Source organism: Gymnoscopelus braueri (assembly GCF_963280865.1).
Source record: "Gymnoscopelus braueri genome assembly, chromosome: 13".
Classification (NCBI taxonomy): domain Eukaryota; kingdom Metazoa; phylum Chordata; class Actinopteri; order Myctophiformes; family Myctophidae; genus Gymnoscopelus; species Gymnoscopelus braueri.
The window spans coordinates 26,771,425-26,842,782 of record NC_137615.1 but is presented as its reverse complement, the minus strand read 5'-3'; the positions used below and the strand labels follow the sequence as shown (position 1 = coordinate 26,842,782).

The 71,358-nt window shown below is 42.1% G+C and overlaps 4 protein-coding genes across 5 annotated transcripts in view; all 4 read left to right on the top strand.

Moving 5' to 3' along the window:
* LOC308098502 (caspase recruitment domain-containing protein 11) overlaps positions 1-21,499 on the top strand; it is a 24,027-nt gene extending 2,528 nt beyond the window's left edge. The window contains exons 2-24 of the mRNA XM_080446888.1: positions 2,378-2,620; positions 3,391-3,528; positions 3,992-4,178; positions 4,408-4,546; positions 5,987-6,172; positions 7,769-7,888; positions 8,129-8,254; positions 8,355-8,531; positions 9,469-9,573; positions 10,267-10,303; positions 10,409-10,446; positions 10,827-10,915; positions 11,009-11,049; positions 12,075-12,201; positions 12,821-12,998; positions 13,335-13,458; positions 14,336-14,576; positions 15,105-15,174; positions 15,294-15,396; positions 16,365-16,523; positions 17,482-17,594; positions 20,135-20,250; positions 21,130-21,499. Coding sequence (XP_080303014.1) covers positions 2,378-2,620; positions 3,391-3,528; positions 3,992-4,178; positions 4,408-4,546; positions 5,987-6,172; positions 7,769-7,888; positions 8,129-8,254; positions 8,355-8,531; positions 9,469-9,573; positions 10,267-10,303; positions 10,409-10,446; positions 10,827-10,915; positions 11,009-11,049; positions 12,075-12,201; positions 12,821-12,998; positions 13,335-13,458; positions 14,336-14,576; positions 15,105-15,174; positions 15,294-15,396; positions 16,365-16,523; positions 17,482-17,594; positions 20,135-20,250; positions 21,130-21,337 — 3,065 coding nt within the window. The 3' untranslated portion in view covers positions 21,338-21,499. The remainder of the gene's footprint in view (positions 1-2,377; positions 2,621-3,390; positions 3,529-3,991; positions 4,179-4,407; positions 4,547-5,986; positions 6,173-7,768; positions 7,889-8,128; positions 8,255-8,354; positions 8,532-9,468; positions 9,574-10,266; positions 10,304-10,408; positions 10,447-10,826; positions 10,916-11,008; positions 11,050-12,074; positions 12,202-12,820; positions 12,999-13,334; positions 13,459-14,335; positions 14,577-15,104; positions 15,175-15,293; positions 15,397-16,364; positions 16,524-17,481; positions 17,595-20,134; positions 20,251-21,129) is intronic.
* Positions 21,500-24,204: 2,705 nt separating this feature from the next.
* Positions 24,205-48,882, top strand: LOC308099484 (trinucleotide repeat-containing gene 6B protein-like). The gene is made up of 22 exons (XM_080448228.1): positions 24,205-24,543; positions 27,314-27,401; positions 27,999-28,020; positions 28,961-29,380; positions 29,495-31,722; positions 31,804-32,521; positions 32,816-32,968; positions 33,493-33,683; positions 33,968-34,030; positions 35,213-35,371; positions 35,671-35,808; positions 36,505-36,666; positions 37,008-37,136; positions 37,833-38,046; positions 38,533-38,688; positions 38,884-39,042; positions 39,789-39,935; positions 42,448-42,540; positions 42,799-43,020; positions 44,125-44,195; positions 46,374-46,513; positions 46,789-48,882. The coding sequence occupies exons 2-22, from the start codon at positions 27,345-27,347 to the stop codon at positions 47,375-47,377; spliced, it is 6,231 nt and encodes a 2,076-aa protein (XP_080304354.1). The 5' UTR covers positions 24,205-24,543; positions 27,314-27,344; the 3' UTR covers positions 47,378-48,882.
* A 1,069-nt stretch (positions 48,883-49,951) lies between these two features.
* LOC308098057 (casein kinase I) lies at positions 49,952-68,232 on the top strand. The gene is made up of 11 exons (XM_080446277.1): positions 49,952-50,365; positions 53,367-53,457; positions 53,835-53,945; positions 55,630-55,778; positions 58,369-58,597; positions 61,367-61,537; positions 63,194-63,342; positions 63,657-63,852; positions 65,802-65,941; positions 66,039-66,101; positions 66,240-68,232. The coding sequence occupies exons 2-10, from the start codon at positions 53,382-53,384 to the stop codon at positions 66,069-66,071; spliced, it is 1,254 nt and encodes a 417-aa protein (XP_080302403.1). The 5' UTR covers positions 49,952-50,365; positions 53,367-53,381; the 3' UTR covers positions 66,072-66,101; positions 66,240-68,232.
* A 1,362-nt stretch (positions 68,233-69,594) lies between these two features.
* Positions 69,595-71,358, top strand: part of LOC308098823 (transmembrane protein 184B-like) — a 14,111-nt gene continuing 12,347 nt past the window's right edge. For both annotated transcript variants that reach the window (XM_080447276.1, XM_080447275.1), the window contains exon 1: positions 69,595-70,104. The gene's annotated coding sequence lies outside the window, so the exon portion shown is untranslated. The remainder of the gene's footprint in view (positions 70,105-71,358) is intronic.

The window sequence follows — 71,358 nt, the reverse complement described above, 5'->3', positions numbered from 1 at the left end:
ACTGTACAGACCTGTGGTGGCACTTCTTTAGGTCTCATTGTTGGCAAATGAGACTGCAGAGAAGACATTTGACTAGGTGGTGGCAAATGTTTAACTTTGAAACTAATATTTGCTAAATCATGACTGCTTGAATAAACAAAAGACTCTTCAGTCAAATAAGTTGTCCCTGTGACATAAAGCAAAACTTTAGATCTGCAACTATTTATAATTTTTCTTTGCGATTATTCTATTGATAGCTTTTTCAATCAATCGAATAATCAAGGAGTGCTGTTTTTATTTGAGTAGCCCTATTTTATACTTCATCGCACAACGGTGTCATACACAAATTGTGAAAATAGCAGATCTACAAGCTCACAACGCATTGCATCGCAATGCAAAATAGCAGATCTACAAGCTGCGTGTTGTGACGCTTTAATAGGTCGGCTATTTTATTTCTTTTAATGTTTTTAATCTTTTTGGAAACATTTCGCCTAACAGAAGATGCCCAAAATAGGGATAGATTAGGCTATTAATTGATTATTGTATTAAATTACAGATTATTGATTATTTTGTATAATCAATTAATTGATTAGGTAAATTAACTGTTGCACCCCTAGTAAACTTCTAACTTCTAATTACAATTGTAGCCTATTTTAACTTTACATTCTGCTGGCTAAAATGTATTTGTTGTACACTGTAGAAGTCAGTATGGGATAATAGCCTTATTTTTTATATCAGTGCGTTTAAATACACTTAAGTTTGCAGCATAGGTTAACTGCACACAGTAAAATCGATTTTACACTGAGGATTTTACTGTTCACAGGATGCACTTGTCACCAGACCCTCCTTCAGCACTATACTAGTAATGCCAGCTGTAAACCATCATTACTATTTTATTAGCTCACAGAGCATTTCTTACAGTTTGTTCATCATGTTGAAAGCCACACAGATAAAACAAGATATTCTGTCTGTTATTGTGTGGGGTTCTGGAGGGCTTGTGTTGATCCTGTTCAGAGTTTTACATTTCAATCAGGTGGTCTGTCTAGAGGCCTACAGTGTTATCATCATTATACCCACCCTTGTATCAATTGTGGTGTTTCAGCACTAAATGAATCTCTTGTGTTGAGATCAATAAAGCACTACCATTAGTTGTAGTAGTCGTAGTAGTAGTAGTAGTAGTAGTAGTAATACTTCTACTACTACAGGCTACTAAGTGCATTTAGTACTAATGGCATTATGTCTGCAATAGGTTTACATTTACTCCTGTCACATCACAGAATATGCAGTATATTATATATTCACAGTATCTCTCTGCCTCAGTGCAAAGGGAAGTAAATGGGGTTGGGAATGTCTTTGTCTGCTACCCCTGGTGTGTTTTTAGTTGGGGGTGAGATGAGTCACGCCAGTGTTTTCATTCCTGTGTTCTGAGTCACAGTAAGCCCTGTCCAGCCGTGAGTCCTCCCCACTTTAGTTTATGATCCTCATAACAGCGCAAACCTTTGCTCCAGACTGATAAAACACTGTGTAAATCATTTGGCTGCTGCCATGTGAATTTATTGCTCACATGTGATTTATGTAAAGTTATTAAATAAAACATAACTAATCTAAACTCTCAGAGGGATCCGTCAGTGGGTCAAATGGAATACTAATCCCTCAGACTGCTATCTGACAGTGATTTCCCCTCAGCATTCCTTGGGAGACATCCAGTTAACATCTCCTTCTCCTCTTCTCACTGTTGTAATGAACAATGCAGCCCATGTCATTCTTTGTGCCTGTAGACTGTCAGTGTTTTTTGGTCGATTAGACATCAGGTCAGTCATCATCACCCTTGAGAACAATTATTGTGAAACTTTACAATGGATTCAAATGATATGTCCCGAAGCTAACCTGAGATCGTTGCATTTGAAATCTGATCTTACTTACTATTATGAAAGGAGTGTTTGTTTCCAAATGATAGCACCACTGACATAACCACTTTAGAGTTTCACAACAATTCTTTCTTCCTACTTCAGCACTGCCAGCTGTAACAATAATGCCTGGTTTAAATGTGGTAGATTAGCCTGATCCTGGATAAAAACAGAATGCTCCTCAGGGAAATTGATTTTGATCTGAACTGGACACGGTCCACGTCCACAAATTACCCTTAAGCAAAATGTATCCTACTTCGTCATACAACAGTGTCACTTGCCAAAAATAACACATTTTCAACTAAGAAACTGCAACGTGTGACGTCCTTTAGTTCAAAATGAGTTACTTTCCACAACGTGTCCCAGCATGACACGTTGTGAGCTTGTAGATCGTCTATTTTCGGAGAGTGACACCTGCACACAGCTAAGTATAACTAAGGCTTTAGGCTTGAACTGTGCATGAAGACTGCAATTGCTTCTCTCTCTTGCAGGCATCAAAGCCTGGATGGGGGATGATGACACAGCTCAGGAGGAGGCACGGCCCTCCTCCCCCTGGTCAGAGGAACGTTGTGAAGAGCTGTGGGACCGCGTGGAGGGGGTTCGACATAAGCTGACCCGCATCCTCAACCCGGCCAAACTCACTCCATACCTGCGTCAGTGCAAGGTCATCGACGAGCAGGATGAGGATGAGGTCCTCAACTCCACGCAGTACCCTCTGCGCATCAGCAAGGCTGGTGAGAGGGAGAGAGATAGATTAGGACAATATTGGATAAAGAGAGAAGCAGGTGGTAGTAGTTCTAGTAGATGAGAGAAATGGTATTTATTAATAGGAACCTAGCTAAAGAATTTGTATTAACCAGTATCTTAAAGGCAAGTAAGTCATTCGCCAAAGTATCCATCAAGTAACCCAGCCACATTGGGTGGTTTAACCAAAAATGACATCGTTCAATGACATTAAAAAGAAACACTGAGATATAACGTCATAAGTCTTTAGAGTGGGTTGTCGGAGAAAAACAGGTGGGTTAAGATAAATAGAGAGAGAGAGAGGGAGTTTTGAAGAGAGAGTGAGATGAAAGACATTGCTGAGCTGACTAAGTCAAGGGGAGTGTAAGAGCAAGAGAAGAGACAGGTGGGGAGTAAAAGAAGAGACAGATGTGAGTCTGTGTAGGGGAGGCAAAGAGATGATACAGGAAATGCGGATGAAAGCAAACATCTGGATTAAAGCCATGTTTGTATCATTGTTTCTTCATTGCCCTTGAGCTATTGTGCGCAAGTGAATGAAGGTTTCAGTCGTAATCAGTTATGAAATTCCTGTGATATCATACAGAATAACTGATACACACTTTTTGTTTCAGCACAATGCTAAAAACACAGACTGTTTTTAGCATTGTGCTGAAACAAAAAGTGTGTCTATTCTTTATCTGTTACTTTAGCTATAGTTACCAATAAAGATAGACGATCGGGTCTTTCACACTCATATTGGATTGGTTCTGATGTTGCCCAGGACGTTTGCTTGACATTCTGCGGGGGCAGGGCCAGCGAGGTCTACAGGCCTTCATGGAGTCATTGGAGTTCTACCACCCAGAGCAGTACACTCACCTGACTGGAGAAAAACCCACACAGCGCTGCTCCCTAATACTGGGTAGGCTTGTGTGCATGTGGGTTTCTATATGTTGGTTCATGGGTCTGTGGGATATTGTGTGTATGTGTGTGTGTGTGTGTGTGTGTGTGTGTGTGTGTGTGTGTGTGTGCGTGTGCGTGTGCGTGTGCGTGTGCGTGTGTGTGTGTGTGTGTGCGCGCGTGCGCGTGCAGAATATGAGACCTCTTTCTCTTCACTTAACCTTAAACCTTTGATGTATATACCCGCCTGACACTTTATCTTATCTCCACCTTTTAGTGTGAATCATGTCATTCTGCTGTGAAGATGATGTGAAAATCTGGTGGCGATTCCCAAGCGTAGAAAGAGAAATCTCTCAATCCACAGAATGAATTGAGAAGTGTAATGTCAGATTTTCACATGTCCTCCTCACAATAGAGTGATAGGAATCATGTTAAGTATCTTTAAGAAATAACTTAACTGATTACCTTATCTTATCTGCTCCCAGATGAGGAGGGTCCTGAGGGTCTGACTCAGTTCCTGCTTCTGGAAGTGCGGAAGCTGAGAGAGCAGCTCAGGAACAGCCGTATGTGTGAGCGACGCCTTTCGCAGCGCTGTCGGGTGGCTGAGGACGAACGCAGCCGCGCCGAACGGAAAGCCCAGGAGTTTCGCCACGACCGCCTGCAGCTGGAGAGGTACGCCCAAATTATCTGGAACCGAGCATGTTCCTCACATCCATATATTCAGGCATGCATGCATAATATATACATACTGTACATACATTCACTGTTTTTGTATTCCCTTTGTTATAGACCTGTATGTGAAAATATAAAATAAAAAAACCTTTAAAAAAAAAAAAATTGAATGAAAATGAATTGATCAATATCTTCAATATTTTGTCTGTGTTGAATCATGTGTGATCAGGCTACGTCAGGACTGGGATTCTGGCAGTCGAGAGCTGGGCAAACTGAAGGATAGGCACCTGGAGCAGGCTGTGAAATATTCCAGGGCCCTGGAGGATCAGGGCAAGTCCGCTGCCCGTGAGAGAGAGCTACTGACACAGGTGAGTAGCAGAAGGAGACAGAAGCTGTCTTTAACGGAAAGATATTTATGAACAGAAAGTGTGCAACTTGGGGTGAAGTTTAGCTAGCTATAAGCCTGAAGTTCATCATTCCTGTTAAGTTGTACAGTGGCCAACAGAAGAAGTCTGTGGTTGCACGGGATAGCTCCTAGGTGTGAATATTTTTTAAATGTATGTGATGTAGGCCATTGCTGGGAAGGAGGACATAGTAACTCTCTATGCACAAGGTTAAACAAGTTTAGACTGGTTAGCTCCATGTTATTTGAAGTGCTCTGTGCAGAGACAACAAATGTTATTATTTGAAGGGTGGGAAGAAAGAGGGCTAAGATGGCAATCTCATGGCACCAAATAACAGCTGGAGGCACTTTTGAAATGAAATTACATCAGTTAGCGTGCAGCTGTCAGAAAGATTCTGATAGCAGGTTGACCCAGTTAGATTTAACTATCTCTTTTTTTATGATTTAAAAATCTGTCTCAACGTGTAGAACAAAACTTAAGAGGTATGCTTCACATGGTTGCCTATACTCTCTATATACTCTCTACAGTATATATATATCTGTATATAGGACAGATGTTAGGCAACAGGCGGCCCGTGGGCCAGAACTGGCCCGCCATCGAGGATATCTGGCCCGGGAAATTATTTAGTAAATAGTTTACAATATGTGAAGGGCCCCAGCTAAATTACTGATAGTTTAGAACTAAATTGACCCTAAAAGGTCTGTACTACAAGTGTGTACAAATGGACACTCTTGTAGTTACAGAGAGTTCAAGAATGTACAAATTTGTGCACTCAGTTATGGGGGTCCATGACCTAAATTTGCATATGAAACTGGGGTTCCTTGAATTTAAAAACTTTGAGAACCCCTGGGTTATAATGTCCAAATAGAGAATCTACCTCCATCTGAAGAATTCCTTCATCCATGTTCAGAGTCAATAACAGGCAGCTGTTTCATACAGTTTCTCTCCATATCTAAGAAGAGACCTTGAGCTCCTATACTATGAAAGAGCTTGTTTATCTACGTTCGAAAGGGAGTCTGTCTGTCTCCAGATATAATTTTTGAACATTTTAATTAACTAAATATGCCCTTTGTACAACATTCAAGTCATTCAAGGCCAGCACAAAATGATTACCCCACACATTTCTATCAGTATGCAGTTATACGGTATACCACACACATCTTTATTAACTTTTATAGCCACAGCATTTGCATAAGATGGTCAGTCAAAGTTCCAGTTCTTAAATTAAATTCATTGATTATGTTCTGGCCCTTCATCTACTGACTTAGAGAAAAAACTGTCCCGAGGCCAAACGTACTTGCCGACCCCTGGATATACATACCATATGTGTCTGCTCAAAATATATCCCTCCAAACCCAGGCAACACTAAACAACAGCAATGATGCTGTGCCATTCCAAACACAGATAGAAGAGCTGAAGGCCGGACCGATGGAGGCAGAGAAACAGACTCCCAGCGCTGCAGCCAACAACACCCTGTCACTCAAAAGGAACAGTGTGATTTGCAACAGTGGTAATGCTGCTCCACCTCCATTACCAGAAAAGCCGCTGCACCGTATTGATATACACAAGGCTGGGAATACTGGAGCTCAGGTGAGAATTTAAAGGAACACTGTCACACTGTTCGAATGCGTTTCAGTTAATTTTTCATGATTATAGTATATAGAAACAACAATATTGAAAACAATATCGAAACATCATTTACATCAGCCGCTTGGGAATGAGAAGGTTCTCGGTTTGATCCCCAGCTACCCCTGGGTTAGTGTCGTAGTGTCCTTGAGTAAGACACTTAACCCCTACCTGCCTCCGATGAGAAGGTTGCTTCCTTGCACACCATTGGTGTGAGTATGTGCGTGAACGGGTGAATATAATGCAGATTGTAAAGCGCATTGGATAAAGCTGCTACTGTATATAAATGCACCATTTACAATTTTACACTTGGAAGACTGCTCCGTTTTATGGCTGCTAATGGAACATTAGCTTATTGTCGGTATTGGCCGAGAACGAGGGTGTCTATCCCCTTTTCAATGCAGTAGACCGCTGGGAGATGGATTGCTGAGGTGGAACACAACACCTACCGTCAGCTCCCTGTACTTACTGCACGACAAAGTTACCCAAACCACGCTCTCCTCATATCCTTCTTGATGCTAGTTTACTATGCAGTGGGTAATGATTTTCTCTCAAGTCTGCTAAATGAACCCTTTTAGGACAAAAATAAAATCATGTGGGGAAAAATGGTTGCATTTAATCAATTGTTCTGGGATAGTTTGCTGTAAATGGAATTTAAGTACATCTGTTCTAAAACAGGTGCAAAAATGTACAACATACATCACCAACATCATTCTTAAATTTCAAACAACGCAATTGAATGAGTGCTACCAGGAGTCCCTATAAGGTAAATGTAAATGTTCCAGAATTTAATTGATTGCCACTCTTGAGGATTATTAGTCCACACATCAGCAGACACTCTTTATGGACATTCTTGAAGTCCACAAAGTGTACATTTTTGCTTATAGCGCGCCAGCGCACTTGGCTGGAGCCCGCAAATGTGTCAGCTAAAAAGGCATATAAATCAAGATAACCACAGAACATCCAAGAAAGAAGCACTGGTTTGCCTTTTTTCAATGGGGTCTATGCACTGGGTTGCACCTGCACATTGTTGAGAATTGCTCATATGCTTACTCTGCTTCACTCTGGATCAACCTAACTCATTTATAGTTAACACTATCAGGATGTAATCAAAATGACATTGAACAAGTGCCCCTTCCGATATTTCAAGAGCACTTTTATCTATGAAAGTGGATATTCTGGCTAAAACCTTTACTTTTTGGTTGACCTTTATGATAACTATTATGTGAAGTAAAATGAGCATTAATTGTGAGTTCTTCACTTCTTTATAACTCCCTGTGGCCTTGAAGTCATCTGAAAGTATAAGCAAAACACTCCACTCTGCTAAATAATTTGTGCAATTACAATTATCTAATTAGCAGATGCTCTGTTAAGTTGTCCTCATGTTCTAAAATGAATATCCCTATTGGAGACTCTGTTGTGCTGTGTATGGCATATGCTACTTTTTTATTATATAGATATTAATATATAGATATTGTATTCTATATTTCTATTCCCAACACAGTGAAGTTAATTTGCCCATGTAAGGAGAATAACATTTCTGTTCTATTTTTATGTTAGGCGCTGATGGATATTTTACGGCAGGATCGGAGGGAGGCGGCAGAGCAGAGGCAAGAGCTGTGTAATACCATCACTAAACTACAGGAGGAGCTAGAGAGCTCGGAAGATCAGAGAGACAAGGTTTAGACAAATGCTGTTTTTACCATTAATTTACCATCCATCTATTTAATGTCTGTTGTTGTCATTCAGCTTCTCAAAACCATATCAGTATGGTGGATGTCAGAGCCAACCTGAACATTACCAATGTTTATTGCTAATAATCAACCAGACTATTTATTGCTCTACAAAATCAAATGTTTTAAATTAGAATGCTCCCTTTGACCGGAGGTTGTCGCCCCTGTGAAATGTTATGTCGTATAGATGGAGTCCCAGTTTGAGCAGCTGCAGCTGAAGGTGAGGACACTTCAGCTGGACTGGGAGACAGAGCAGAAGAGAAGTGTGTCTTACTTCAACCAGATCATGGAGCTGGAGAAGGAAAGGGACCAGGTCAGTGGGTGGGAACCTTTGAGCTTTGCACAGAAAATCCTTTCTTTTTGGCTTCCCATAAACCCTGTTTCTCTTCTCAACCCTTTCCACCTGCCTCCAGGCTCTACGTAGTCGGGACAGCTTGCAGCTGGAATACACAGACTGTCTTCTGGACAAGAATCGCCTGCGTAAGCGCATCGCAGAGCTGCAGGCCAACCTCGAGCACCAGCAGAGAGAGCTGGAGAGAGAGCGAGAGAGGAGCCAGGAGCAAAGAGAGCAGAGCAGCCCACTGCACTGTGTGAGTACAGGGTAGATGTATGTACGTATGTGTCTGTCTGTCTGTCTGTCTGTCTGTCTGTCTGTCTGTCTGTCTGTCTGTCTGTCTGTCTGTCTGTCTGTCTGTCTGTCTGTCTGTCTGTCTGTCTGTCTGTCTTGTCTGTCTATCTGTCTGTCTGTCTGTCTGTCTGTCTGTCTGTCTGTCTGGCTGTCTGTCTGTCTGTCTCTCATATACACAAATAGTCTGCAAAAGTGATGCAAACTCTGTATCACCACCATTGTTCTTATTATTACAGTTCTGACATTACAAGTCTGGACAGCGCACAAAGAGATATAATAGGTTAATTGATGGTTAAGAAAATGTAAAATTGTATGGTTTTGGCAGACTACTGTACATCAGATTTTATGAGTTGTTTCTGCATTTGTGTGCATAGACTTAAATTAGGAATAAAAGAATCCCTCAATGGTACATAAAAGCAAGGCAAGTTTATTTGTGGAGTACATTTCAGAAACACGGCAATTCATTGTGCTTTCCATAAAACATTAAGTGAAGGAAAAACTGACATTTGAATTCAGTAAAAAGGAGATACAAAACACCTATCTCCTTAGTAGGATACACCTATTCAGGACACAGCAATAAAAAACACAATATAAAAGGACATTTGAATACAGTAAAAACAAAAATAAAAGGTAAAAATGAGGGAGTAAAATCATTTAAAACGAAGTTCCAGCAGACCTGCAGTTTTCAGATCTAAACAGGTGGACACACTGAACAGCAGCACAAGAGCAGCATGATAGTGAATCAATTAAGGTTGAGTGAGCACGCCATAGAAATGCTTGAGGGGTGTGAATAACGGAACTCACATTGCACATTTTAAATATTTGACCATAAAACTTTGTATTTGTATGCTCCCTTTGATTGTCGCTTATTCTCTATATCCTTTCCTGTCTGGTCTCAGTCTCACCTGTCCCTGTGCAGTGAAGATCAGTGCTATGGTCCCTGCTGTTCCCTAGGCTTGGAACTGACCCCACAGTCCAATGGCACGCACCCGCTGCTACGAAAGGTCTGTGTTCACTTCAATCTGCATGGACATTGTCACGATAAGTTCAAGTTCAGGCATGAAATTGATATTCACACTAATATGCCTGTTCACAGCAACATTATTACATAACTTTGTTGAATACTCGATTCTGATTGGTCAATCAAGACATTCAACTGTCTGTTATTTTTGAATAGCAGGCCGCTGTTCTGTTCTGCCTCTGTTTACTTGCTATGTTAGTGGAAGATTCTAAGCTGAATCAAGATTTTGTGTGAAATTGATAATTTTGTTTGTAAGTAGTCATCATGTAACAAGTGAGATAATGTGAATTGTATCCCTTACTTAATATCAGCAGTCATGGATAATGTACAGCATTAGTTTTCTTTGTCATAATGTGTAATCCTGTGCTGTTCATGCACAGTAACCCTTCCCTTGCATGGAAAGGGATCTGCAGGGCTCAGCTCTGATAAAGACTACAAGTGCCCCAAATAACACATTTGAAGTGTGTGTAATGGCATGCCTTTTCATGCTCTCTTTGTCAAGAGAAGCGACTGTGTGACTGTTTAAAAATTTTTGTGCTAGTGATGGACCTTGTTGTTTTGTAGTTGTAAGAGTTGTTGTCAAAGATTAGGCTTATGTAACTATGGTGAGCATGCTGATACCTGTACTATAATGCCTGCTGAAATTCTTCCTTTGCGTGTCTTTTCTGTGCCACAGTCGCCCTCTAGAGGTCAAGCCACTGCAAACTCTGTAGGTAAGCTTAGTAATTATCTCACAGTTGATAATGGGAATACCTGAACAAGAGGAACAAATATATTTTGTCTTTACTTTTAATTAAATATTGTTTATCATTTCACAGATTCCCCTTTCAACTCAGAGGAGAATCTTCTGTCATCAGTGAGTTTTTCAGCTCACCTCGACACTCTGATGTTTGAATGATTGATTGATTGATGTACTTTATTTAGTGAGACATGAGAAACAGTACAGTAAGGTCTACTAAACTGGATAACTCATAAAGCACTAAGCTTGTTTAAAATGAGATCCCCACGCACACAAATCATGATGACATATAAGAGACAGACAGATATACACTACTATACAGAACGTCATACAATCAGCTTACAGGGTACTGGTATGAAAAATAAGAAATATGTACAAGAAAAAAAAGAAAAACGTTCGGGGAAGGGGGGGGGGGGGCGTGAACATACAGGTTTAATTTATTTGATTCATAATGAACCTTCACTTCTTTGAATGTATGTTTACCTGCGTACCTTCAGACAGAGGACAATGAAAAGGAAATAAACAGGCTGTCTACATTCCCCTTCCCTCCTTGCGTGAATTCCATCAACCGACGATTCACCACCGAGTGAGTTTACTTAGTCCAACGTCACCCTTTTCCCAGAAAAGCATTTAATCTGTGTCAAACACGTAACCTCTATTTCTTTTATTTTATTTAAAGGTTTGACTTGGACTCATGGGGCAGTGATGAAAACTTTACAGGTGAGTTTGATCCCGTCATGTATCGCATGGTCATGTTTTACAGGCTTATATGGTACGGACCAATACACAAAAATCGGGAGTGCTAATTTATTTTTTACAGAAGAGTCCATGTCAAATCTTCAAATGGAAGAAAATAAAAAAAAATCTTTAAAGGGACTACACCATGAATTTTAACCTTTTCTTCTTTTTTGTGTGTTTTTGGTCTCCCCTACCTCTCTTCTATCCTCAAAAATACCCCAGTTTGAACACTCAGGCTTTCACTGCAAATCTGGGGTTTTCTGTAAATTGGTCTAAAACAGGCCAAACTGATTTGGTCCCCCTGCCTACGTCACGTCAGGGAACAATTCCTCCCTTTTTCAGTTCCAACAAAACTTTTTCTTTTTTTTCTTTTTCCACACAGAACCAGGAGATAACATGCATACAAACTGGCTCAATAGCGCCCCGTGCCAAACAGGACAATGTGGTATTGCAGGTGAAAGTGCTTTATAAGCCAGAGAGAAGTTAGTTGGAATGAGTATATCTGAGGCTTGATTTAGGCTCAAACCTTTTGAAAAACGTTTGAGGGACATAAACAATATGATTTGAAATATTATTATTTTTTTTTAAATTCATGGTGTAGTCCCTTTAAAGAAAAGTTTATATTTTAAAGATAATAACAAATGGACCTGTATGTATACTTACGGTAGTTACTGTGTAAAAATGAAAAAGCAATTGGACCAAATGTAGTCCTAAACTCGGGGTCAGATAGAGTTAATATCTATATACAGTGTGTATAAAAAATAGCATTACATCGCATATATATATACAGTATATATGGTTATACAATATACTGCTACACAGAAAAATAGGCTTCATTTTGTTTCAAATAATTTTAAGTGACTTTTTGGCACATGCCACATTGTCCTGCATGGTAAACCAAATCAAACGGTTATCCAAGAAGGTTAGAAAGTATTTTTGAAATACAATTGACCTGGTTCCACACCATCTAGAAAATGTCTTTTCTGACATTATTTGTTGTGTTTCAGGTGAACAGGGTGAGAGTGAGCCTTCTTTGTGGGATTCTTGGAGCTCACTGAGCTCTCATCTCTTCCCCCCTGATCTAGTCAACCTGCCTCCAGTCCCTCCACACAAACCTAAGCCAAATATTCTAGGGTAAGCCAATGACATTTACATTTCTGTCTAATAAAGTATTCAACCAACCAATCAATCAATCAATCAATCAGTCTAGGGGTTGGTGTCGCAACCCTAGAGACTGCTGCTCCTTTTACCCATGGTTTGAACATTGCCTTTATTGTACATATTTCAAACAGCTAAGAATAAAATGACACATTTACAGTAAGGGCCTAAGGGTGGCACTATAGGAAGGGTAATTTGGTCACCATAATCAGTAGGGTTCATCCCTTTGGGAGCATGAAGGTGCACAACAAATTCCATGGCAATCAAGCCAGTGGTATTCAAGATACAGTATGTTGTTTAGGACTAACAGTTGACGGACTGACCGACTGCCCTACATCACCATCCTTAGAGCCCTGCCGCTAGCGGGGCTAAAACACTACAGTCTTATTGTCCTGGCTTAACAGTCTTATTACACTTGGTAGACTATCAATTCTACCCTTTCACCCATTGCCAATAATACTTAGGTGCTCAAAGGACTTTACACAGTTTCTTTGTTCTATACATACCACTGAAATGCAACTTGCTACATTTACTTGCACCTATTAAACTAAAGTATTTTTCCTCCTTCCCTGTCCTCATCCTCCGCCTCTTTCAGGGTGGAAACCCCTTCTCCATCATCAAGCCCACCCACCAAACTGAAACCAGGAAGATCCAGTCTAGCTGATGGTATCACAATTGTCGGGGGCAACCAGACTGGGATCTTTGTCAGCAGTGTGAGAGCTGGGTCACCTGCTGAGAACTGTGGACTGAAGGAGGGTAGCGAGCTACTGGAGGTGTGTTAAAATGTGTGTACGAGTGTGTACATTAGTGACTGACAGTGTGTTTGAATGTGTGCTTGGGTATGCATTAAGGACTTGCACTGGTAATTGCCCAATTAGAGCACAGACCACTTAATCCCAACACTCTGGGGATTGATTCCGGCTGGATGGTTGTGTTGCCCATCATCCCTGCATTCTGCTCTTGGTTTCCTGTCTCTACACTGTCCTGTTTACTTACAGCACAAATTCCTGTGAAGAATTCTGGATCATCAAACACAATTCAAGTGTGTATCTACGGAATCAGTTTCCATTCTCCAAATCCCTCTTTGTGTTTCTCTCAACTCTGCCCAGCTGGAGCGGGTGCTGTTTGGTGGGGGCAGTGTACTGCTGGAACAATGCACTGGAGAGGTGGCCCATTTTTCTCTACAGTGGTGGACTGAACCTTTATCCCTCAAGCACAAGACCAATATAGAGGGTGAGCTTCATCTTACCTTGATTTTTATATTCACTCTAGAATTAGCAGGCCTATTTCACTGCTACATTCGCCGAGGTTGCAATGACAATTTGTGACATTGTCATTACACCAGGCCAAGACACCTACCCAATACCTATCATTCTCTACTTGTAATATCCTACTATAATTCTACAAAGCTCTGTAGTGGTGAGGTGGTGAGGTGGTGATGTGGCGAGGTGGTGAGGTGGTGAGGCCAAAATTTGATTGATGTGGCGAGGTGGTGAGGTGGTGAGGCCAAAATTTGTTCTGCCCGGTTCTCCTCAGTGGCTGGAGCAATTGATCTGAATTTGCACACAGCCATTGACCATTACCATGTGTATGGAACAGCAAAGCCTGTTTTTCAATTTCACCAAATCTCAGCTGTTTATTAGCGTTTTTATGTAAAAGAATGTCGCCATGGTTACGGCTGCCCAGCTGTGGGATGGCCCCGCGAGCTATGGGACGAACTGGCTCCCAGGTTGCCAGATCATGTGCGCATATCCCCCCACGGGTATGGACTAGTAATACATAAATAAATGAAATAAACTATAGCCTGTCAACTGGAAGGATTTTATGTGCTTAGCTTGTCTTGCTTAGCACACGTTTTATGTGAAGTATTAAGACAAAGATACTTTCAATTAAAGTTACGCTAGGTAACTTTTTTTTATGTTAATACAGTATAACTACCCTGGTTAGTTTTGTGTCTACTTCTGTTAAAGCTAATGTGGACATAAAAAAGTAATTTGTCATTATACCCATATATTACAACATCTTTTCAGCTTACTGGACAAGAGTTTCTCTTTCCTTTAGTCAGGCTTCAGGGCAGAATGATGCTAAGCTCCCCTGTTCTTGTCCTCAGCGTACTCCAAATTATGCTCTCAGCTCTCCTCGTCCAGTTTCCTGGGAGCCGACTCCTTCTATGTGCGTGTCAATCTGGACATGGATCCCCACGGCGATCCACCCTGCTTTGGGGCACGCTGTGATGACATCTTACACGTGACAGACACGCGCTACAACGGAAGGTACCAGTGGCACTGTTCCGTTGTGGAGCCACGCACAGCCAAGCCCCTGCAAGCGGGGGCCATGCCCAACTACAACAGGTGCAGTACACAATGACGTGGTTCAGTACAGTATGTCTTAGTACTGTTTCATTTTACTGTTCAAGTCAGTGATTAATCCTTAACCCTAGGCTTCGCCTCCTGCTGACCTTTAGCACTTGATCTAGAACCTGGGCCTTACCATAAATCAAGGCCTAATCCTAAATCAGGGATACTTTGGCTATGATGTCAAATGCCTCCATTACACCATATTGAAATTATGGTTAGTGAGGATTGGTGATGTTTTTATGGTCTTGAACAAGGTTTGTTTGTATGTATGTCTGTCAATTAAAACTAGACCAATCACAGGTTACAACGCAGAACCTTAACACCGCGTTCTGATTTGTGCGGCTTTGTTCACAAACTGCACACATACTGTAGTAATTTACTTGCAGCCATGATTACAATGGCCATAGTAAAATTCCCATCCCTGATTCAAATGGATGAATTAAAAGTTCATGCATTGCAATATAATGGTATGTGGATTGTGAGAGGACAATATCAATTTGGATTATTCTTTATCTATTCTAGAGCCCAGCAGTTGTTACTAGTGAGATTAAGAACCATGGCCTTGGAGCAGAAAAACTTTAAAAGGAAGGTGGTAAGTCTCAAGTCTCCTCATGATAATTGTCATTAACTACATGTTATAACTGTGGTCATCATATAATCAAAACTTATAAAACTGTTAACCATTCATGTTTATCCATTTCCTACATGTAGCTGTCAAAGAAAATGCCTGGTCGTATACGATTGGTCAAAGCTGTGGCTCCCAGCTGTCGAGGGATTGGTTCATCACCGCAGGTCTTGTACACACTTAGCCACCGTAAGCTACGACCACAATAATATTATCATGATTAAACATAAAGCTAGATGCTAAACATTGTACCATGTGATAGCTATTTATGTGAATACAGACAAAGATATTTTGTTTTGAAATGTGCCTCTGTATATGTGACTGTGGGTTCATGCAGTGGTGGAAAAAGTACTACATTTTTTACTTAAGTAAAAGTATCAATACTGCAATGTAGAAACACTCTGTTACAAGTAAATGTCTGGTAATAAAAAATTACTTGAGTAAAAGTACAAAAGTATTGGCTTCAAAATATACTTAAAGTACAAAAGTAAAAGTACTCTACGCAGAATGTATCATTTCACAAGTTTTCAAATGTATACAAATCTTTTGAAAATAGCAGATCTACAAGTGTAGCTCACAATGCGTCGCATCACGACGCATTGTGAGCATTGTGAGCCGAAATGTACTGTATATGCGGCTGAAATGGGTAATGTGTGTTTTGTAATAATAATCAAAATCTACTAAGTAACTAGTAACTAAAGTTTTCAAATTGTAGTGGGGTAAAAGTATAATAATTTCCTCTGAGACGTGGTGGAGTAGAGGTAAAAGTACTGAAATTTGTACTTAAGTACAGTACTTGAGTAAATGTACTTAGTTGCTTTACACCACTGCATGCATTTGTGTCCGGGTAGCTCAGTCGGTAGAGCTCTCGCCTTCAGACCACAAGGTCATGGGTTCGATCCCGGGCAACGCCAACTCAGCGCATGAGTAGCACGGCTTGGGTGCGGTAAGTCGTGCGGTAAGTACTGGGAGCTGAGGATAGGTGTGGCGCTCCACCTCAGCAATCCATCTCCCAGGGGTCTAGCGCATAGTAACGGGGACAGACTCCCGCGTGTTACTCGGCTGATACCGACAATAAGCCATCTCCCGACCTACTTACTTACTTACTGCATGCATGTGTGTACAGTATAAACGTCAGCATCTGTCTTTCTTCCCAGGTCATGAGGAGCACTTGATCCCTTACAGTCTGGTCCAACCAGTTCAAGTTCAGTCTAAGAGGCCGGTCATCTTTTCTCCCTCATTGCTTTCCCGTGGGCTCATAGAGAGACTGCTGCAGCCTGCAGAGTCTGGGCTGGACTTCAACACATGCCCACCAGGTACACACACACACACACACACACACACACACACGTGTGTGTATATATATATGCTGACTATAACATATATCCTATGTTAACTCTTTGACTGCCAGATCAATAGTGTAATAGTGTGCCACTGCTGCCAGCAAAAACAGCAATTTTACTGTACCTTTGAAAAATCATGGAATATTCTCTGTGACGTCTGTCTCCTCACAAAGATGGGCTCGTTACACACACAGTAGTGATGTGCGGGTCGGGTTTTTCATGACCCGCCCCGCCCCAACCCGCCACGGAACCGAACCCGCCTCAACCCGCCCCGCGAACCCATATATAAATCTATGGCTCAACCCGCCCGCGACCCGCGGTGGGAATATATATATATATTATATAGCGCTCTTTTAAAGGGATACTTCACTTTCGGCGGGGGGAAACATTTAAAAAATATATTAAAAATAAATGAAAAAAGTAATGGAAAATTCATGGCCCCCTCACGCATTAGAGTGTCCTACTAATGTGTGAGGGGGCCTTTATTTTGCCATAACTTCTTTCATTTTTTTTTAATATATTTTTTTAATGTTTATTTTATGTGAAAGTGAAGTATCCCTTTAAGTACCCAAAGTGCTTTAAATGTCTACAGTAGCACAACATTGTCATGGGCTAAATAAACAAGCATGTTGTTCAAAATAGTTTTTCTTTTTTTTTTTTTTTTTTTGAGAGCGGCTGACCCGCTCACCCACAGCCCGCATAATTGCCTCTGAAATCCTGACTCGACCCGCGGGACCCGCGGGTTACGGGTCGGGTCGCTCATCACTAACACGTCGTAGTAGAGGGAAAAAAAAGAGGGAGAAAAAAATGCCCGAACTCTAGATGTGAGGGCCACGTAGCAGCCCGAACCTCTAGTATATATATATATGCTGACTATAACATAATAACCTTCTGCAACTAAAATATTATTTGCACTGATTGTGTTTTGCAGAGCCCATCCAGGCCTCAGAACAACATGATAAGAGGGTTTTCCTGTTACACTCTTCCACTCCAGAGCAGGCTTTGGGGGTACGGCTTCAGACAATACAGGATGTCATCAGTCAGGTAATGACCATTTTTACTTACTTACTTACTTACTTAGGCCTTTAAATTTCCTGAGGAACGTAGGCCATTGATGAAACTCCTTCATCCTCTCCGGTCTTGTGCCCTCCGCTCCAGTTGTTGCCATAACAGCCTTTGAGTCTTGCGCCTTCATCTCCTGTTCTGTGGTTCTTCTCCAGGTGGCTAAAGGTCTTCCTCTTTTACTCCTGCCTTGTGGATTCCATGTTAGAGCCTGTTTTGTAATTGAACTATTATGTCTTTGGAGTGTGTGACCTATCCAGTTCCATTTCCTCCTCCCGATTTGTATTTCTATAGTGTCTTGTTTAGTGAGGTCCCATAGGTTGACTTTGGAGATGGTGTTGGGCCAGTAGATTCCTAGGAGGCGTCGGAGGCAGGTTGAAGAATGTCTGTATTTTGTTGAGTATGTTGGTGGTTATCTTCCAGGTTTCAGAACTGTAGAGTAGGGTGGATTTGACATTTGAGTTGAAGAACCTATTTGTGGATCATTTGGATGGGTATGAAAATGATTGGAACTGGTCCATTTGTTCTCCTCTGTGGGTTCCACTTTCCGGAGGTGCAAGCCAGTAATTCAAACTATGCCTTTTGTTTTCCCCAAATACAGGCTTGTATTATTTCATTTGTCTGAAAAAATAATTACTCCGGGGATATCTATCGCTCTGCTGGAAGGGGACGGGGGTTCTGGGCAGAGAGGTTTTGTTAGCACTGCTGCTCAATAGTAGCGTACCACTATCTCCAGACTCACATCAGAATATTTACCTGAGTTTGGGCATATAGATGCAGTAATTAGCATTTGAGTACGATGGCCGTCCATATTTATTTGGGCCGGAGAGACGAGTACAGACCCAACAAGCAGAGAGGGGAGACTGCACTGTCTGTTGTTGTCGTTGCGTAGCGTTGTGTCGTGCATTTTGTTTATTACAAAGATCACAAAGAAAAATTGTTCATTTTTCATATTTCTAAATTGTGCCTGTGAACGGCATTTTTATTTATGAAAATATTGCTTTTTTCTTTCACTTATGCTGTTTGGCTAGCCCAGTCAGAATATAAGGTGCAATAAAAAAAATTGTATTCACCTGTTTCCTAGGCTGTGTGTTTTCCACTTCCTGTCGATTTGATCCAATGAAATCCAATGGAACTGGTCAGATGACCAATGATATCCAATGAAATCGACAGGAAGTTGAAAACACACAGCCTAGGAAACAGGTGAATATAGTAAAACAGGTTATCCTGCGATGCCTATTTCTGTATTTTGTTTTTCATCCTGCAGTTGGCAGTATTGTGGCGTTATGACCAGTGGCGTGTCCAGAGTTTTTTGACTGGGGTGGCCCTATTGAGGCCTGCACGCACACACACAGGCACGCGTAATTATGCACACGCGTGCGTACACACGCACACAATAGCGTTTTTGTCTCCACTACTATGCATATATGAAAACTAACATTGCAGTGTCTTCTTTGGGGTTTTTGTTTCTTTTTTTTACTCTAATTTCTCTATTTTCGAGAGAGATATTTTCTTTTTTCAGACAAGACAGTATGTTCAAGTCTTACAACAGAACAGATATTAAAGTTTATTTAAAAGACAATTTGGGGAATCAGAGCACTTGAAATGTGGGTCTACAAGACGCAAAATAATTGAATATATGAATGATTCTAACCACAGAGATGACTGCTAAGATCACCAAGATAATAGCCAACAGTGTCAGGGTCATTAAGTAAAAGTAAAAAAAGAAGAAAAAAGATCAGATCAGATCAGTTTTCTTAAAAGTTCTGCTCAAACTAGTCTCTCTCTGTCTCTCTTGCTGTACGAAACATCCCTTCCCTGTCATTTACATTCTGTGGATTGCTACAATGGAACTTATGGAAGAAATGTAATTAGGGCTGAGAGTTCTGTTGAACTGAAGTGATGTGTTCTATCTATTTCTACTTTGCTCCATGTAATACCAGGGACAACCCCCCTCTTGCCATGCAAGAGAGGGCCAGATTTACTATGTAGCACTCTAAGTCCACACTGTCTGGAAAACTTGTACGCTACACAAGTTGAGACTTGACATGAGATTTGATCATAGCCTCCGCTCACGTCCAAACTCATAAATGCTGACCTTTGCGTGGAAATGACAGTACGCCCAGTCTTCTGTCATACATTCATCGTTTTCAGACTAAATGCTAAAATGGTATTTATATAGCGCCTTTCTCCAAAGTACTTTACAATCATTCACACACACACACACACACACACACACACACACACACACACTCACTCACACACACACACACACACACCAGTGGCAGTTGAATGCAAGACACCAACCTGTTCATCGGTAGCAGTTAAGGGCTCTGTGTCCTGCTCAAGGACACGTCGATATGCAGCAAGGAGTGAGGTGCCGGGAATCAAACTGGGAACCTTTCAATTCCAAGATGGCCACTCTACCTCCTGAGTCACTGACACCCACTCCTACTCAGTGTACATTATTACTTTATCTATGTTTTTCTCCCTTTCTACCTCTACGTCTCTGAATGTCTCAGGATAAACACTGTCTGTTGGAACTGGGGCTGGCCAGTGTGGAGGGTCTTCTGAGACAGGGAGTTTACCCCATCGTCATCCATATCCGACCTAAGAGCAAAAAGCACAAGAAACTAAGGTAGAGATCCATTTATGACATTTTTCCTGTGTTGAAACAAATTAAGTATAGCACATTACAATTCAATTATGATTATATTAATGTCAAATGTGAGAATTACCTATAAGCCTTAGAAAACAATGTTAAAATGTAAAAACAAAAATATCATAATTTTTTTATTAATTAATTAAATGTAATTTGTTCTTAAAGGACGACTTCACCTATTTTCAACCTATCTTTATATAATTGGTCCTCACTAATGCTCATAATAATATGGTACAATTTTTGTCTATTCACTCTGTGTCTCTCAAAGGAGGCCTGTGGACAGTTCAGAAACCCGCCTACCAGTGACATCATCGATGGGGAATCCAAGCTAATAGAAACTGCAGGATTTCTATTCCTGGAAAGTTAGCATGCTATAATGGAAGCCATTGTTCTCGCGTTAATAAAAATCTAATTTAAAAAATTGAAATCTTGTTTGAGAACATAAATCTGCTGTTGTCACTGGTAGGAGTTTCTGAAGTGTCCACAGCCCTCCTCTGAGACACAGACAGAGTAGAAAAAAATTGTACCATTTTATCATAAATGGTAAATGGTGCATTTATATAGCGCTTTTATCCAAAGCGCTTTACATTGATTGTGCCATTAACCCATTCACACACACATTCATACACCGATGGCGGAGGAAACCATGCAAGGCACCAACCTGCTCATCGGGAGCAATTAGGGGTTCAGCGTCTTGCTCAAGGACACTTCGACACTAACTCTAGGGGAGCGCTCCACACCGCCCCGCCCCACCCCACCCCGGGAGCATTAGTGAGGACCAATTATATTGAAAATGGGTGAAGTCGTCCTTTAACCTGCTTTTTTATTTACCTTCTTAATTCCTACTCTTTACAGGAAGTTCTTTCCAAGGTGCTGGGAGGAGGGTGTGATGGAGGAGGTGTGCCAGGTTGAGGAGCTACAGCTGGAGACGCTGCCACTGCTCTACCACACCCTGGAGCCCAGTGCCTGGAGCAGCACAGACGAGCTGCTGGCTGCCATACGCAGTGCAATATACAGCCAGCAGAGGGCGGTAGCCTGGCTCGAACTGGACAGGCTACAGTAGAATCCACTGGGTGGAGATGCTTGTTCTAAAAACAGAATCTTCAATCCAAACGTGTTTTTTATACAAAGCAGTCTCTCCTATGTTAAATAAAGCCGACATCCTGTTTAAAATGGTCAAAATGACGTTTGATAGTCCTTGAAAAAAAAAAAAAAAAGAGATTAACCAAGACTCTAGGTGTAACTTGCATTAAGGATCTGACACATTTGATATGCTGTGTTCTGTTTTAAGTCATTTGGCAAAGGTTCTTCTTCTTTCTGCTAATTCCCATCGGGGTCGCCACAGTGGATCATCAGTTAAATCTGCCACCTCCTGTCTTTTAATTTGGCAAAGGTAAACTTCAAAATTGCTGAGGTGCTTTGGGATACATGTTTAACATACAGTACATAATGCACATGACAACATACAGTTTCCATACATAATGCACATGACAACATACAGTTTACAGAGGGAAATAGTACATTAATCCACCAATCTATCCATATATACACACATTGTTGTGTAGAACTACACCAGTCAATAAAGAGTCAATAGTTAACGACTATCAGGTACACAACTATACAACTAGTACATCAGTCAATAAAGTGTCAATAGTGACTGCCTATTGCGTTGTAGTAGCTTAGCTTTTAACACATGCAGCATGTTAAAGCTGCACTATGTAACTTTCCTGTTCTACCACAGATTTGAACCTAGGTCTTCTGTGCAAGCGCTGACATTTTTACCACTGAGCCTGCCTGCTTGCTCCGGGGAGAAATTGAATTTTGTCAACCAGACACAGGATTGTGTAAAAAGTCGTGGGCCTCGTGGCCAACATAGACACAGGATCTAAATGTTTCAATAGAATAGCATGGAGACCAAATCCAACCACCCCAATTGTATAACTTATATTGTATTAACATACTCTAAAATACAGATTATTCACTAAAACAATTACATAATAGAGCTTTAAATTGGAATTCTGAAACTCTTGTCAATCTAGGTCAAGTTGGACTGGCTGCAGGGGACATATTGTAATTAATCTCTCTGTCAGCACTACTGCCTTAAACATGTAATGTTGTTGTTAGAAGTAATAAACACAGAATCTACCGGGAGGAAGTGGACTAAGAAAGGGGAGGAGCCAAACCCGAGTTCCTGTTTTACACAAAAAAGAAGGTGGTGCCCCCAGAGGCAATACTTTTACAGAATGGGTTCCCAGACTGTATTGTAATAGAATGACAACTAAGTGCTGAATCTGTTCTCTTCAAGTCGTGTCACAGACAGGTGAAGCTAAGTAGCTACCACTTACCAGCTCACCTGACTTTATCATATAGAGAACTATATGTATGACTCCACTCGTATTCATTTTTGTTTTCAATTCATTTAACTGTTTTTGTATTTATGTAGCTCACAACTCTTAATGTTTTATTGCATTACTGTATGTAGCCTTGTAATTATTTACTGAGTTCATTTCTAAGGTCTTTGGATTGCCTGGTCATCTAGTTATGGCTGCAAAATAGTTTTTGAAGCTGTGAAGTAGAGAGAAAGAAAAATGAGAAAATGATGAAGAGATAAACTCCAGCCAAAGGGATTCATATACTGCTGGTTTTCAGTTGTTATGTCAGAGAATAATTTAGACCTGGGACACCTGAGCTGAATGCAATTAACTACATGGAAGAATCAAAACTAACTGTTCTGGGCATTCAGAGACAGATCTGAGATCTGTGGAAGGTGGAAGCAAACAACAAATTGTCCAAATGTCTATCTGACGGACCCACCACTGCTGTAAGACAACAAAGCTGTAGACAAATAATTGCTGTCAAAGCTGTAACTCTGCTATGATAGTAACATGAATAGAAGGTAATACTGTAGCACAGAATACTACCACACCACTGTATTTCTTCTCTCACCATTTCCCTTATTATATATTATCTCCGCCAGGCTGACAGGCAGAGATTTGTTGTTTGTTTTGCTTTTGCAACTGTTGTAGAGCCTTAAAGAATAAATATAATCTTTATTATCAGTAACACATTTTCTGAAACACAACACTAAATCATCCTAATCTCTTTCACAGCCAAGTTTAGGAATAACAGTGTCAGTAGGCTACACAGTAAAATCCTCAGTGTTAAAGGAGGTCCAAGTGTTGTTTTTATTAGAAAATAAAAAGTTTAAAAATGTAAAGCTCCTATATTCAGATGTAATGTATAGTGCTTGTACAGTAATGATCTCCTCATCTGTCCTATTCTTTAGTAAACAGAAAAAATAAATTTTCAGATTGGGATAGCAATAGTATCCAATTCAGGAGAGAGAACACCACAAAGATCATTTATCAGCTTCAGTTGTATATTGTCCCAGTTACAATTGTGTCTGTCTTTTTTATCACTTAGAAGTTTAACTTGTTTATCCTGTATCCTGGATGAGTTTTCTGTATGAGTTTTCTCTCCTGACAGAATAAAGTTGGTATCCCATTCCCAACCTGGCTTTTCTGTTTACTAAAGAGCTGGAGAGACGAGGAGACCCTTGTTACTGAACAAACACTATATAGCTATATATAGAGCTATTTAGCTCGCCTCTCACTCATTTTATCACTAGTCCCCTTTAATTCAACTATTTGTAACTCTGAGAGTGCACAAATGTAATCAAACGGACCATAAGGGACCCTTTTGATTCAATGTGTACACTCTCAGAGTTAAATTAACATGTATTGAATTTCTAATTTACTTTTTGGGTGAACATTGATGATGTCTGGTGAGACTGCTCTGAGCTCTAAGCAAAAATGACGTCATGCTTTGGGTGAGAATACGCCCCCTGCTGCAGAACGCAGATATGCACCGTCCGCCCCCCTCCCCCTCCCCCTCCCCCCTCTGATCAACAACCAGCCTGGTGGTGATATGCTGCTAGCTAAAGCTGCACGGAGAAGCAAAATGGCCGACAGTAAACTAACCGATCACACAGCGTTTGACAGTCATCAAGAGGTTATGCATGTTTCGTTTACAGCTTGAGAACTTACATTCGCGCAAACAAGGACATTTGCCTTCCCACGTCTTTTTCTATTAATTAACATTTCGCCTTTCGGTGATGTCATTTCTTATTCAATTTAGCCTTGAACGCCTCGAAGAACTAGCTGCTCGCGGAGCTAGCTGCTAGCTTGCTAGCCTGCTAGCGTTGTGGGTCTGCAAGAATATTTTTTTTCTTTTTCTGCACAGAAGCACTTTATGTTTGTGATTCCTGAGGTGAGTCGTTTACCGTTGCCGTACTTTCACAGAACGCTCCTTGAGTTCTCCGGTTCAAATGGACGTCCGAGGCTTATGTCACCGCACCGCGTTGTCGTGTTTTTATAAGACTGTTTAACGTTAGCCTTTTAGCTTCGAGATGAGATGCCCAGCACAGCAGACGTCACTGAAGTTCATCGTTTAATTACGGCTTATTTATATATTACTTCGTCGCGTGAGCCTTTTGGTTCGATACAAAAATACGTATTTTCAAACGGGGGGGAGAAGAAAGCTTCGACACTTTATTTTTTTACCCCTAGTTGATATAAATACGTCATTTTGTGTCGAGCGAAGGGGGCTCGCGCGAACTACTGTAACATTATATATTATAGTTCTAATGCACGAGCTGCTACTATAGCCAGGATAGCAGGCATGCGTGTGTTGCTTCTGCTCCCTATAAACAACGTTAGAGTTGACAGCTACCGAATAATAAACACAACTGATCATCAGTGAATAATAAACACAACTGATCATCAGTGGTGGAAGAAGTACTCAGATTTTTACTTGAGTAGCAGTACCACAATACAAGTCTGGTATTCAAAATATACTTGAGTAAAAGTACAAAAGTATTGGTATATGCAGTATATTACGTATTGGCATCAAAATATACTATAAATACCAAAAGTAAAAGTACTCATTCAGAAGGTCCCATTGCACAAGTTCAATATGTATTGAGAAAATATTTTGAAAATATAAGTTGTGTATATATTTTCAAATAGTCAAATTACAGTAATATGCAGGGTTGAAGTGGTTAATGTTTTGTAGTAATATTCAAAATCTTCAAAAATTACTAACTAAAGTTTTCAAATAATTGTAGTAGAGTAAAAGTAGAATATGGCTCTGAGATGTAGTGGAGTATAAGTAAAAGTACTGAAAATTGGAAATACTCCAGTAAAGTAGAAACACCTCAACATTGTACTTAAGTACAGTACTTGAGTACATGTACTTAGTTACTTTACACCACTGCTGAATGTGAACATTGCAGCCTCCGCCAGCAGCTCGTGCGAGTCGAGTTTGTCTCGCGGGCAGCCAGCCGAGCCGTGCCGTTCTTGCTGCGCTGGCCGCGGGGGACCGGCTCGGTACCGCCTGGCTGTCTGTGACTGTGGGCCACACAGCGGAGCGGCGTAGTGACACCAGCTGCTGTTAGCACTCAGCTAACATTAGCCTCTCTGGTCAGCAACTGGTCAAGAACCCGTTTGGTCGCAGCGCCCCGCGTTCTACTGGTCGCTCGCCGACAAGAACGGATCTACAGGCTCACGACCTTGTAGATCTGTTCTCGTCGTTGAGCGAAACAGTTGTACTCTCTATGAGGCTCCCCCCCCCCCCTTTTTTTTTAACGTGACAGTGACCCTGAATATGGCTGGGAGGAATGAACTGTTTGTGTGCTTAAAACATTTCTTCAAATTTACGGCAACTAATAACCAAAGGGTGTCGTTATCTGCTGAAATGATGTTGGTGCACATTAGAGGATTACTAGTAGAGTAACGTTAGCTCTCGAGACAGTGGCAGCTTTGCTCATTATGTGCAGCTTAGCTAGCTGGAAGGAAGGCTGTGCGTAATTACAGCTAACTAAAGTGTGGAAGCCTAGACAGATTTCTCAATAAATGAGGGTCCTGTCAAAAGACAGTTAGCCACCTGCCTTGTGCATTCCACAACAGAACCAGGCCTTGCATGGCTTGATTTTTGCATGTTCAGATAATAGTGCTTTCCACAGTGTAAACCTGAAGAAAAGACTGACAAGTCTCTCTTCTATCACTAGTTCCCATTGCATCCACACAATCCCTTATTCTGTCCCTTCTAATATTTATCATGAATTTATCTGCTATTCGCCAGCCGTATAAGAATATTATGTAAGAGGTTTTTAACCTCAATGTGACTTGCTGGGTAAATATTAAGGTTATATATATATATATTTTAGTACATTAAGTCCCTTATAGCCACCTCCTGTGTTCACTGTTGGTTGTAACTGCAATCGTTTGCTGTATGATGAATTATGCAATGAGCAGAGCTAGGCTACCATGGACTGTTGGCAAGATGTGTCTCTGGTTAACATTACAGTTCTTACTACATTAACTAATTGCGTAGAAGATGTAAGCCTGGACTTTACTATCTATAGTCTGGTGTGATAGTAAAGTACGGAAACGGACTATAAAGTAGCTACTTTCTACACGCAAATGCCTAAAAACATCCAGCAGTAGCACAAATGTATGCACACTAAACAGCTGAAAAGGGTCAGCTTCTTCTGTCATCAGTTTATAAAGCCAGCAGCAACAACAAATAACGTGAAGTATTCAGTATTTTCACAATAAAACATTTCTTTAACAAAACTACACACACCAGGTACTACCAGAGCAATGAATGTTACCCTTCAAATTACTTTGGCTTGAGAGATGCCACGGTGCAGCAGCAGTTGATGTGGGCCACTCCATATAGATACAATGTTGTGAACAAAGTTGTGTTGTTGCGGAAGAAAGAAGTCTACCTGTTTTCGCCTGGTTTGCTAACTTCCCTGCTGTAGGTTGTTATATAGGACATTGTATTGTGTCAATACTTGAATATCGCTTCAGATTATAGGCACTTAAGTCTGTCCAGACCATAGTAGATGGTGACAGTCTTTTGATGAAACACATTGTATTTGTTTTATGTGTGTGTCTAAAGTGTATTAAAGTGTGTAAAGTAAAAATATTGCATAAACAATATTTTTAAAATATTATTCTAAATATTTTCCCAGACAGGAGAATCAGGAAAGGGAACAGCAGTTAATGGAAGACAAGAAAAAGAAGAAAGAGGATAAAAAGAAAAGGGAAGCCTCTCAGAAGGTAAATATGTTATTGAATGCAAACCTTAATTTTTTTCTAGCAAAATACAAAGTGATCTTGCACAGTTCTGATAGCGCAGTTCTGATAGATAAGGAGTTACCTGATGTTAGGAACGTGAAAACCAAGAGTCTGGGCTAACAAACACTTTGTATAGCTGTATGCCCGATTTCTTTTAGTTCATTCATTTATCTTTTTTTGCGACGCACTGATAGTTTTGGGTGCTAATTTATTTCCTAGCAGCTATTAGCATATGCTCTGTTCTGCTTGTTCTTTACCAACTACTAGCACTTACACAACCTAAAGCTCATTTAATACAAAAGTTTACACATCAGCCTATACAACTAGAATCACTCACTGACATTGTAAATAGGTCCATAAAGTGTGACGTTTTTACATCACAGACTTTCTAGACGCTTGGATCTCACAATGAAAGTTGTTCATGTTAAATTTTAAAGGTAGAGTAAGTTATATTTCTTGGTTAAACATTTCTTTTGTGAAAAAGTCTAGGCTCTATATTCTGATGGTAATACTTGCTATAGTATAAAGTAGAGGCATATATTGCTCATTAATTGACATTTGTGATTTCTGTAATTTCAGGTGCCAGAACAGAAAATCAAAGGTAACTTTTTTCCTCTTCTTACCTTCCTTCCTCTGTTCTCGAGGGTGATAGTGGCTGCTTGGGAATCGGAAAGTTCCCGGTTTGATCCCTGGCGCCCCCCTGGGTTTGTGTCAAAGTGTCTTGGTGCCTTGCATGGTTTCTTCTGCCATCGGTGTGTGTATGCACATGTAATGCACATTGTAAAGTGTTTTGGATAAAGGTTCCATATTAATAGAATTTTTACCATTTCTCTGCTTTCATTATGAATGTTTGAGTGGTCTGATTCCTAGTCTTGTTATCAGAATAATCTTCCCTCTTTTTATGTACGTGGGATAAATAATATTTACGTATATTTGTTACCTGACAAGAACACATTATTACAGCGTGTCCGCAGGTAATGTTACAAACCACTGGACCGATCCGTGCCAAATTTCTTGTGAATGCAGCCAGTAGGACAAGGAAATAAAATGAAAAACACAATATATTTCACATATTGCGTTTTCTTTTCTCTTTTTTAATTTAGTTTTAGAACTAACCTTTTATACTGGAAGTCGAGGGAGGTCAGATTGGGCCTAAACTTGTTAAAATAATTGAGATTACTGATGTCATACTAGTACTGCTGACATCATAGACTACATGATGTCAGAGATCCACAAGTAAGCCATGCCGTTATTAGACCCTGTCTTTTTAGTTGGGGCACTGTCCTGGGAGAGAGTCGTTGGAAGCAGAGAGAAGGCTGGTTGGTACCTGAGAAAATGTCCAGTATGCTTATAGTCTTGTACCGTTGGGCATTGGAGCAGTTATGGCTTTGTTCAAGGGCACTTTGTCAGCAGTTGTAGGGGAGAGGGGAGAAACACATAGGCAGTCACATTGATTGCACCCACACACTCCTTCACATTTTGCCATACTTGATGCTAATACAGCTCCATTTTGATATTTTCTCACCCTGTCCTGTATACAGTGCCAGAATCAGCCAAGCCCTCCTCTACCCAGCCACTCGCCACCCCGGGCTCAGCATCCCCCAGCCCTGGCCCTGCTCCCCCCTCGTCCCCCTGTCCTGTTGCAGCCGGGGTTTCCGCGCAGGTCCTTCCCGGTGGTGGGAACAATGCAAAGCAGCGGGCTGCTGTGGCCACCCGACAGCCCTCCTCCTCCTCTGGAAGCCAGACCTCGCAGCAGCAGCAGCGCTACATGCCCAGGGAGGTGCCCCCAAGATTTCGCTGCCAGCAGGACCACAAAGTGCTACTGAAGAGGGGCCAGCCACCGCTGTCCTCCATGTTGCTGGGTGGAGGAGGAGGCGGGGGTGGGAGTGGCCGGGGAGCCACCCCACCTCTCTCCTCACAGGGAGGAGATAACACCAGTGCAACCACAGCTGGAGCCACAGGTGAGTTATAGCTCTTTAGACTATAGAACTAATGCTCTTTTTGGCTATGACCGGTCGGTCATCATTCAAATCTTTGCTGAGAAATAAATAAAATAATTTCTGTTTTTCAACCAGATCCCAACCTGGATTCATCTTCTCCTTCACCCCCAAACTCATCCTCATCATGTGTCGCTGCTCTGTCGTCTTCTTCTACTACTACTTCAACTTATGCAAATTCCACATGGGGGGCAGGCTCTGGCAGCCAGCCCTCCTCTCAGGGCTGGGAGAAGGTGATTGTGGATGGGACTGACCTGGAGGAGTGGCCTAGCATCCTGGGCGGGGCCAAATCGGGTTCTGAGGGGTTGGGAGGGGGACGAGAGCAGGATGGCCCCCACAACAGCAGTGCCTCATGGAGTGAGAGAACCATCCAGCAGAAGGGAGGAGGAGCATCAGGAGGAGGAGGGAACTTGGACAGTCCCTCGCCGCCTCGCTCCTCTCCCCCTTCCTCATCCTCGCTCAATGAATGTGTCCAGTCGGGTGGCGTGTGGGGCTCCTCCTCCTCTTCTCAGGCGGAGGTCGGAGCAGCAGCGTTCTACAATTCCAAAGTCTCCCATCTTCTTCCTGGGCCTCAGGAGAGCCCTGTGAGTGGTGGCAGCGGGGTCCCTGGTGCCAACTTTAACCCCAACACCAACCCCTCCGCCTGGCCCGCCCTGGTGCAGGATGGGACGTCGGCTTCGACAAGCGAGGCCCTCCCTCTACACTCGTCCATCACTTCATCTTCCCCATTCTCTGCCAGCAATGCCCTTGCCACGACTCTCCCTCTGTCGTCTGTGAACCAGGCTGGCCTCCATCAGCAGCAGCACCTTGAGAGGGTTGGAGGAGCCAGGGAGGGAGACCAGCAGCCGCATAACTGGGCAGGACTCGGACCTGAACTGGGATCAGGAGGAGGAACAATAGGAGCAGGACTGGGACCAAATCAAGGAGGTGGAGATGGGATGGACTCTGGGGTTGCGGGTGTCAGCGGAGGAAGCAGTAATCTTTCTGGTTCTTCACCGTCCTCTGCTGCAGCCTCTTCTTCTTGGAGAGCCATGCCACCAACCTCCTCTGACCTCAATTCAGGTGCCTCGCAGACTGATGGCTGGGGTGGTGGAGGAGCACAGGGGCAGGAGGGCAGTGTGTGGGGCTTTGGTAGCCAGGGGGAGAAGGCAGGATCAATAATGGGTGACAAAGGGTGGGGCAGAGGGAATGATGGTAGCTCAAATACCCCAGTGGTATCTCAGGGAGCTTGGGAAGGAGGGAGTTCGGAGCCAGAGTGGAGCGGAGCAGGAGCAGCAGCAGGTGGAGGAGGAGGTTCTAGTAACCCAGCAATAGGAAGCAGTGGAGGGGGGAGCAGCAACAGCAGCAGTAGTGGAGGTCGCGCAGATGTTGAAGCCGCAGTTTCCCAGGATTCTGGCTCTCCATCGTTTGCATCTATGACAACAAGAGCTTGGGACAATCAGAAAGGGGTGGACAGTGGGGATGTAGGAGTTGGGGAGTGGGGGGGTGGAGCAGGAGTTAGACAGGGAGGAGGCGTTAGAGCAGGTGGAGGACCATCAATCTCCAGCGGTGGAGGCTCCGTGACAGGGAGTGGCGGGGCTGGAAGTGGAGGGGGAAGCGGGCCTCACAATCAGAAGCACGAGCAGTCCTCCTCTGGACGCCATCACCCCAACCCGAACCCGACCCCGACCCCCAATGCTGAAGTGGCCTTACAGAGCATGCTCAGTCGGTCTGACCTGGACCCCAGGGTCCTCTCCAACGCCGGCTGGGGTCAGACCCAGATCAGACAGAATGTGGCCTGGGAACTGGAGACCAAAACAAAAACGGGAGGAGTGGGGAACAGGAATGAGAGAGGCATTTCATCTGCTCCTTCCACATTCTCATCTTCATCATCCATGAACACTACCACTAGCCGTGGCGCTGGGTACCCGTCTAACCCTGGTTCAATGACTACTGATCCATCTCCTGGCACCCACATGGCCGGCGGGAACTCTGTTTCAATGAGGGATTCACAGCCTGCCCGCAGCCCACAGATGGCGGGCAGTGTAATGCGGAAGCCTGGATCTCCAGTGGCTGAATTGGAGGCCAGCCAGGGAAAGGTAACTGGAGGCTGGGGAGAACGTCCAACAGAGAGCAAGGGCAAAGGATGGGGGAGTGAAGAAAAAGAATGGGGAGATCACAGAGGAGGTGGACCAGCTGGTGGAGGAGGAAACAGGAGGGAATTCGGAGAACAGGGTAGTGGTTGGGGAGGTGGCCCAGAAGATAAAGGGACAGGAGGATGGAAGGAGATGGGGAGAGGAGAGGCAGGCGGCTGGGCAGCACAGAGAGCAGCAGCAGCAGGAGGAGGTGGTGGTGGTGGTGGTGGTGGTGGTGGAGGAGGAGGAGACTGGGGACAAAGGGACTCCAAGCCTGGAGGGGGTTGGGGAGATGGAAGAGGCAGAGGTGGAAGTAACTCTGATGAGGGTTCCTCCTGGGGTAACCTGGATGAGGGAGGCACTCAGAGAGGCGGCTGGGGAGGTGGAGACGTGGGTGGAGGCAAGCCTGTCCAGGACTGGGGAGGTGTCAAACCCCACAACGCAGCAGCACACATACCAAACAGCCAACAAGTGGCAACTATGAAAGCCCCAAATCAACAGCAGCACCAATCACAAGGCCAGCAGCCACCGGGAGGATCCATTCAAGGAGGGTGGAGTGGTCGGGCCGGTATCGGTGGTGGTGGTGGTCCACCATCCAAGAATCAGAACCAAAGTTCAGGTTGGAACACTGGCCCGATCCCTCAGATCCCCGGGGGCAGTGGTGGGGGCAGTGGTGGGGGTAGTGGTGGGGGCAGTGGTGGGGGCAGTGGTGGGGGTAGTAGCAGTGAGCCCCTGGAGGCCAGTGGCTGGGACGAGCCCTCCCCTCAGTCCATTAGCCGCAAGATGGAGATCGATGATGGCACTTCAGCCTGGGGTGACCCAACACGCTACAACAGCAAGAATGTGAATTTGTGGGACAAAAAAAATGCCCCAACAGGCCAGGGTCACGGCCAGCAGGGCCCCCCACCACCATCCATACAGCAGCAGCCACCAAGAAGGCAGCAGGGGATGCAGCCAAACAGGGACACGAACCCTAGCAATGCTGGAATGGGTAAGATGCAATCTATTGTGATTCATAAATGAGGTATAAAGTAGGGCTTTTGTTAGTTAGCTGTGACTTTGTTCCCCAAATCATCAGACATTTCACAAGTGCATTTGCTGTTTAATCAGGAAATGTATTACCACAGTATGTAATTCTCCATTCTGTAACATGAATCCCCCAGCAGAACTCGAAGACCTTGTCAAAACTCCTAACGCTTGAAGCAAATTAGAATGAATTGGCCTGAATAATGTGCAATCTTGCCCCGTTACGTATTGAAACCCTCAATCGTGTCCATGCCTCCAGGTCCAGGTATGTGGGGAGGAGGTGGACAATCTGTCGACAACGGTGCAGCTACCTGGAGTCAGACATCTGACCCACCACCTGGCTGGGGAGACCCGGATGAATCTGCTAAAGCCTCCGGCTGGGGGAATCCCTCAACTAACCTTAACAAGTCTGGTAAGAATAGAAAATAAGTGTAAGGATAGCCCTATGATAAGTAAAGCCGTAAATGAAGGTGGATACAAAGGGTGATGTATGTAAGCTACAAAGTTTTAATAATCTGAATGACATCAACTAACTAAATTTAGACGGTCTCCTTCGATGTCTCATTTTTACGGTGTGGCTCTGCAAGAGGCTAGCCATCTATAAGTCTAATCTCGCAAACCGCTGGCCAAACTTTGTATGCACCCTGCCAGTAGGCCACAGAAGTACCTTATTTGTTTTTTACTCGCACGTTTTGTACTTAAAAATATATATATTTAATTTGATAATGGAAGTCAATGGGGCTGGGAACCCTTGACCAAATGTGGCCATACTTTACATCATAGACAACGGACATCAAAAATCACAGGCTGGTAACATGGAAGTCCAAGATCCACATTGCATGCCGTTTCTGTGTGTGGATCCTGAGATCCACATAATTCCTCAGTTAATGACCACCCAAACCAAGTTAATCTAACACTCTTTTCCCCCCCTCCCAGGCTCCAAGCCAATGGAGGGTTGGGGAGGGAAGGGTGAGCCGTCCGTGGCAGCCTCCCGTCACTCCAGCTGGGATGAGGAGGATGACGGGGGTGGTGGCGTCTGGAACAGCACTGGCTCCCAGGGAAGCAACTCCTCCTTCAACTCTGGAGGCTGGGGCCAGGGGCATGGGGGAAAGAGGGGGAACATCAGGGTAGGTTTCCACTTTCCAGAACATGCATAATCATTTTATAACACTTATTCTAGTTGTTTATCTTAAACAAAACAAGGCAAAAGTTGCATATTATGTTAGAAACATCAGATAATTATTGGAGTTTATGATTGGATGGTCACAATACATTTGCAGACAGGCTGATGCATGTCAACCTACTATCTTTGCCAGGTAGATTTTCTTCTAATACAATAGAGGTTTATTCTTGTGCGAGTTTTTAACCCCATAATTCTAATTTCTTTTTTTTACTTGTGTATTTGTTACAGGGTGGAGGAGGGGACAACTGGATGGGCCCAATGTCACGACAATTCTCAAACATGGGTCTCCTGGTAAGATTGAAAACGTTAACCATTCCATCTAAATATTATCTTTTACTGGTTCGTCATACTAGACGAGAAACGGCAAATTTCCATGTAAATGTATTTTCCTCTTTAGAAGCTTTTGAGATTAATCACATAAAACTGGTTAACTAGTCACTGAAAATGACTAAAGACTGACCTATACATCTGTTTGGGCGATATATATCAGCCTTTATTTTACTTTTTTTATGACGTCTATATCAGCAATTATGCGGCTGATGTGTCCCGATTTCATGGCTTTTAAATCTTTCCTAAAATAGCCCATCTACAATCTCACAAAGCGTCACATCGCAAGGTGGTCGGTAAGCTTGTAGATCGGTTATTTTTGAAAATGTCAGAATAGGGCTTAAAGGAGCACTTTCAGCCATATCTTCATATAATTGATCCTCACTAATTATAATGTGGCACTATTTCCGTCTATTCGCTCTGCGGGTCATTTGCGGATTATGGATAGGTCGGAAAGCTGCCTACCAATGACAATCGATCAAGTTGGCATGCTGAAAATGGAAGAGATTGTTCTTGCATTGATCAAAAACCCCAAAACGTTGAAATCTTGTTTGAAATGACCAAACCTGCTTACCGATGATGTCACTGGTTGACAGGTTTCTAAACTGTCCATACAGCTCTCCTCAGACACAGGGCGAGTAGACAGAAATGGTGCCATCTTAATAAGTATTAGTGAACCAAATGGAATATAATTTGTCCTCAGGCTACTCACCAATGCTCATTACTGAAGAAACTATCTTCAGTAAAATTAAAGGTTTAGCTTGTGTATTTTAAATTTGCTTTTGCATTATGTAAGTAAAGTGAAATGTTCTTTTCACAAAGTTTCATATTTATACTTAAAAATGTCATCTATCAATTATATTTGTGTTTATTTATTTTTTGTGTTTATAAGTTGAATGCTCTCAATACAAACTTCAAATCTTAAGTTTTCCAAGTTGATGTCAAGATTTATTTATTTAACAAAATATTGGTCAAAATATCGGTAGCCGGTTTTCTAGGACTCTCCAAAATCCGGAACCTGGAAAAATAATAATCTGGCATCAGTCGAACTCTACATCTGACTGTATGAATTATCCATAACGCCTGTTCCATAAACACCCCATCTTTTTACCAGTTGTACTAATGACTAATGAAAAACTTTCATAGGGTGATGACCCAAGTGTTGACAAGAAGATGGAAGGAGATAAGAGAGGAATGAATGACTATAATGGAGATATGCGGAGAGGAGTAAATAGAGGAGGAGGCTACCGCATGCCCGGTTCCAAAGAGATGGGTCCTGGTGACATGGGGCCCTATGGGGACAAGGTATGAGACCTTGTTTGTTAAACGGGTGTCTTTGATGCTGGAAATCCATTAATATGCTTGAATTCGGAATGTTTTCTTTAAAGACAAGAATGTGTTTGAATTGTTGTGCTAGAAATGCTAGAAATTGTATTGGTCTACCATTGTAATCAATGTGACTGGCTGAATTTCTCAGCTCACATTTCGTGACAATTTGAGCTACTGGGGGAAGCTGACTGTTCTTCAGAGGTGCTTGAATTGTGACTTTCAAGTGGTACTTACATGGATTTAATTCTATGACATTTTATGCTGATGTACTGTAGATGGGTACCCATGGTGTGTTTGGTGGCAGCAGTGGAGGGATGCCTCAGCCTCGAGGGATGCACCAACCTGGCATGCATCCCATGAACCCTGCCCAAGGGTTACGTGCTCAAGTGCCTCATCAGTTCCTGTCCCCTCAGGTCTGTTGTCTGTTTCCCCTCTGCAGTTTTGGATTAGGATGAATGTTTTGTCTGTATTAATTTGGAAGGACCTAATACACTTCCTCAGCATTTCCTCAGCATTTGGGCTGCATGATACAGACAAAAGAATATTGTGTAATACTTTATCCAAATGTCATTAACACAGTAAAAAAGATTATTGTGCCCAATATTGTTAACTATTTTTTTATTATCGTCCTGGAAACTGTTTGTTCTACATTTTTCAACATTTATTTATGCTCAAGAATGAGGTGACCTCAGCACAACCAAGATGTGCTATCTTCATATAATTGGTCCTCACTAATGCTCATGATAAAATGGCACCATTTTTGTCTACTCAGTCCGTCTCAGAGTAGGGCTGTGGACAGTTCTGAAACCCGCCTACCTGTGACATGATCGATGGGGAATCCAAGCTAGTAGGAACTGCAGGGTTTCTATTCCCGAAAAGTTGGCATGCTATAATGCCATTGTTCTCACGTTAATAATAAATAAATAAATAAAACCCTGCCTAATGATGATGTCACTGATAGGCCTGTTTTTGAGATGTCCACAGCCCTCCTATGAGACACCATTACCATTTTTATCATGAGCATTAGTGAGGAACAATTATATGAAGATGGATTAAAAAAAAAATGTTGATGAATGAATGAATGAATTATTCAATGTGACATGTTGCAGGTCCCGGGTCCAATGCTGAAGCAGATGCCCTCACCTAGTGGAAGTGTGGGTGGAGGAGGAGGTGTCGGAGGAGTTGGAGGAGGGGTGTTCCCTCCCCAGCTGTCCCCACAGCAGCTAGCAATGCTCAGTAACATTTACCCCCAAGTCCAGCAGTTCCATCTGGTGAGAGCTTATATGTCGATTGATTTTGAATTGATTGAGCGAAGGATAGATGGGTGTGTGGGTCGTTTAGTAGATTGACTGATTGATGGAGTGAGTGAGCTCATATTTAAACTAGGGTTTTTGGTTGTCAGAAATCTCAAAGTTGCATGAAAACATGGCAACTCGTACAGCAGTTTGTTTGTGTGCATGAGTACATGAATACACACGGCCATTCCAATCCAGTATACCTTACATTTCAGTGTATAGCTCAGAACTGTACAGTAGTCACATCCTATACCTGAGCATTAAGCTAAAGTATATTATTTTGCCTCTCCCTCCCCCATTCTGCTGCCAACCCTCAGGCCTGTCAGCTCCTGCTACAGCAGCAGCAGCAGGAGCAGCAGCGACAACAGCAGCAGCAGCAGCTACTGCAGAACCAGAGGAAATTTCCCCAGCCTCAGCCTCTCAGGCAGCAGCCGGATCCACAGCAGGTTAGCAGACTTTGTTCTCAGAGAAAGAGATTATGTGGCCCTGGAGCACTTTGGGCAACTTGACTCAAGGGCACTTCGTTTATCCGGTATTGGTGATGCTCTTGCTCAACATTTGTGTCAGGAATGCCATGTTCAATGTCATTGTTGACTGGTTCAATGACTTGGAAAATTGTGACTTAGGTGCTAGAGATGTCAATCTTCTTCTCTAATCCCTTTTTAAATGCTTTATTATATAATTTTCTTAATTTAAATATATTCAATTAATTATAAATGCTAAAATGTAACCTGCTACGTAGCCTGTAGGTTTATACTAGGAATGTGCGCTGCTAGTCGACTAAAGAGTGCTGCCAATACTAGTTTACTAATTACTAGTTTAAATTATTTATCATTTTCTTTTTTTTTTATTGCAACATTGTGCTTTTTATTCTCCGAAAATAGATTGTTTTCAGTTTTGTGATCCCTTCCCACTTATACAAGGTTGTATTGTCCCTGTACCAGAATGTATCAGAATAAGTGATAGTTAAGCCATCTGACTGAGACAAAATGTTGTCTACATTTACCGGGCCATATTTGTGACTTTTTGTGATGATTGATGTAAATCTTCTAGTTCCTTCTCTACTGTATGTTGAGTATAAAGGTCCCACTCTGGCCTACACTAATCTATTCTCCTCGTCATCCTTTCATTATTGTCCTCAGCTGGCCAGAATCATGGCTATTCTCCAACAGCAGAGGCAGCAGCAGCAGGGTGGTGTGGCTGGTGGAGGTGCAGCTGGAGGATTGAGTTCCAAGCTGTCTCCCTCTCACCTGGGTGGAGGTGCATCCAAACAGCCCATGGTAGATCCCCTGCCACACCCTGGAATGGGTGGCACGCTGTCAGACCTTCATGCCAAATCACAGGGCATGTATTCGGGTGAGTCCAGTGGGCAGGATGAGGTTGGCTCTCTCAGATGCAACTTTTCCAAACAGTGGCTGATGTTGCTGTGACAATGCCTGTTGCCTCAAACAAGCACTTATAGTGACTGCACAGCCTTCCATTACTTTTTCTTTGATGTAATTGAGTTTAAAACGACACTGATGGTACTTGTGATTTGGGGCAGGGATTTTACCCACCAACTAAATTTAGAAAACATTCAAATTGTACATGAAGGCAATGCAATTCTGGCCATGGATAATAATTATACTGTACTTCATAGAACGGAAACATTTATAGAACTTTATGACTGTATTAAAAATGTACTAAAAGTTACCAGATACCATAGTAAAAGCAGGCCTCTTGACAGTTTGTTTGGTACCGTAAGAGCATGTATGTGCATGAGTGATGAATAGTTCATGGAAATGGGTGGAATGTGAAACCTGGAAGTTGTGATTTATGTGTTTTGTATTTCTCCTTCCTCAGGTCTTGCCCCTGGTAGCAACCTGTCAGGACTGGAGCTGGGTTCCATGGTGGGAGGGATGAAGGATGCAGGTGGACAGCAGTCTCGTTTTAAATGGATGATGGAGGGACACTCCCCTGCACCGTCGCCCCCTGACACCACCGTCCTTCACAAGAATGGTAGGGTCAGCAGATGGTGTGCTATGTACCATTTTCCTCAATGCCAAGATTGACACATTTGTGAGTTCACAGCTTACAACCTGTCTTGGATAATTATTGCAGCTGTAATTGCTTTCATTCATGGTTATCTGACTGAGATGAGAAATGTGTTTGACACAATCCGTTATAACTTATTTCTGTCTTTCGCTCACCTAGGCCCTTTACCCAATCCTATAAAGGCGAGAGGAGGCTCCCCGTACTCTCAGTATGATCTGCTGGGGGGTGATGGTTTGGGGATGCCCCCTCAAGGCCCTGCAGACAACTGGCATCGAACCCCTGGAAGCAAGATGGCCACTAAGCCTAGTTGGCCCCCAGGTAACCGCTTCTTCATCTGCTTTTCTCTCACCTTACCACCGTTAATACATGTCATTTTCTATTCACACCTTCAGCCATATATTGTACATAAACATAGTTCATTTTCCCATTAATGGCTTTATTATTAAGGATCCGTTTCTGCTAACACTTTGTTTCCAAAGAGTATATCTTTAAAACTATTTGCTGGATTTTGCTGTGCATCTTGATAAACCCTAACACCATGAAAAGCAATGAGTGATCTTTCCTCTAGCGCCTCCTCCCTCAGTCAAAAATACTCACTCTGTTCAGACGTTTTCTTATAATTGAATGGGCAGATTGCAGGACTAACACTAAGGAGCCTCTAGGGGGCTGCTAGAGTTTGAGATAATAGAGATAATATACCAAAGTACAGATTTCCACCGGTCTAATGTCCATTCCTTGTGTTTCTTGGCCCAAGCCATTCTTTTATTCTTCTTCCTCATTAGTGGCTTTTTTGCAGCAATTCAACCATATACTGTTGGCCTGATTCACGCAGTCTCCTTTGAACAGTTGATGTTGAGATGTGTATGCTACTTGAGCTTGAACCAAATCTTACACAAATAAACATACTGATAAGTTGACATGGGAACAGTACAACTTTTTACTGAGGAATTTGGCTTTTTAGATTGCAGTAAGTTAGATTGCAGTAGAAAGACTTCTCTAAACAGAGCATCATCAGTCTACCTGATCTCCTAGCTCATCAGCTGTCTTTGTTGTTGTGATGACAGAGTTCCAGCCCGGTGTGCCCTGGAAGGGGATCCCGAGTCCTGGAGACCCTGAATCTGACCCCTACATGACCCCTGGCAGTGTTATGGGATCCCCAGGACCCCCCAACCTCAACGACTCCGACCACCAGTTACTGCGAGACAACACAGGTACTATTTGATGTATAATTTTACACTGACTGACTGTTAAATTAAGTTTACTGCAATGTGTTTCACAAGAGGATTTTTATTGGCAGGTTTCTTTCTTCCTATGTTTCGGTGTCTGACTTCTTTATAAAAATGTAAAGTCTTTGTTCAATTGTACATTTGTCATCCTGCGTTTTAACCTTGATATTTTATGTTTGTCTGATATGGCGCGTGCCATGGTAACCCTGTCGACAGGCAAAACACTGCTTATGGGCAATGCCACGGCTGGTATCTTTTTGTATGCAAGATCATTATTAAGATGGATCTTCAGATGTTTATTTCACAGATGTTTCTTTGCACAGGAGGTTAACACATTCCATGCCAGAGTTTAATCTCATAATGTACTCACCAGTGCCAGCGTTTTATTGTTGTTTTTTAGTTTTTTTCATGTCGCCACAGACCTCGCTAAATAAGTTAAAAGTGCGCGTTCATTTGGTTCTAAACACAGCGGATCCGTGAGAAACGGCGAGCGAAAACAGTTTCCAAATCCGTGCCGCCATCTTGAAGCTACAGCCGATCAACTGTAAACAGTGATCAGCGAGGAGAAAAACAACAACCAGAGAAAATCGAGTTTTAAACAGGATCCCAGACAGGAAGCGGATACGATCGAAAAAACCGGAACCCGAATAATTCCGTTTCCGACCGGAAACCGGAAACGGAAATGGATCAAAAAAATTCGGAAAGTGCACCTGGGGCACTTAACATGGGAATCGGCGGTTCGCGTAGATCTACGCGACTGGCACGCTGCGGCTTTAAATAGGTTCGCGTAGATCTACGTGACTGGCATGCAATGTGTTAATTTATACTCCATGCGCATCGGTTGCCTTCTTGACAAAATTAACAAATCTACAAGATATACAGCTATCCACACACCTTGCATTGCAAAGCGCTGATGAATTGCAAATCTGTTTGTTTTGGGAGGCAATGCAGTCAGGTCTATGTAATGGAGTGACGTTGTCTATGTAATGGAGTGAAGTTGCAGGACGATTTTTTATTTTATTTTGGTCTTCAGCAAATGATGATCCTCCTGATTAACGTTGGTTTGCTTCAATATTGACATCTACCCGATGACTGTTATCACATTGCGCTCAATTGGTACTTGCCTGTGCAGGCAGGTCTAGACAGGTTCTAATTGACCACAGTTTTCTTTCAATGCCCAGGGCAATCAGGAGGCCCTTATTGACGGACCCTGGTTAGGATTGTTGTACGATGCGCTCAGGTGGCGCAGTGGTAAAGTGCCTGGCCACCACCGCAGAGGTTGTGGGTTCGAAACCACCGTGGTGCATCCGGCTCTGTCGAGTGTCTATACAAACACAATTGGCCCGTTTTCAGGGGAGGGAAGTCGGGCGGGGAGGGTGATATTACTGCATGTAATCCTATGGGCTGGGGTGGCACCTGTCAACAGGGAATGTTGGGCGGGAGGAGTAGTACGAAGCCTCTACGTCCTCACTGACAGTCAGTAGGATACAACAGCAGTGACAACAAGTGTGTGTGGGGAGGAATCAATTGGCAAAAAACTACTAAATTGGGGAGAAAAGGAGGTAAAAAAGCACAAACTAAAAAATAAACGGTATCGTTGTACGATCACTTCTAGTACCGTAGCGTGTAGGCTCTTCCAGGCGAGTCTGTGCTGTGGCTTTATTGAGTCTCGCTGTCAGGCTGAGTTCCAGTTGCTGACCATTGATACATGCGCAGTTCCCGTTCTCTGGGATGCCTCTCCCCGTGGCGCTCTGAGTCACGGATGGGGTCTTAGGTGTTCCACGGTACTTTAGGCCGGAAGGTAGGCTGGGGTGGGCAACTGTAACGGTCTGCTCCACCATGTGGAAAGCCTGGTTATGCAAAGTTAGTGGTCGGCTTCTTTGCTCAGCCCCATAGGACTATAAAGTGAGCATCCTATGTAGTGAACACAGAATTTCTGTCCAGAACCTGCAGTAAACACTTCAAAACTTTAGGTTACTTGCGGTTCTCTCATAATATGACTGAGGTGTCTTACTATGGAACGCCCTAGTCAGTGTGTCCCCAAAATCTCTTCTGCCCGGTTCTCCTCAGTGGCTGGAGCAATTGATCTGCATTTGCACACAGCCATTGACCATTACCATGTGCACGGAACAGCAAAGCCCGTTTTTCACTTTCCCCGAATGTCAGCTGTTATTAGCGTTTTTGTGTTTGCTGGCTCCCGTGTTGCCAAATCATTTGCCTGCAACAAGCGCTGGTGCTCACTCTTTAATGCTACCTAGAGTTTCCACATTTTATCAAAATGAAGCAAAAGAAAAATCAGGCCTCTGTGCCATCATGGCATGCTTATATTACAATGACAAAATACTACAGGTTACGATTGGGCCTTATTATTTTGACAGTCCTTTCAGTGAATTGCTGAGCTAACTTGCCAAATATCTAATTTGGCAGATAACAACTATTACGATACTTTATGAAGTGGTGTGCTTTGTATTGCTATAATCTGTCTCTGTGTCTGCAGGGCCAAACCCCTCCCTCAACACCTCGCTGCCTTCACCTGGTGCCTGGCCCTACAGTGCCTCAGACGGACCCCTTGGCAATGCACACAGCACAGGTACCTTTCTTGGTTCCTAATTTATCCCTCTTTCTCTCTGCTATTCTTGCTCTTTTTCACTGACACCGGTCATTCTATCTCCTTTTCTGCATTTCTTCCCATCTCATTCTGCCGTAGCCTTTATATCTTTTTACTTGAACACAAAGCTGTGCTTTGCTAGATGGAGCTTATGAGTTGGCCAACCTGTGTCCTTCCTGCTCCCTTTTCTGTGTTGTTTATCAAAATTCTCTTGCCCCCACCTCCCCATTTCCTCTTCAGCAAAATACTCCGAGTACAAACCCAGCTGGCCCCCAGAGCCCATCGGACACAACAAGATGTGGAAGACCAATCGCAACAGCTCCCAGCTGCCACGCCCCCCTCCTGGCTTAGCTCCCAGTCAGAAGCAGGCCTCACCTTCCCCATGGGGCAGTGGAGGCCCACGAGTGGCCAGAGGTGGTTGGGGAGGGGGTGGGGCTAGCCAAGACTCCAGATTTGGGCCAGGTACTGTTTACAACTTCTGATGAAACTCTGGAAAAGATTTAACCATTTCATAACCAGTTTGTACCAAATATGTAGACCCACAAGTAGATTTCTAAGTGCTTTTCTCTAATGGACTTGTGGACAATCTCCAAGCTTTCTTTGCTAAATCTGAGTGGAAATGATTAAAAGATCATTGCCGAACTAATACAAGTCTTTAGTGCTCTCCTTGATATTGGCGGTTATGTGATTGGTTTTCAAAGCATTGGCCGTAGGATTGTTAGCCGCTGTTCTTGCCAAGTCCCCAGACGTATCAGTAGGTGGACTTTTCAGGTTGTCTGGCAACGACGACTACCAAACTAGAAAGTAGAAGGATTTATTTGGAATATATTTGAACACTGTCATATAATGGTGTAGACCATATAAAAAGAAATATGAAAATTCCATCATGCAGTAATTAATACATATACATATACTGTACATGTTACACAGAATACAAATGCTACAAGATCCATCACTCCCCAGCCATTGTGTTTGCAATAACTGGAGCACTAACCATGTACGGTACTTTTATATACTGTACTTGATCATTATTTATTGGACTAAATATCTCTGCTGTTGGCAGAAACCAGCTAACTCCAAAATGTTCATTTTTCAGTAAATGAAAAGAACAAAACAAAGTGGAGTTAGGAGGTTTTGTTAATCATTGATAAGAACAGCTGAATGGACCTCCAAGGCCACAATGAGGTTGGAGGTTAAAAGGGGGTGGAGCTTGGAGTCAGCAAAACCAGCTAACTCCACCCCCCTTTGGTGGAGTTAGCCGGTTTAGCAGAAAGTTTGAGGATCCAATGGAGTTAGCTGGTTTTGTCAGAAGCGCTTTTTAATACTTTTCATTAGTTACATTTTTTTTTACCAACACACAGACGTAAAGGGTGCACTGATTTATGGGGAAAATGATTTATGGTCAAAATGTATATATTATACATTGCTGACATATCTGCTATAACTTTAGGTTAAAATCGTAATGTAATGTCTTTAGTTTCATACTCATCTTTGTACTTGCCTAATGTCCTCACTAGGTTTGCCTCCTTTCATCTGTTTTAAAAACATATTTTTCTCTCTCCATAGGCTCAGCTTGGAGTGATGGTGTGGCCTCCAGAAGCAGCTGCTGGTTGCTGCTGAGCAACCTGACCCCTCAGGTACAGAGGGAGGAAAGTGGTGTATAGACGAAACTCTGCAGTGCACAGCCAGGAAAATAGTGTAGTTAGAGTGTGAATGGGGTAAAATATGTGACCGAGAGAAATAACTGGTATACCAGATCTGCGATTGAGAATCTTCAAATACTTCTATCATTCCTCTAAAAGTCAGAACCGAAATCGGTGAGCAAATATGGAAGTAATGCACAATTATCAAGTCACGTTTTTCCTCCATGATTTCACTGGAGAAACTCACTACTACTGTTCTGAAATCAGAGGAGACTTCTCCACTGTTGTTCAATCGCAGCTGTGTAATAAAGTCCGTCTTTCATACAATTATGCAGTAAGTTACAAGATTAATCCTTTGCTGCTTCTGTTATGTCAAGTCCAAATAAAAATAAATTTACCACAAACTTGAGTTAAAACTAACTACGGTAGTTTTTAAATAAAAGTGTGCATAGGAGATGTAGTATGTGCCTGTGCGGTCAAAGTAGACAAGTGATGATTACGGACATAATGTTTGGGTAAATGAATTGCAGCATTGTTTATTTTCTTTTTCGTTGCATAGGTCTAAGATATGTAGGGAGAATCAAAATGTAACTGCAACAATAGAACCCCTATCGCATTGGTTAGACACTGAGATGCCTGCCTCTGCACATACTGCTCCAAATAAATTCAGTGACTCTGGCTAGAGATGACTTTGGACAAAACATCTTTTGTTGAATTTGATGACTATTCTTATTATAAAACAAAATGGAGAATCAGTGTTGGGTTTTAAAGTTTCACTCTGAGACATTAGCAAACATGGATTGGGGCGCTCGGTGGCGCAGTGGTAAAGTCCCTGCCCACCACCACGGAGGTTGTGGGTTCGAATCCACAGTGGTACTTCCGGCTTTGTTGGGCGTCAATGCGAACACAATTGGCCCGCGTTAAGGGGCGGGAAGCCGGGCGGGGAGGGTGATGTTTTACTGCATGACCCTACGGGCTGGGGCGGCACCTGTCAGCATGGAGTGTTGGGCGGGAGGAGTAGGACTAAGGCCCTACGTCCTCCTGATGGGGGCTCCTCACTGGCAGGTGAGTCAATAGGTTACAACCGCAGTAACACAAATGTGTTTGGGGAAGATTTAATTGGCATAACGACTAAATTGGGGAGAAAAAGGCGGTAAAAAATTGTTTACTCATAAAAAAAAAAGTTAATCGACCCTAAAAAAAGGTTGTTGGAGCAATTCCACCATTGGTAAAGTATTATTAAAACTTTTTCCCAAAGATGTATTTAACAAACTGAAAATCCTTGTCAAAACTTTAAAGCCTGATTTCTTACAATTTTGAGAAAACACTTCTATAAGATGCAAAGATCCTACACTGGTTTACCTAATTTCGTAGCTTGAGTCCTCTAACCCCCTTTTGAAATTAAAATGTAAAAATTCATTTTCAATGATACACAATTTACTGCATTCGGTCACATGAGTGTCCCCACTGGTGAACTTATGAGCTGTGGATGGAAGACCGTGAAGCAGTTGAGAGGAGAAATAGTGACAGGGGAGCATGCCGTGAAGGCAATTCAGAGTTTTAATGTTCTCGTGACCTATCAGTGGAGCAGAATTTACAGCAGCCATAAAAGAAAATGGCCGCCCAGACAGATCGTCCTGGGGTTTGAATTTCAAACGTGCTAAACCCAGGGTTCTCATTCATCAGCATTCCCCTTCAGTCTATCTTATGCAAATGGACAGAATCATGCATGACCCAGCCATAATTGGATTGTGAAGTTGGATCCATTTAATCAATTAGGGACTGCGCGACTGACTCTGGCATGGAAGAACTGTTCTGGGAAAAACATAGGATGGAAAATGTTTAATTATGCAGACTAGACAATTTTTCGCCCACTTTCACTTTTTCATTACAGTAACACACATGGGCTTCATTTCAGTGTGCCTACACACAGACACGCTGTCACTGTCGTATATATGTAAATCTGTGTAATGTGCAATCTCACTACATACTTAATTGACACACGCCTCTTCATCTGCATAAACCTCCAGACTACCTGACCTTTCTCTGGCCCTGTCAATCAATGGCTCAATGCTAAGGACAATTAATATTGTTAATTCATAATTCACACACATCCATGCAGGGAAAGCAATGTTGCACCTAACCTGAATGCAGCTTTCGCTTTCACTACAGATCGATGGTTCCACACTGAGGACTATCTGCATGCAGCACGGTCCCCTGCTGACCTTCCACCTTGGCCTGACCCAGGGCAGCGCTCTAATTCGCTACAGCAGCCGACAGGAAGCAGCCAAGGCCCAGGGTGCACTGCACATGTAGGTTAACTCTAACTAAAGTAAACCCATCTTTTTAACTTTGGATTCTTAATGATTGACACTTACTATTGAACACGCAATGATAAACTAAACTAGGATGCAAAATGACAACTTTGAATGGACTTGGTAGAGACTATCATCACACTAGGCTAGTGGGTAATACAGATGCTACAATTTGATTTTCAAATTAAACATTTTTTTGTTCCCCCATTCAATTGCATTAAATAACACTTCTAATTATCACTTTTTAAAATATATTTTTTACTTTCTGTCAGGTGTGTTCTGGGCAACACCACAATCCTGGCGGAGTTTGTGAGTGAAGAGGAAGTCGCTCGCTATTTTGCACATTCCCAGGCTGGAGGGGCAGAGGGGGCCAGCGCAGGAGGGGTAGTGGCCAGTGGGACTCAGGGGTCATCTGCAACAGGCACTGCTGTGGCCAGCAGTGGAGGCAGCTCCCCAGGAAGCGAGCGGGGTGGATCTGGGACAACTACCGGGGGGAATGGAAACGGCAGTGGTAGTGGAGGAGGAGGGGCGGTTCTAGGTAGCGTGGGGTCCTCTAGCACCGGCTGGCAGAGTTTGGATGGTACAGGCAGTTCCTCGGACACCTCTTCGGCCCAAGGACCCGGGCTGGGAATATTCTCTCAATGGAGCACCAACGGAGCAGGGGAAGGAGTTGGAAGTACAGGTGCAGGAGGTGTTGGGGGAGTGGAACCTGGGAGGTCTGGGCTCTGGGGAGGGGTGACTGCGGGGTACCCCAGCAGCAGCCTCTGGGGGGCACCCCAACTGGAGGAGAGGCACCAAATGGACAGCCCTGCTGCTCTGTTGCCTGGTGACCTGCTGGGTGGAGGGACTGATTCCATCTAAAGAACCCCCTTCATTTCTAAGTATAGGTTTAGACACACTGACACAACATACACTGGGAAACATGTGTACTTACTATAGCACATACACAACACAAACATCCACACATTTACATGGTATGCATATTAATGTACTACACAGACATACACACATGCATACATGATATACATAATGTACACACACACACATATTGCAGAAATGTGACATGCTTACACACATTCTCGTGGCCAGACTTAAGCTATTATATAAACAAATGCAGGGACTGTTAGATGTGTATACGGCCTTTTTCCACAGATGAAGATTTCAACTGCTTAGACTTGAACCTGAAAAAAAAAAAGAATGAGAAGTTGGTCGGTCTGAAAGACTTTGACTCGACTGGATTGCAATGTGCTTAGTAAAAAAAAAAGAAAATAAAAATAGGGGACTTTTCTCAACAGATTTACATACACATGCACACACCAAATTCAGACGAGCCTTTAGACAAGGTGGGCACTGTAAACAACATTACCTGCATCGTATAAACTTAAAACTACTACATGATGTGAGGTGAACGTGCAGTTTCCATTCATGTCCTTAACATTAAAAGAGACTGAATCCAAACACATGCAAACACACTGCTCCGATTGACGACAGAACTGTATCTTACTGTGTATGTTAAAGTTTGTTTTTCTGTTTGTACGTATGGTTGTTTTATTTTTTGTTTTTCAAACAGTGGAAATTGAAAAATGTCATTTTTCCTTTTTTTTCTTTTGTTTTTCAAAATGCTGACCTCTTACTGTTGTATCTCTCCCACACTCTCTCTCCTTCTCTCTCTTATCTCAATCACGTTTGTTACTGTTGCGATGATAATTGTTGAATTGCTGGCAGTTTGAGGCTACGTTGCATTTCTCCACGTGTGTGTGGGATACTGGGCACAGTACGACATGCACAGTATGTGAACGTGTGTATGAGTGAGAATGAGACCAAGTTAGTGGATAAACCGCCGTGTGTGTGTGAGAATGATAATTTTATGTGCGCATGTTACTGCCTGTCGTAAGTGTGAGCGAGGCTGCTTACTATACAGAAGGTCTATACAAAAACATGTTTTTGAGTGCATTCGGTATACTGCTGACTGTGTGTTCAAGAAATATTGGCACTAATGCTTTTGGTTTTTTTTTTCTCATTTTAAGTTGTGTGTTTTTTAGCAAACTTGTCTTTTTTATCGTCCGACTTGCAATAAGATAAAAAAAGAACATTTTAATGACACAAAGAGCTGAAGGCATACGTGTTTGAGGAAAAAGGACATGCCAAATCTTATCAAACTGTGTGGATTGGGTGGGAGGGGTCGGGCGGGGTTGTTTACAGATGCATAATAAGAGTTACCGTACGTTTTTATGTTTTGTTGTTGTGTATTCGTTTTAAATTAAGACAGGCTTTAACACTCCTGTTCAGTGTTTTTCGTTTTGAGATTTTACAAAGGAAAAAAATTTATTTAAACAAATGAGAACAAGATTAATAATAAAGATGAAAGTATTGGCTTCTAAACGTGTTGTGTGATTATTATGTAATGTGAAACCTTAATAGATATATTGAACAAGCAACTTCTAAACAATTTCGTTCAACTACCATGCTATGTACTGTAGCACAAAAAATGTATACAGCATCATGCTTATTGGTGTGAGTTGATCAGTTTAGTGAACCAATTTAGTCAGTTTAGACTTTCAGTATGTTTTGTCTTAGAGAAAATACTTGATGTCAAATTCATGAAATTGCATGGAATGTTAAACGTAACAAAGAAAATTAAGTTTGTAACTACCATCTGTACCATGGGTCTTCAACAGGGGGTCCTCAGAGTCATTTATAACCTTGCGTCACCAGGCTTTCCACATGGAGTTACTACAGGTAGGAATTTAGTTTTTTACACCACGAAATCATTAGTGCTGTGAAACGAATCTATGAAGCCATCAGAGCTGCATCACTTAGTGTCAACCTATTACCTATAGGCAATCAGCTACAGTTGGTGAGCTAGCTTTGAAAGTCCCTTATCACACACATGGATTTTTATACAGTGTCCTATACGTGGGATCCTTGCTTTGTGTCATCTCATCTCTCTCTGCTAAGAAGTCATTCCTTGGCCTTCGATTTAAATCACCATCTAGGCTACTCATGCAATGACTAAACTTTTCTGTTGCACGTTTTAGTGTTAGTGTTTACATTAGCCCAAACGTGGACAGGAGAAACAAATGGTTTAAAGGATGACCATTTTGTAAGTTGCCTATTTAAGAGTCTCCTTGAATCATACACACCTGCAATGACACCACGCGTGTTCCAAACTGATTTTGACGTTAGTACATGACTAGCACATAACACTTGTATTAACAATGTATTACTACATGCAACCACTTGTGATTGTGATGGTCAAAAAAATCAAATTACATGCGTGACAGTTGTCAAAATGAAAGACATCTGTAGAAATAGGCGTTACCATTGTGCAATGTTTAATACCCAATAGAATAAACGGTAACACGTTATCTCAATGCCATGGGCAACGTTAACTCTATGGGGCGAACACTGTGTAGTTCATTATTTTGGAGACAAAACAGAATGTAAACACATTCTTTCATCGTTACATAACTTTTGTTTTGGATTTCTTGCTGCTTATAATAAAGAAAATAATCCAAGGCGAGGTCCAAACATTTTGTCATCTTTATTTTTTCCAAGATCTTTTTATTTTAATATGTCATCCCGTGAATGACATCATCGATGTTGTCATGGTGCGTTGCAAGTAACGAGAGGGGGAGACAGACTCGAGCAGAAACAGCCATTCGAATCGTTACCGGAGGCTCTCAGGGACTTTCAGCAGGGATTGTAAACCGACGCAAGAGCAAAGAATCGGGGGTATGAGAGCCGCCAGAATCCGCTCCCATCCTTCGCTGCCGGGGTCCAAATCTAACTGACAACTATCGGATCACTACCTTCACCGAACTAGCTCTCGGACAAACCCAATATCGGGTGAGTAGCGGACCGAGGAGCCGCAGAAACCAAGGGGGAAAGAGGACCGGATTCGTCCGAACCAAAGGCTCCTATTTACGGCTATAGGAGAGGGGGAGGGGGCGAGTAGAGATGGCTAGCAACACAAGCTAACCCCGTACAAGGGTGCGGTTACTACAATACATACAGAGGGCACACATTTGCGATACTTTAAATGTCGTGCCAAAAATACATTTCGTAAAACATGCGTTTGAATTGTTTTATAGCTTCGGGTTGTGTGTTTCAGCTGCTAGCCTAGTCAGTCTAGTACTATGTGTAGCTACTACAGCTGGTACTGTAGCTACAGCTGGTATTGTTACTCAAGTATGATATACAAAACTCTCTGGAGAGCTTCTCTAAATTGTGCACATGTATAATTACACATATTTTCCCTTATGTGGTGTTATTAGCTCGTGTGATCACAGATGACTTGCTTCTCCTATGAGATTGTTACAATGTTTACCAGAACTGCTTTGAGTGGCGTATCCTCTTTAAATCTTAGCAGAGGCAAACGGTTGTTGTACCAGCTTCGGGCTGTTTACATAGTAGTACATGAAAAACTGTTGTGATAAGTAGTGAAATCTTTGCTGCTTATATCGAACTAAAGTTGGGTTTGGGGGGAGAAAGATTGGATGCTTGTGCGAGAGATGCACAGTAGTAGCAGTGTTTCTCTTGTTGTGGTTGTGGAATCATCATCTCTTGGTTTGAGTTGAGGACAGACGGCAGTGAGTACAGCACATTTTGTCACTTCTGTGAGGGTCACTGGCCCAAGTTACAGCTGTCGTCCTACTTGTCTGCAGGTAGAGGGGTCACTTCTTACTCTGAGTAAATAGGGTGTAAATACTTGCCTAGCACCCTAATTACAATGGTGGGGTATCTTAGTAGGGGTCGGACCCCCACCTACCACTATGCCCTGTCCAACAGCCACAGTACCTTTTAAATCCACTACTGTACCTTGCATATACAACTATAGCATTTGATATCATTTTGCCTTGCAGCGTTGTACGATAATTCCAGCTGTCTTCTCAAAATTGACAACTGTTTTCAGATTGTGCAGGCCATCTTTAATAATTTCAAGTGACTATCCCATTGCTTATACTGCACTTCTAGTCAAGTGCTTTTCTTTTAACAATGGAGGGCTCTTCTTAGCAGGTTGAGGTTGTGATAATATTGTGTACTCTGCCTACCAAAAGTAATTTCCATGAGATACAAACGGATAAATAAATACATACACTAGGGTGGTGTGTGATTATAAAACGATGTGTCACCATTCCACACCAAGCAATTAATCACTGGTGCTTAGTGTATGCCATCCTGATTAATGTTGCGCCCTAAATCGGGTCCCTGGCTACAGCACGTGAGAGAACCTCTTGGTGTAATGAAACCTAACCCTTTATTAACCCTAACTCATCTGCCTCCATCACACATGTATACATCTCATCAGAGATAGTCTCAACTGGCTGGCCTAGAGCCTATAATTGATCTCCTATAAGTGATCTCTACCTAAAACAGTTGCTGTGGATTATTGAATCCTTATTTAACAACTTGATGTGAAACAAATAGTCTCTCTGCTTGAATGGCATCTTTTGTTGCAGGACAGGCCAGAGATCCATAAACTATCCCTTAGTCTTAGTGGTTTTGGATCTTATAAGCGTGGCTCCTTGAAAGGTTTGGCCTATTGGAAGTAACTTAAAGGGGGAAAACCTCATGGCAGCTTATGGAATAGTTTTGCCATGAGATGTAGAGTAGATGTAGGAGTCCATTGTCCGCTTGGATGCAGACCAGATGCAGGCAACAAGGCCTGCAGAATTGATTAATCTCTCCCATGCCTGTGTTGGTTTGCCCACAAAACTGAGGTCGCCTTGAGAGAATGCTTTGTTTTGCAAACTCTCCCAGCTTAGTCATGAGACTCTTTTCTTGTCGGATCTTTGTTGGAAGTTTATGGTGGCAGAGGAGGCAGGTCTCTATTCATAGAGCAGCATGGAGGTCAATAAAGATGCTGTGTCTTTAGTGTATACTTGTTGCTGCTGCTGTTGATTTCTCTCTAGGGCACATTACAAACTCAACAAGCCCTGCCCTTGAAATAGGCCTGGTGGCTTTACAGCTAGATTTTGCATAGCCCAACTAAGTGGACAGTGCATATTTTATATACCGTTGAGTATACGCAGTGTTTCTTTACAGAGCTTCCCCAAATTGATGGTGAGGAAGCAAAGTTCCTCCATAAATTACACCTTTCTCTGAGAGTATCATCTATTCTGCACTGATGAGTGTCTCTCTCTGAAGTTCATTGCAGAGAAATCAACTCAGGGCTTTGACACAGATACAGCCACACCAGCAATCCTCCATGGCTCTCGCCTGCTCTCCCTCACGGTGCCATATAGAACAGAGCTTTGCCTTTTGCAGTGGCTGCACAATGTGGCGTGGCAGAGAGAGTACTAAATAAATGATGATCATGCTTCCATGTCACGTGCAATTCGGCTCAGAAGACCCACTTGCTGCCCTCGTGTCTGCCAAGTCCTACTGCCCATGCTACAGTTGATTCTAGCCCTCTCCTCTACTGACTCCTTACTGGAAAATCTATTTCCTGCCATCTCTTAGTTTAACTTCTCTTCCCTCCTTTTGCTGATCTCACTACAGCTGCCTCTCTCTGCTCCCTCCCTCCCAGCCACCCTAATAATGTATTGCTGGCAACCTGACAGCTGTTTATTTATCAACTAGGCTAACCCAGTTCAAGCTGTTTTGTCGTTCCATCAGTCTAGATTAGAAGTTATACTTTGGAGTCAGTCGTTACACCCAGAGAATATTATTTTTGTCGTTATTAATTCAGCTATATTGCTTGGTCTGTCTTTTGTACAGTAGCCTATAGTGTTACAGGATCAGCAGTTGAGTAAAAGAGACTAGACAGCAGACATGGTAGCTGAGGTGTCATGTGTCCTTTCCTTTGCCTACTTCTAATCATCTTTGTGCCGTCCATTGTTCACAGCGACAACTTGCAACCATGGAGCTGAGAGTGGGGAACAAGTATCGGCTCGGGAGAAAGATAGGCAGTGGTTCCTTTGGAGACATTTACCTTGGTAAGTGGGTGGTGGTGCAGGCCACCACTTCAGTATGCCTCGTTTCCATACTCACCTACACTCAAGATTTTTTCCACAGTACACACTAAAGAGTTAATTACAGGTCCCATTTTGTTACTTTTGTACACTCTGTGTTAACACTCAGGATTTTACAGTGTAGTCTCTGGATGCATCTCCCCCTTTCATACTGAGCAGTTTGTTCACCCGCCTCCCTGGGCACTCGGCCTCATTTTCCTTCATATTCACCCATTGTCAGGCTGTCTGTTTCTGGGGAAATTCTGTGACACTTAACGTGTGTGTGTGTGTGTGTGTGTGTGTGTGTGTGTGCGCGTACGTGCGTGCGCCGCGGGCGTTTGGGTGTGTCTGTCTGTTCTCAGGTGCCAACATTGCCACTGGTGAGGAAGTAGCCATTAAGCTGGAATGTGTGAAGACCAAGCACCCACAGTTGCACATCGAGAGCAAGTTTTATAAGATGATGCAGGGAGGAGGTCAGTGATGCTGATAAGCCTGCGTCTCTGACGCATAATATTAAGAAAAGACTCATTCAACTCACAGTCCGTGCAGGACACACAGCTAGTGTTGTCAACAACAAATTCCATGTTAACACATCGGGTGCCAAACACGGTCTGAACCGTGTTTGCGCAGAGTAGCGGTCCGGTGCCGAACACGGTCCAGACCGTGAAATATGTCTTTTTGTTTTTTTCGTTTTTCTCCACACGGGCGGGGCTAGAGCAGCTCTGGGAGTACCCATTGTGATCTTGAGAAGGATAGGCCAGATAGATCACCGGAAAAACAAAAACATGGCTGCCATCCACTTCCTGTCTATTTCCTTCTTTAAAACACCTATATCTCCGAATCTGTTTCCGGTGGGGAAAACCGGTCATGCGCGATGCGCGATCCCCCCCCATTGTAACTCGCGAGTGAAATGTTATCGTTCCAGGTTGTAGCCAGGGTCATCGCGCAACATGAATGGATGTTTTTTTTTACATGGATTTGCTCCTCGTGGAGTCTAGAGCTTTAAACAGCAAAGCGCAGTCAATGGGGAGAATGCTGGCACCCAACGTAAGTTGTTATGAAAAAATGCTGGCACCCAATGTGTTAAGAAAAATGTAGGTAAAAACAAACAAAACAAAAGAAATCCACGGACACCACCACCACCACGGATTTGAACTTTATCCTGTTACGAATGACAAAATCCACATAGAAACCACCTAAAAATACAAACAAAACAAAAAAGTTCCCGGCACTGCCATTTTGACCAGATTTTATAGGGTCACACGTTTTAGTATAACACCCGAAGCAACATCTGTGCGTATGCCGTGAGCTCACCCGATTTTATGGGTCTTACTTTTTACTATAACACCCGGAACTGTGTCTGTGCTGTGGGCAGTCGCCGAAATCGACATTTCTTGTAAATTAGCGATTGTTGTTAGAGTGGTGTAAAATACCACCTTATTTAAATGCCACCAAAGTATTTAATTTGCTATGTCTTTATTTTATTAATTATTATACTTTATTTTGGTGCTATTTACTTTATATAGCCTACTGTTCTGTGTTTGCATACTTTTATTTAGCAAATATTGAAGTTGTCAGATTTAGAATTTTGTACATATTTTCTACATTAATATAACCATATGAGATCAAACTCAAGTTAAACGCTGCATTTTGTTAAAAAATAAACAAAATATTCTGACTAATTTAATTTCCCTGGGACTCATAAAAAGTCCCTGGGACCCATCTAAAAGACCACCCTTGGGTCCCGGGATTACATTGAAAACCTAGCAACATCATAGTTGAAGATGAGTTGTCTGTTCATATACACATGTCAGTCCTGACCAAAGCAAATGTATTGCATTGCAGTTCCCCATGGCTGCCTAGAAAACAAAAACAAAATCTAAACAATCATATTTGTGTCAAGACTTTCCATTGATGTTCTATGGAATCCTGATCATTTTGTGAAATGCACTGGAAAATAAAGATGCTTGTATGGTGGAACACATGATAGGTTCTTAGTTTACGTATGTATTAGTTATTATTAGATTATTGCTAAATAAATGCCTAAATTGTAATAGGAGTGGGGGCCATTGACAACAGCTGTGGCCAGCTAATGTACTGTACATTAACACTAACTCTATTTCTTTCTCTGTGGTTACCTGTGTGTCTGTCTACCAGTGGGTATCCCATCAATAAAGTGGTGTGGTGCTGAGGGTGATTACAACGTGATGGTGATGGAGCTGTTGGGCCCCAGTCTGGAGGACCTGTTCAACTTCTGCTCCCGCAAGTTCAGCCTTAAGACTGTCTTGCTACTGGCAGACCAGATGGTATGACACACACATGCACTAATGGAAAGTGTAAAATATTGTAATCACCACTATCCGTTATGGGCTGGTTTGTACAGTCATGAGTGTAGGCCCAGGAAGAGGTTCCTTTACAGCAAAGAACCCAGTGTCTCGATATTTCCATCTCTATGACGAGACTTAATGCATGGCCGTGACACTTAACTGGGACAGCTTGACTTCTGAAGACATAGCATATTTTATTTGATCATGTGAACTGCTGATTGGTCTTATATCAGGACTCTGATTCTTGCAAGGATTTATGATTGTGGAGAAAGAATCACATTCATTTGCCAAGTACATAGTGTGCACAAGAAGTGCTGGGTGTGTACTAGATCTCTACACATAGGCTACATGTTGCACAATTCACCAAGGATTCTATAGAGATGTGCATTCTTTGAATGCCATTGTACTCTTCCACACAAGCACCACATTTTGCAGAAGGCTGCCTTATAATGCTGGCCTTTACTTGCACTGTGATGGGCTATATATTGCATTTCATTTCTCTTTCGAGCACAGCTCATCTTATGTCCTTTTTGAGCGGTGTAACCGCTCCTATAAGAGGGTTTAGGACCCATCCGTGGCGAAAGTTTTTCTTTCCGTCGTGAAAATGTGTCTTTCGCTGTGACGCCATTCTGTGGAAAACACGCCCATAGGCTAAGCTCTACAGGACGTGCTGTGATTGGCTAGCGAGACACATGATGAAATTAACTTCAAACTTCGCAGACGCGCTGTGATTGGCTAGCGAGACGCATGATGAAATTAATAAAATGTGAAAAATGTAAGCACGTCACTTCGCAGGACGTGCTGTGATTGGCTACCGAGATGCATGATGAAATTAATAACTCATAAATAGCACTGCTCACTTCACACTGGGTGAGATTTTTATTAATTTTGTGCAACCTGTCCATTGGAAATGTTGCAATTAATTTAGTTGGGACACCTTGAGTATGCTTCAATACACTAGACTGAAATGCAAAGATCAGCACCTCTATTGTCCTTATAGGCTGTGTGATATCACCTTCCCATGTACAGTAGTTGACTCCTGTTACTGATGGATGTGCGTTAGCTATTGCTTTTAAGCGTGTTGGGCTTTATCGTAAAGTTTGGGTAAAATAATGGGGGGGGGTCTACTTAGGAAGAGTTTGAAAGGGGGATACATTATATCTATCTAGTAATAAATCTTTCTATGGCATGTTTCCATTGCATAGAAGTGTCTCAACCTGACTACTCACCTTTTTGGTTTGACATTAGTGGAAAATCACCTGGTACTTATTTGTTATCATCATCTCCGTTCCAAGGTTCCAACCGAGGTCTTACAATACCAAAAGGTATTGCATAACCAACTGATTGGTCAGAGAGAATCCTTACTAGCATAATTGCATCTCAACAGACTTCCCTATACTGTATGGAAGCTCCTGATTACTGAAAACACATTTTAAAACTAGACATTGTAAATGTGAGTTTAATAAATTTTGAGGAACTGTATGGCCTATTTCTTCTGTAAAAGGTTAACAGAAACTGTGTTTGTTGAACAGTACAGGTTAAATTGATAGTTTCCAGACAGCTCCAGATTAGCTCTAACCTTAGCAGTGTTTAGCATGTTAATGTGACAGCAAGCTACATTGAGGGGGTCCTATCTGCAGTGGAAAACGAAGCTAGTTGAGCTGGTTATATTTAAGCCATTCTGTGGAACTAGTATTTCAATTAAACAAAAGTTTTTTTTAATGTAATCTTTCACTGGCATATTTTTCACAATAACCATTCCACATAAATGTGTTTTTGCCAGCTTCTCTAAATACTATGTTAGTCATGAGTGTTTGCCCTTTAAGTTGATACTCGCTCCAAAATGATATAGGCATTGGAAATGTACCAGAAATGTGTTTATTTTAATTAACATCCCTGATTTTTTTTTTATCAACTTAATTCTGTTACAAACAGACAATGGAGGTGTCACCAATAACACTACTAAAATGGTTGTTACACAGCGGTAACCTCACTCCGTCAAATGGAAGAAGCTTGCGACACACATTTTGTTTCACAGCGTACTTGCATCTGAGACTCCGGGCGCAGAATCGATGACAGACGGAGTTTCATTTTTTCAAGCTACTAGGCAGGTGATTGGATGATCCCGCCCCTAGCAGCCGCTGATTGGTTCGTATGCGCAGCGGTTCGGGCAGCTTTACTCTGTGAGCAATCCCAGACCCTCCTTCCTGAAACCAAATGCAAATGAGATTTCCGGAGGGAGGGGGGGTTTACCAGGCTAACACAGCGGGCCTTTAAAAAAAAATCTGGGCTTTTCTAAGCCTTTATATGATAGGTACAGTGGAGAGAGATGGGAGACAGAGAGCAGGGAAATGATGACATGCAGTGAATCGAACCGGGGACTTGCTGTTATGCATTTTAGGATGTGTGGTATGCTTCCTAACCACTTGGCTATCAAGCTGCTCACGTTAAGCTGGTTCTATGTAATGGAAATGCAGTAAGCGCCATAATAAAAAGGGAAGTATTTGACTATCCGCTCCCGACATTACTTGAAGTTAATTTCATTCTCTCCCTCTCCCTCCCTCCCCAGATCAGTCGTATTGAGTACATCCATTCCAAGAATTTTATCCATCGGGACGTGAAGCCGGACAACTTTTTGATGGGGCTGGGCAAGAAGGGTAACCTTGTGTATATCATTGACTTTGGTCTTGCCAAGAAGTACCGCGATGCTCGCACTCACCAGCACATCCCCTACCGGGAGAACAAGAACCTGACGGGCACCGCCCGCTATGCCTCCATCAACACACATCTGGGAATAGGTAAGATACATCCAGTAATGGGTATTAAAGGACCATATCCCCATCAATACATACTGTATGTTATTTGTTATCCTTTCTCATTTATCCAGCACATCGTTTTTATTTCTTATTTTTGCCCTCAAAATATTAAGTCAGGTGTCTTTGAGATTGACAGGTGTCGCGGCGTCTCACGGCCCTGTTAACTGCCTCCAGGCAAAACACTAATTTTGTCTTTTTGTATGCAAGTCGAGATCATTATGGATCCTTGCACATTCCAATCAAATGAATGTTTGTTGTAACGGTAATACTCTATCGCGCAACGTGTTGCTTTCTTGACAAAGCAAACAAATCTACTGTTGTAACTTGATTTAATATGCTGAGATGATCAGGTAATTGCAAAGTTATTGACCAGAATATGAAGTGATATGCGGTTCTGCAAATACCAGCTTCAACGTACTCACCATCGATGCGTCCGTGGCATGCATCCCACTGATTAAATCATCGTAGAAAAGCTGTGAAATAAAACACATTCCAGCCAACGGTCAAGCCTATTGAAACCTGTTACCCTAGGGGGAGCATCTCACAGGAGACCCATAGACTGAGGAGCAGCGACGGTCACAAATCAAGGAGTGGTGTCGTGCCGCCGTTAAATGCATATAGGGGAAACACTGGCCTAATCGTAGACCATTTTTGTGTTAATGGCTTAATTTTTTTAATTGGCTTTTCACTTTTGTCCAAAACTACACTGACTCGGGATCATGCAAGTTGGGAATGCATCCACCCGGTTATACAATACCCGTTGTACCTGTTGTCAGAGTACTCCTGTACCCGTTATTAGACTACCTAGTGCGGTAGGCATTAGGTACTCTAGGCACCGGCCTACTGCCTAGATTACCTAGTGCGGTAGGCACTAGGTACTCTAGGCACCGGCCTACTGCCTAGAGTACCTAGTGCGGTAGACATTAGGTACTCTAGGCACCGGCCTACTGCCTATAGTACCTAGTGCGGTAGGCCTACGGCCTACTGCCTAGAGTACCCAGTGCGGTAGGTACTAGGTACTCTAAACATCGGCCTACTCGGCGAACAATGCAGGTCGGGAACGATACAAGTTGGGAATGCAGGCTCCACCGATTTTTACAGAAAAATGTTGTTGTGTTGGCCAACAAGTGCATCATTTATATAGATATTTGAATTGCGTTTGTAAACAAATCTTTTATATAGGGACTATTTTCGGGCTCGACTTTTCAAATCAAGCTGTGCTTTATAAAAATATATATTTTATAAAATGCATTACAATGCAACAGTAACATAACTTTGACAGAAAATAGTTGCTTAGTTTCATGGATTGGACTACCTATCTCAAGCAAGTCTTTGCAAGTTGAATTTCATGCCAAACTGAAATTAACTTAATGCAATGGCTTCATTGAAAACACATATGCTTTGAAAATGTGTCAGTATTGTCTTACTTTGCGACAGCTAGGTGGGTAATTGCAAGATAAAGTTGACTAATCCCTCACTGGAAATTGGATTTTCTGTCAGTTTTATAAGGTGTCTGTCCTACCACCTACTTGTGCTACAAGTGCTGATTCAGCTTGGCCCTAATTGGTAGGTTATTGCATTTTACGTGGGTTGTGATGTGGGCTGCCATCTGGTTAAAATCAAAACCTTCGTCCAACATTGGCCTAGACAGGGTTGTCAGCTACTTCCCTCCTTGTTGCCTCTGGCAGCACCATGTTGAATATGATTCAACGGAGTATGATAATTGGTCTTTCGATGAGTCATCTGTAGGCCTGAGGTGTGACGCATACAGTGACATATTTTGACTGTCATCTGTATCTTCTTTTTCTTTCAAAGCAAGAGTCACAAGCTCACAACCCTTCTGAGCGTGAATATTTCAATGTTGTTTTTTCTTTTTGCTGTACTCTATGCTGCCTGGTTGCCTTTTTTCCATCCAGGAAGTGCCTCGTTCCAGCTTTACATTCCAGAAAGTATTTTTCCCATTGGCCCCCACTCCAACCAACTCCCCTTTTTCATATCTCTCTGTTTGGACATTGCAGATCTTCTCTTAAATCTTTTTGTTTAAATACCAGTCCTGTCGGATCTTACAAGAGAAGTGAGGTTGTGCTTATGCAAGGGACAGAAAAAGTTCTGGCAAAAACTAGCCAGGAAGGAAAACAGTCCTATAGTTCTTGGCTTTTACCCTGTCATCCCAGTTTAATGTACTATAATTGACACTCTGCAGAGCATTCACATGGAAACCATTAAAAGCCTTCATTGTTGCTGTACAATACATCATTACGCTTTCACCTAAGAATTGTTATTGTTTTTTTGGGATCTTTTGATTAGATCTCATACACTGAAGACAGACAATGTTTCGGGTGATGGATTAAGGGTGGTATATCCTCAAGTATAATTCCATTTTAACTAGCAGGCTACATTAATTATGTAAACTTAATTCCATGACTAGGAATGATTTATCAGTGAGACCAATTTTCCAGTTGGTAAATCATTTTCAGATTTGAGCATGCATATCCTGATGTGAATTCAATAAAGTTAACCAATATTGAAATGAAAATGGGTAAATGGAGAACCTTTTGAAACTGATGTAACGAAGTATGGCAACTGTACCATTCAAAATGTAGTCATTAAGGGAGAAGCGATTTTCTTCTGGGTGGGCTGTCCAGACTTATTTCAATAACGCTGTGCCCCTCCTCCCTACCTCCGCTCGCTCTCTGACTTGGTCTCTCGTCCTGTCTCTCATAATTTCTCTCTTTCTGCCTCTGTCCATAGAGCAGTCCAGGCGTGATGACCTCGAGTCCCTGGGCTACGTCCTCATGTACTTTAACCTGGGCTCTCTGCCATGGCAGGGCCTCAAGGCCGCCACCAAGAGGCAGAAGTACGAACGCATCAGTGAGAAGAAAATGTCCACCCCAATTGAGGTGCTGTGTAAAGGTTACCCCTGTAAGTTATTTTGATATCTCCATTCTATCTTGACAGGTCAGCAGAGTGGGATTATCCTATGAGGCAATTGTCCATTAACTATGGTCACAATTTCTAATCACTAAAGTAAATGGCAACTCTAGTCCAGTGATTTCTTCTAAAGGTAGCTCTCCACCGCACCGGTGGAGGTAAGTGTTGGAAAGTTGCCGAAAATCTGCTGTTGAATGGGCGGGCGGTACACTGTTGCGTTGAGTCGCAAGTTAGCTCAGTCGGCTTTCGACCGCCGGATAGCAGCGGGCTTGTTGTTGAAAAATACATCAAGCCATAGACACCATAGTAGCCGTCTGTCGGTGACGGCTCTCGGGTGCATTCAGCAACTTTTTTTCACACCTTCCAACCGACTGATCTCCCTTCATTTGGTCTGTAGTAATCTGTAGTTGTCTGTTTGGTGGAGAGCTACCTTAAGTTGTCTTCCAGTATTGTGTGTCTTGAAATTCTCCTGTCTTAAGGGCCATTCACCTCAAGCACGATAACGATCACGATAACTATAAATGTTCTAAAACAAATTAGAACTCAAATGGATGGCAGCATGCACACCACAACTATAACGACAACTATAGTTGTGTTGTTGTTTCGATAGCTTTATGAACGATGACAGCCTTTCAAAATCCATCAGAAGGACATCTGGAATGCAGTCAGTCTCACTGACCCACGGAAAGTCTTATTTACTGAGATGAGGAGACTATTATGAATAGCTAGGTAGCATTACCGCAGGTAGGCTCACCAATTCATAGTCAGTCAGGTTATCCATATTTGTATCCTGTCCTTCAGCACCACGGAGGTGGAGGGGTATCTCTCCAGGGTCCCCACGGTCATGAAATTCCTGGAAATATTTTGAAATAAAAAATAAAAAAATCCAGTACTGGAAAAGGTTTGGAATTGATCAAAGGTCCTGGAATTTATCAAGGGTCCTGGAAAAATATTTGGCTCCGTATTGTTTTTGGCTATTGATTTGTTTTTATACAAAACATTTTCATAAACATGTATAACATTACACAAAATATGTAACATAAGTAGTTTTTCGCCGAACGGGCTGTGTAACACCCCATCCGCACTGCCAGCGATGCAACGTGATGCGACGTGATGCGACGCGAAGCGAGCGGGCAATGAAATCTCATTAAAATACATGTTTTTGAATGAGACCGTCCTGACCTACCGCGAGCGACAACGAACCGTGCAACGACGTCGTCCACCCCTCCTATTTTCGCTCGCAGGGTCACTATGCCCTAATTTTGCACGAAACGTTGAATGAAATTGTACTATCTTACATGCTTTATTTTTGCTACACTGCCTATCTTTGGGCATTGTACATAGGAGTAAGAGACACATTATTGCGCTGAATGATTGTTTTATAGGCCTGGAAATTGGGCTAAATATTCTGGAAAAGTTTTGGAAAAGTTTTGGAAATTCATTGCTAAAAATGTGTGGGGACCCTGTCTCTCCCCCTCTCTCCCTCTGTGTGGGCTCTGACACAGCTGGACTGTGCAGTGCGTGTTTGATGCACTGTTTACATAACTTTATTGTTCTTCAGTGTGGACGCTAACTTAATTATAGTTATCGTGCTCAGTGTGAATGGCGCTTTATTCTGTTATTTGTGTTTCTGCTTCTCTCATGTAGCCGAGTTCTCCACATACCTGAATTTCTGTCGTTCGCTACGTTTTGACGACAAGCCTGACTATTCGTACCTGCGGCAGCTCTTCAGGAATCTGTTCCACAGACAGGGCTTCTCCTATGACTATGTCTTTGACTGGAACATGCTCAAATTTGTGAGTACTGTTTGATTTTCTCTTCTGACTGAAACCTGAAATTGGTCTGACAAGAACTAATATGATCTAAACATACTGTGATACAGCAGGTACCAGGAAACACGTGTTTGTATCTGTCTTATGATATTGAATATAGATCATACATACACTTTCCAGTATGATACAGAGTCGATGCCATTTAATTTCAGTGTATGTTGCTTTAACCCTCTGGCGTCTGGCGTTTTGTTTTAAAATACAAAATGGCTATCCCTTTTCTTCAGGGCTGACATGGCCGACTCCAGAGGATTTTTAACGTACTTGGTTTTATAAACTAGGGTGCCAGTCGAACAGCCGAGGATGGTGATCGGGAGAAGAGGACAGGAGATGAGAGGGATGAACGCATTGCTGGGATTCCCAGAGCTTCTGCAGCACGGGGTCTGCCCCCAGGGCCCAACCCACCCGCCGCCAACCGAGTCAGGAACGGAGCGGAGCAGGCCGTCTCTAACCCTGCCTCAAGGGTCCAGCAGTCTGGTGAGTTTGATGCTAATGTGCCTCCATACATTGGAGAAGTGGTTCTCAAACCTTTTCATGTCAAGGACCCCCAAATTAAGATATATTTGACCGGGGACCCCCATAAGACATTTGTTAATATTTGTCAACAGCAGATCTACAAGCTCACAACACGTCACATTGCGACACATTGTGAGCTTTGAAGATCAGCCGAAATTTCGAATGGGGCTTAAATGTTTAAACTGTTCCTCATTTTGCTGGGGACCCCTTGGACCCCCCCCCAGGGTCCCTGGATCCCACTTTGAGAACCAGTACATTAGAGAATGTTTAGATGGCTCAGACAGCCTCTCTTTTCTTTTCTTTTTGTTATCAATTGTTTTTATTATCATATCAGCAATATAATTATGTTTAAATGAATACATTTTCAACAAAAACAAGATACAAACACATCTTGAAAACAACATAGAAGGTTAAATAAAATACAAATAAAATAATAATAAACCCACCCACCCATCCCAGGACCAACAATGTCTCGAAATGCAAGGGCCAAACACCATGCCTGTACCTATGCAAGGCCACAACACTGTGTACAACACTTAAACCAATCCCTTAAGCTTATCTGCGACGTTAGACCACATATCAATGTTCCTTTCACTTGCTCCATGTAACCTCGCCGTTGACAGTTCTAAATAAACAATATCTAAAAATGTTAAAGCCCATTGGCGAAATGTTTTTTCGCTGCTGTTAAGCCAGCAAAGAAGATGCGCTTGTGTGTGCAGTTCAGGTGTAGCCGGGACACATCATTTAAAATGAATATAGATGGAAGCCTCTCATTTTTAACAACAATATGTTATAAGTCATGTGTCTTCCGTCCAAGAGGTGCACACATTAGAATGCTCTTTGAAGCTCATGCAGCTTCACACGCAAGACTCCAAAAACATTCTTTTGGAGATTTCTGTATTTTAGCCCTCTTATGTAATAAATGCCACCATCCCCAAGACCAATATGTATGGGTTGTAGATACATGGGGGTAATTGGCAATTACTAATTTGGGGAGAAAATGTAGAAGGAAAGAAAGGCTATCTGCTCTCACAGGTTTAAAACTACACACAATGCTGTGCTTACACTGATATTTATATATTCTTTATTATAACGTATATGAAATAAACAGACGAATAGACTATTTTCAAAATGATTAACAGAAGCATTTACAATAGAAATGGAACAAATGGATGGTTTCTGAGTAGTATTTTTGCACTTTGGAGGAATCTCTTATATTCACTGTTGGCTAAGACCGTTCAAAAGTTTAAATAGAATGAATGGTTACACACACGAATGAAGACCAATTGGCATTTAAATAGTATTAAATAGTTAAATAGTATTTTTGTACTGTGGAGGAATGTCTTAAATTGACTGTTGGGTAGTCTTGTTACCATGTTTTTCACCCTTGGCCTTATGGTATTATAAAGGAGTAGTTAACCCAAAAGATTACTTATTTTCTATCAATTACACACTCCATGAAGCCTTGAATTCATGGAGATTTATTTTGTTTTTTGACGCATTCCTTAGCCAATAATTTGATGACCAGTGGACACTCAAATGCAGGTCAATTGAGTCTCAAATTATTGGCTTAGGAATACAACAAAAACACAAAAATCTTCATGAATTTCAAGGCTTCGAGGGGTGTGTAATTGATAGAAAATAGTGCCTGGTATTTATTGTTTTTTAGTTCAGCTTGGTCCTATGACACAATCTCCTCTCTTATTTCTTTGTATAACTATGCTCCGATCCCTGCTTTCCCCAGAGAACTGCTAAACCAAGTTTTATTTCTTTGTTATACAAAGTGTTTCAGACTCTGTTTAACTCAATATCCTGCTTGATCTAGAATTCCTCGACAGTACGCTACCTACAGTAGTAACTGACCAAATATATAGCTGGTCTGAATAGCATTTGTGTACACCACCTTTCAGGAAACACATCACCCCGTGCAATATCTCGTGCAGAGAGGGAGAGAAAGGTGAGCATGCGGCTCCATCGAGGAGCTCCAGCCAATGTGTCATCCTCTGACCTCACAGGCCGTCACGACCAATCCCGAATCTCCACGTCACAGGTAAGGAAATTGTTTACAAATGCCTTTACTTGCCTCGACTTGAACTAATATCATGAATATCAATACCAACTTTGAGTCGTCAAATTTCCATTTGCAGGTTAGCATGCCATATGAGCACATGGGAAAGTGAAATCCTCTTCATTTACATTGAAACTGACAGGTGAGACCCACTTTTACTCATTCATACATGTGCTACTTATCACATTACACAATTACATTTGTGTAATGTGCATGTAAATTGTTGTATGTTACACAACGTAAAAAAATCCACAATTTAGTATCCCAATTGTCATTGCAGGGCTGCAGGGGATATTCATCACTCCTGTTTGTTTTTTTGTTTTTTTACTTTGTTTTATGAAAATGTTGCCAATGGGACAAAGACGATCTTTTAGGAATGGACTGCAGATCCTAAAAAAAAAAAAAGATCAGTGGAAGTACTGTATATTGATGGTGTTTCTACCAACACAATACACGAAGCTAATGAATGATACATCCTCTTTTCTCCTCCATTGTCGATATCCCATGGCCCCGTGGTAGCTCATAACCACCTACTCTCACCCAAATAATGTCCTCTATTCCCCTCACCTGTCAAATGTGAAGAAGCATTTGCATCAAGAAGCCAGCATTGACGAATTTTGGGGAACAAGCACGTTCATGGACACAAGGGTCAATTTCCACTTTGATGCAGGCTGAATAAAGATTAAGCTTTGTTTGTTTACACTGCATAAATCACAAATGTTCTCATGTATTCTGTCACTGGTTAGCTTTGTCAGAGTAGTGAGGGGGGCTAGTTATGTGTTTTCCACTCCTGTTTGGTGAATACACCCGGTTCATTGAAAGGGCCCCTTTTAGAGGTTTCCACTCCTGTTTGGTGAATACACCCTGTTCATTGAAAGGGCCCTTTTAGTGGTTTGAGGATAATGTTTCATACATTTTAATAATAAGAGGAAAAGTACAGCTATCATACAGGGTGGAGAGGTGCAGGTGAAAGATAGATCAGGAAGAAAGGAAAAGTTGAAAAGAAAGGATGAGGAAGTCATTGTTTTAGCTGTTAAACTGTTGATCTATTTGAAGTAGCAATGGGCACACTTGCCCGTGCTTGACGTCTTATGAACCTTTGGGGCTGTAACCAAACACAGTGCTCAGTAACCCAAGTTCCCTCGTGTTCTCCACACTTTTCTGTGCTATTTCATTACTTGCTTTAGCCTCTACTTAGAGTTTGGTTGTCATGATGAGTAGAGATTTTTAACTGCAGATCTTTTAAAGACACACTCCGAGCCTAGAGGAAATAAAAACGCCCTCAGGAAATTCTTCATATATTTGATCAGAGACCATAACAACCCATTTTTGGCTGATAGTATTTTATTTTATTTTTTACAATTGTTCTTAATGTCAGCCTTTTTTTCTTTTTTTTAATGCTTTTGTTAATGGAGACTGCAGGCTCTGCTGTGGTTGAATAGAAAGGGGGTAGGGCATGAAATGAAATTAGTCTTTTTTTATTTTTTACTTCACTGTAAATATTTTGGATTTCTGTGTAAAGCCAAAATGTGGTTAGTTGATTTAAGTTGTAAGGTAGAGATTATTAAAAACATAAACCAGGGCTGGGTTCAGAATTTTAGAAATTACTAAAACATACTAAATTTGGGATGGGCTTTGGCTATTGTTACACTGCCACCTGGGTCTCAGACCTGTGCGTGCGTGTGTGTGTTTCATTAATACACAAGATCCCCTGCTAGTTAATACTGGATTTGCATAGAAATGTTTTCATTCTTGTATTTGTCCGCTCCCTGTTATTTATTTTAAAATGGTCTTGTTTTTTGTCTGAGTAATCACAAACCTCTTTGTCCTCTTTTTTTCCCTCCTTAGTTGTAATCTGTCTTAAAATCTTTATCACTTACAGACTTCAATAATCCACCTAGTAGGGCTTTCTAAGTCCCATTTGGGCAAAAGGTTCATTGATGTCACCAGTCCACCAGAGTTTTCCATTGAGAGCCCTGGGTTTCAACAGCAACCTTGATGGTGTCATTGATTGAGGGGGAAATACAAACCAACCATGCCAGTTGCATGGATGTGTAATGACAATGACCCATGTCCTTTGTATGGGCCAACGTGACCCAGTGGCAATGTAACCATATGGGTTGGGGAGAATCACTAGAAGTGGTTTGGTTTAGGGGGGATTGACTTTATGTATTGTGTATTGATATCTTGTACAGTTCTTTAACACACTTTTAACTTTATTTACAACAGTATTTGTGTATATTTTATGAAGTAATAAAAATGAATTAAAAAAATGTTCCCACAAACTTGGCTGCAAATTTAGTTTTTCTTAATATTACTTTACTTCTAACCCAAGTGCTCTAGTATGGATGTTTTATGTAGTGATTGTTATTACATTAATAACCTGAGACGAACTGTGTTATTTTTGGCTTGGCTTGATCCAGGAAGCCTCCCTTAGGTGTGAAGGGGACGTTCATTTGTGAAGCAGACAGTGGTGTGTAAAAAAAAAAAAGTACATTTACTCAACTACTGAGGTTTGAGGTTTTTTACTTTAGTGGAGTATTTCCAAATTTCTGAACTTTTATTTCTACTTCACTACATCTCAGAGGCAAATAATATACTTTTACTCCACTACAATTATTTGAAAACTTTGTTACTTTGTATATTTTTATTATTATTACAAAACACACATTACCCACTTCAGCCCTATATACATTTCGGCTATTTTCTAAAGATTTTTATACATTTGAAAACTTGTGAAATGCCTAGTGAGTACTTTTACTTTTGTACTTTTAGTATATTTTGATACCAAAACCTTTGTACTTTTACTCAAGTGAATCTTGAATTCCTTGTAACAGTATTTCTACATTGCAGTATTGATACTTTTACTTGAGTAAAAAATTTGAGTACTTTTCCCCACCACTGGAACCACATAAAGGTTTGTTGACCGTGTGTGGGGGGGGTGCAGTGGTGCACACAGCACAACAATAGCACATGCAGTGCAGAACCAGCTGGCAGCTGAGTTACATCATTTTTCATGGGAAGGGGGGCAGCTCAAGCCTAATTTATGCCCCGTCGTGCGCCGAAAATGGCAGACCTACAAGCTCACAATGCGTCAGTTGCGACGCACTGTGAGCTTGTAGCTCTGCTATTTTCGAGCTTAGTGAACATGCGCACAACAGTGTTGCCATGTCGGCTTATAAGAGACGGTGGGCTTCTTTTTCTGTGAAGTTGCTTGTAAAAATTGGTGGTTGCGGTTTTGTGGGCTTGTTTCTAAAGCGTATTTGCTTATTTAGGCTTGCTTCCAATTGTTTTGATTATTATTTAAACCAGTGGTTCTCAAATATTTCCATGAAAATGTTTTGTGCCTCAGGGGCGCATTTGTGCTGTTACTTAGAATGTTAAAAAAAAATCTAATATTCCACATTTTATTGCAAGAGTTTTTGAAAATAGCAGATCTACAAGCTCACAACGAGTCGCATCTACAAGCTTGTATGCATACAGGTTTAAGTGCTCATGTGGCCCTAGTTGCTTCTTTTGGGCTTGTTTTCCAAGACCTGCTGCAGTGCTTGTTTCTCTCAAAAAAAATATGGCAACACTGGCGCACAATAGAAGCCTGGAGTTTGGCTGGCTGGTCGGTTACTGTGTAGCCGAGTTGTAGACAGCTGCTGATGAGGATGAAATAACGGTGCATAGAATAATAGTTATTATAGTCATTCAGCTGCTATGGGAAGGAAGGGGAACCTCTAAGTTAACCCAGCAGCTAGTGGTCGGTGACAATATATTATTTTCTTGTGGGAAATGGATCAATAATTCATCCTAAACGTATGTTGACTTACCTCGCCTTATTCTGAGTTTACGGGGACATAATTACAAGGGGGGGCAGCGAACAAGCTAACGGCAGGCTAGCTAGGTAGCATTTCGCTTAACTGGCGATACTTGTAAGCTTGACAAAAGCAACGGGAGCTTATCTGAGTAATTAAAAAAAAAAAGTAGATAGATGTAACTATAAACTGGCGTCGGCGTTAATGGTTGCTTTGGCTAGATTGGACACTTCACACGGGCTTGCCTTGATATCGACAAGAAGTCATCAGCTAAATTGATGCTTGGATTCAAACAACCGCAGCCCGTTCAGATCCAACAACTGCAGAGGAGGAGAGGAGGAGGTAAGGAGCAGCATGATGGTGTCACAGTGATACCCTCTTCATTCAATGGTGCAGTCGTGTCATCCATTTACAATATAAGATAAAGCTCCTATAGAAAGCAATATTTAAGTCACACAAAGTACTGATGTTTTTTTTTTTTCATGTTTTCAGGTGTATGTTTTTGCATCCATATTATGAAGCTGTACCGTTTGTCCGGTGATTTACTTGATCGGAAGAACATTCAAACAATTAATACTTCTGGCTGTTATTAAGCAATCCATCAAGTAAGCAAAGATGAGCAATTAAACATGTGCTTTTAGTAACGTTCCCTCTGAGCACCTTCTGCAACCATGTGTATATGTTCATCTCATGCATGACCTAAATCATGCTTGATGCTTGACAGGTCTTTCCTCTAGCCAAGAGACTTCTGATGTCATGTCAAAAGCCTGCTGTTTGGATTTAGGTCAAAGTACAATGGATGTTTTGAAACGCAGCCTGGGTGCAGTCAGCAGGATTGATGAACTGCCTATGCCTGTATGTCCCTTGTCTATGAATCTGTCTGTCCCACTAGGATATACTATATATACGTGTAGTGTCTGTGGACCTTTACTATTGTTAGATAGCTCGTAGTGATTTAGAACTAATTCACTCTCAGTTATTTGGAGAATTAGGCTAGGGCTGGGCAATTAACCAAAAATATATAAAAACTGACATTTAGAACCAATAACCGACTTCATCTTAAATAATCGAAAGGCAAGGTTATATATCAACGAATCGACACCAAAAGGTTGTAACAGATTTAGATTTTCTTTTTATAATTGACTAAATCGATTAGTCTGATAGATTAACCACTTAATCCTGCATTATTATAGTATAATACAGGGTTAAGTGGTTAATCAAAGTAAGCAATTTAGTCTAACAAAGAATCATATACTTGTAGTATGATTATATGATATGATATAGCTTGTAGATCTGTTATTTTCATTATTTTAATTTGACTTCATAATCGTTCATTAATCGTTATTGAGGCAAAAGCAAAATAATCGTGATATTGATTTGAAGTCATATCGCCCAGCCCTAGTTCAGGCTATATTATATGTAACATTAGGTGATAAATGGTGTAGACTGCAAAAATCCGAAGAGCCTAACTCTGTTGTTGACATTGACTTACTTATGAAGAGGGCAGCTCTAACAGAATAACAAATAGACTGATTTTAAATTCCATCTGAAAAATACTTTTTTTTTTATTTCATTGATTAGATGTTTTTCGTGGAC

Bases quoted from the DNA above. Each gene is read 5' to 3' on its own strand.
- LOC308098057 (XM_080446277.1), top strand. From the start codon at position 53,382: ATGGAGCTGAGAGTGGGGAACAAGTATCGGCTCGGGAGAAAGATAGGC. The intron at 63,853-65,801 runs GTGAGTTTGATG...ACCACCTTTCAG, and splicing joins CTCAAGGGTCCAGCAGTCTG to GAAACACATCACCCCGTGCA. The intron at 65,942-66,038 runs GTAAGGAAATTG...TTCCATTTGCAG, and splicing joins CCCGAATCTCCACGTCACAG to GTTAGCATGCCATATGAGCA.
- LOC308099484 (XM_080448228.1), top strand. From the start codon at position 27,345: ATGGAAGACAAGAAAAAGAAGAAAGAGGATAAAAAGAAAAGGGAAGCC. The intron at 35,809-36,504 runs GTCTGTTGTCTG...GACATGTTGCAG, and splicing joins ATCAGTTCCTGTCCCCTCAG to GTCCCGGGTCCAATGCTGAA. The intron at 43,021-44,124 runs GTACTGTTTACA...CTCTCTCCATAG, and splicing joins AGACTCCAGATTTGGGCCAG to GCTCAGCTTGGAGTGATGGT.